The sequence below is a fragment of the Coregonus clupeaformis genome, chromosome 5, assembly GCF_020615455.1.
Source record: "Coregonus clupeaformis isolate EN_2021a chromosome 5, ASM2061545v1, whole genome shotgun sequence".
Taxonomy (NCBI): Eukaryota; Metazoa; Chordata; class Actinopteri; order Salmoniformes; family Salmonidae; genus Coregonus; species Coregonus clupeaformis.
The window spans coordinates 4,881,898-4,942,845 of NC_059196.1; the positions used below are offsets into that span (position 1 = coordinate 4,881,898).

General features: G+C 42.7%; 5 protein-coding genes and 2 non-coding genes across 12 annotated transcripts; 3 read left to right on the forward strand and 4 right to left on the reverse strand.

Moving 5' to 3' along the window:
* The first annotated feature begins 19,977 nt into the window (after window positions 1–19,977).
* On the forward strand, window positions 19,978–25,148 carry LOC121559142. The gene is made up of 9 exons (XM_041872464.1): window positions 19,978–20,097; window positions 20,249–20,361; window positions 20,455–20,671; window positions 20,895–21,032; window positions 21,198–21,344; window positions 21,444–21,524; window positions 21,648–21,760; window positions 21,890–22,088; window positions 23,591–25,148. The coding sequence occupies exons 2-9, from the start codon at window positions 20,356–20,358 to the stop codon at window positions 23,815–23,817; spliced, it is 1,128 nt and encodes a 375-aa protein (XP_041728398.1). The 5' UTR covers window positions 19,978–20,097; window positions 20,249–20,355; the 3' UTR covers window positions 23,818–25,148.
* Window positions 25,149–26,675: 1,527 nt separating this feature from the next.
* Window positions 26,676–31,348, reverse strand: LOC121559131 (microtubule-associated protein 6 homolog). 2 transcript variants are annotated; one of them, XM_041872452.2, is made up of 4 exons: window positions 29,914–31,348; window positions 28,600–28,825; window positions 28,010–28,058; window positions 27,119–27,181 (listed from the first exon to the last, which is right to left on the reverse strand). In XM_041872452.2, exons 1-3 carry the CDS (start codon window positions 30,660–30,662, stop codon window positions 28,014–28,016), a joined length of 1,020 nt encoding a protein of 339 aa, XP_041728386.1. In that variant the 5' UTR covers window positions 30,663–31,348; the 3' UTR covers window positions 27,119–27,181; window positions 28,010–28,013. The 2 variants fall into 2 exon arrangements, with proteins under 2 accessions (XP_041728377.1, XP_041728386.1); XM_041872443.2 differs by lacking the exon at window positions 28,010–28,058 and having other exon boundaries at window positions 26,676–27,181; window positions 29,914–31,341.
* Window positions 31,349–33,518: 2,170 nt separating this feature from the next.
* LOC121559152 (diacylglycerol O-acyltransferase 2-like) lies at window positions 33,519–37,574 on the forward strand. Of its 2 annotated transcripts, none has more exons than XM_041872474.2 (8): window positions 33,519–33,930; window positions 34,135–34,263; window positions 34,551–34,658; window positions 34,772–34,842; window positions 34,958–35,162; window positions 35,400–35,517; window positions 35,664–35,866; window positions 36,501–37,574. In XM_041872474.2, the coding sequence occupies exons 1-8, from the start codon at window positions 33,873–33,875 to the stop codon at window positions 36,653–36,655; spliced, it is 1,047 nt and encodes a 348-aa protein (XP_041728408.1). In that variant the 5' UTR covers window positions 33,519–33,872; the 3' UTR covers window positions 36,656–37,574. The 2 variants fall into 2 exon arrangements, with proteins under 2 accessions (XP_041728408.1, XP_041728404.1); XM_041872470.2 differs by having other exon boundaries at window positions 33,521–33,930; window positions 35,343–35,517.
* A 4,744-nt stretch (window positions 37,575–42,318) lies between these two features.
* LOC121559172 (52 kDa repressor of the inhibitor of the protein kinase-like) lies at window positions 42,319–46,251 on the reverse strand. Of its 2 annotated transcripts, none has more exons than XM_041872486.1 (5): window positions 46,036–46,251; window positions 45,054–45,174; window positions 44,782–44,889; window positions 44,591–44,627; window positions 42,319–44,495 (listed from the first exon to the last, which is right to left on the reverse strand). In XM_041872486.1, the coding sequence occupies exons 2-5, from the start codon at window positions 45,066–45,068 to the stop codon at window positions 42,592–42,594; spliced, it is 2,064 nt and encodes a 687-aa protein (XP_041728420.1). In that variant the 5' UTR covers window positions 45,069–45,174; window positions 46,036–46,251; the 3' UTR covers window positions 42,319–42,591. The 2 variants fall into 2 exon arrangements, with proteins under 2 accessions (XP_041728420.1, XP_041728416.1); XM_041872482.2 differs by lacking the exon at window positions 46,036–46,251 and adding an exon at window positions 45,640–45,929.
* Window positions 46,252–46,267: 16 nt separating this feature from the next.
* trnap-agg lies at window positions 46,268–46,339 on the forward strand. Its single transcript has one exon. It is a non-coding gene; the product is annotated as a tRNA-Pro (tRNA).
* A 262-nt stretch (window positions 46,340–46,601) lies between these two features.
* trnap-cgg lies at window positions 46,602–46,673 on the reverse strand. Its single transcript has one exon. It is a non-coding gene; the product is annotated as a tRNA-Pro (tRNA).
* Window positions 46,674–47,069: 396 nt separating this feature from the next.
* Window positions 47,070–58,859, reverse strand: LOC121559191 (dual specificity tyrosine-phosphorylation-regulated kinase 1A-like). 3 transcript variants are annotated; one of them, XM_045211997.1, is made up of 12 exons: window positions 58,028–58,859; window positions 56,077–56,146; window positions 53,700–53,896; window positions 53,413–53,505; window positions 53,051–53,239; window positions 52,759–52,906; window positions 52,341–52,627; window positions 52,007–52,153; window positions 51,741–51,881; window positions 51,309–51,612; window positions 51,012–51,136; window positions 47,070–50,657 (listed from the first exon to the last, which is right to left on the reverse strand). In XM_045211997.1, exons 2-12 carry the CDS (start codon window positions 56,084–56,086, stop codon window positions 50,085–50,087), a joined length of 2,214 nt encoding a protein of 737 aa, XP_045067932.1. In that variant the 5' UTR covers window positions 56,087–56,146; window positions 58,028–58,859; the 3' UTR covers window positions 47,070–50,084. The 3 variants fall into 3 exon arrangements, with proteins under 3 accessions (XP_045067932.1, XP_045067935.1, XP_045067937.1); XM_045212000.1 differs by lacking the exon at window positions 58,028–58,859 and adding an exon at window positions 57,192–57,692; XM_045212002.1 differs by lacking the exon at window positions 56,077–56,146.
* Between the last annotated feature and the right edge of the window lie 2,089 nt (window positions 58,860–60,948).

The following is a 60,948-nucleotide window of genomic DNA, read 5'->3' on the forward strand; positions in this document are numbered from 1 at the left end:
ACTTCAAGTGATGCCACTACTCCGTCAACAGTTATTTCAAGTGATGCCACCTCTCCCTCAACTACATCAATAGTCACTTCAAGTGATGGCACCTCTCCCTCTACATTTAAAGTCTCTTCTAGTGATGCCACCACTACATCAACATTCACTTCAAGTGATGCCAACTCTCCCTCGACATCAACAGTCACTTCAAGTGATGCCACCACTCCGTCAACAGTCACTTCAAGTAATGCCACCACCCCCTCAACTATGTTGACAGTCACTTCAAGTGATGACACCACTCCCCTCAAAAGCCACTTCAAGTGATAACACTTCTCCGCAATTACATCAATAGTCACTTCAATTGATGCCACCACTCCTCAACACTCTCTTCAAGTGATGCCACCAATCCTTCAACAGTCACTTCAAGTGATGCCACCACTACCTCAACTACATCAAAAGTCACTTCAAGTGATGCCTCCACTCCCTCAACTACATCAACACCCACTTCAAGAGATAACACCACTCCCTCAAATACATCAACCGTCAGTTCAAGTGATGCCACCACTCCCTTAACAGTCTCTTCAAGTGCTGCCACCACTCCCTCAACCGGCACTATAATTGATACTACCACTCCCTCTACTATGTTGACAGCCACATCAAGTGATACCACTGCGCCCTCGACATCAACAGTGAATTCAAGTGATGCCACCTCTCCCTCAACTACATCAACAGTCACTACAAGTGATAACACCACTCTCTTAACTACTTCAATAGTCACGTCAAGTGATGCCACCAATACTACATCAACATCAACATTCGCTTCAAGTGATGCCACCACTACTACACCGACATCAGCAGTCATTTCAAGCGATTCCACCACTCCCCCAACAGTCACTTCAAGTGATGCCACTACTCCGTCAACAGTCACTTCAAGTAATGCAACCACCCCCTCAACTATGTTGACAGTCACTTCAAGTGATGCCACCACTCCCTCCAAAGCCACTTCAAATGATAACACTTCTCCCTCAATTACATCAACAGTCACTTCAATTGATGCCACAACTCCCTCGACATTCTCTTCTAGTGATGCCACCAATCCCTCAACAGTCACTTCAAGTGATGCCACCACTCCCTCAACTACATCAATAGCCACTTCAAGTGATACAACCTCTCCCAAGGCTTCAACAGTCACTTCCAAGTGAAGCCACCTCTCCCTCGACATCAACAGTCACTTCAAGTGATGCCACCACTCCGCCAACAGTCACTTCAAGTGATTCCACCATTCCGTCAACAGTCACTTCAAGTAATGCCACCACCCCCACAACTACATCAATAGTCACTTCAAGTGATGGCACCTCTCCCTCTACATTTAAAGTCTCTTCAAGTGATGCCACCACTACATCAACATTCACTTCAAGTGATGCCAACACTCCCTTGACATCAACAGTCACTTCAAGTGATGCCACCACTCCGTCAACAGTCACTTCAAGTGATGCCACTACTCCGTCAACAGTTACTTCAAGTGATGCCACCTCTCCCTCAACTACATCAATAGTCACTTCAAGTGATGGCACCTCTCCCTCTACATTTAAAGTCTCTTCAAGTGATGCCACCACTACATCAACATTCACTTCAAGTGATGCCAACTCTCCCTCAACATCAACAGTCACTTCAAGTGATGCCACCACTCCGTCAACAGTCACTTCAAGTAATGCCACCATCCCCTCAACTATGTTGACAGTCACTTCAAGTGATGCCACCACTCCCTCAAAAGCCACTTCAAGTGATAACAATTCTCCCGCAATTACATCAATAGTCACTTCAATCGATGCCACCACTCCCTCAACACTCTCTTCAAGTGATGCCACCAATTCTTCAACAGTCACTTCAAGTGATGCCACCACTACCTCAACTACATCAAAAGTCAATTCAAGTGATGCCTCCACTCCCTCAACTACATCAACACCCACTTCAAGAGATAACACCACTCCCTCAAATACATCAACCGTCACTTCAAGTGATACCACCACTCCCTTAACAGTCTCTTCAAGTGCTGCCACCACTCCCTCAACCGGCACTATAATTGATACCACCACTCCCTCTACTATGTTGACAGCCACATCAAGTGATACCACTGCGCCCTCGACATCAACAGTGAATTCAAGTGATGCCACCTCTCCCTCAACTACATCAACAGTCACTACAAGTGATGCCACCACTCTCTTAACTACTTCAATAGTCATGTCAAGTGATGCCACCAATACTACATCAACATCAACATTCGCTTCAAGTGATGCCACCACTACTACACCGACATCAGCAGTCATTTCAAGCGATTCCACCACTCCCCCAACAGTCACTTCAAGTGATGCCACTACTCCGTCAACAGTCACTTCAAGTAATGCAACCACCCCCTCAACTATGTTGACAGTCACTTCAAGTGATGCCACCACTCCCTCCAAAGCCACTTCAAATGATAACGCTTCTCCCTCAATTACATCAACAGTCACTTCAAGTGATGCCACCACTACTACACCGACATCAGCAGTCATTTCAAGCGATTCCACCACTCCCCCAACAGTCACTTCAAGTGATGCCACTACTCCGTCAACAGTCACTTCAAGTAATGCAACCACCCCCTCAACTATGTTGACAGTCACTTCAAGTGATGCCACCACTCCCTCCAAAGCCACTTCAAATGATAACACTTCTCCCTCAATTACATCAACAGTCACTTCAAGTGATGCCACCACTCCCTCAACTACATCAATAGCCACTTCAAGTGATACAACCTCTCCCAAGGCTTCAACAGTCACTTCAAGTGAAGCCACCTCTCCCTCGACATCAACAGTCACTTCAAGTGATGCCACCACTCCGCCAACAGTCACTTCAAGTGATTCCACTACTCCGTCAACAGTTACTTCAAGTGATGCCACCTCTCCCTCAACTACATCAATAGTCACTTCAAGTGATGGCACCTCTCCCTCTACATTTAAAGTCTCTTCAAGTGATGCCACCACTACATCAAAATTCACTTCAAGTGATGCCAACTCTCCCTCGACATCAACAGTCACTTCAAGTGATGCCACCACTCCGTCAACAGTCACTTCAAGTAATGCCACCACCCCCTCAACTATGTTGACAGTCACTTCAAGTGATGCCACCACTCCCTCAAAAGCCACTTCAAGTGATAACACTTCTCCGCAATTACATCAATAGTCACTTCAATTGATGCCACCACTCCCCTCAACACTCTCTTCAAGTGATGCCACCAATCCTTCAACAGTCACTTCAAGTGATGCCACCACTACCTCAACTACATCAAAAGTCACTTCAAGTGATGCCTCCACTCCCTCAACTACATCAACACCCACTTCAAGAGATAACACCACTCCCTCAAATACATCAACCGTCACTTCAAGTGATGCCACCACTCCCTTAACAGTCTCTTCAAGTGCTGCCACCACTCCCTCAACCGGCACTATAATTGATACCACCACTCCCTCTACTATGTTGACAGCCACATCAAGTGATACCACTGCACCCTCGACATCAACAGTGAATTCAAGTGATGCCACCTCTCCCTCAACTACATCAACAGTCACTACAAGTGATGCCACCACTCTCTTAACTACTTCAATAGTCACGTCAAGTGATGCCACAAATACTACATCAACATCAACATTCGCTTCAAGTGATGCCACCACTACTACACCGACATCAGCAGTCATTTCAAGCGATTCCACCACTCCCCCAACAGTCACTTCAAGTGATGCCACTACTCCGTCAACAGTCACTTCAAGTAATGCAACCACCCCCTCAACTATGTTGACAGTCACTTCAAGTGATGCCACCACTCCCTCCAAAGCCACTTCAAATGATAACACTTCTCCCTCAATTACATCAACAGTCACTTCAAGTGATGCCACCACTCCCTCAACTACATCAATAGCCACTTCAAGTGATACAACCTCTCCCAAGGCTTCAACAGTCACTTCAAGTGAAGCCACCTCTCCCTCGACATCAACAGTCACTTCAAGTGATGCCACCACTCCGCCAACAGTCACTTCAAGTGATTCCACCATTCCGTCAACAGTCACTTCAAGTAATGCCACCACCCCCACAACTACTTCAATAGTCACTTCAAGTGATGGCACCTCTCCCCTCTACATTTAAAGTCTCTTCAAGTGATGCCACCACTACATCAACATTCACTTCCAAGTGATGCCAACACTCCCTTGACATCAACAGTCACTTCAAGTGATGCCACCACTCAGTCAACCGTCACTTCAAGTAATGCCACCCTCCCCTCAACTATGTTGACAGTCACTTCAAGTGATGCCACCACTCCCTCAAAAGCCACTTCAAGTGATAACACTTCTCCCTCAATTACATCAATAGTCACTTCAATTGATGCCACCATTCCCTCAACATTCTCTTCAAGTGATGCCACCAATCCTTCAACAGTCACTTCAAGTGATGCCACCACTACCTCAACTACATCAAAAGTCACTTCAAGTGATACCTCCACTCCCTCAACTACATCAACACCCACTTCAAGAGATAACACCACTCCCTCAAATACATCAACCGTCACTTCAAGTGATGCCACCACTCCCTTAACAGTCTCTTCAAGTGCTGCCACCACTCCCTCAACCGGCACTATAATTGATACCACCACTCCCTCTACTATGTTGACAGCCACATCAAGTGATACCACTGCGCCCTCGACATCAACAGTCAATTCAAGTGAAGCCACCTCTCCCTCAACTACATCAACAGTCACTACAAGTGATGCCACCACTCTCTTAACTACATCAATAGTCACGTCAAGTGATGCCACCAATACTACATCAACATCAACAGTCACTTCAATCGATGCCACCACCCCTTCAACATTCGCTTCAAGTGATGCCACCACTATTACACCGACATCAGCAGTCATTTCAAGCGATTCCACCACTCCCCCAACAGTCACTTCAAGTGATGCCACCACTCCGTCAACAGTCACTTCAAGTGATGCCACTACTCCGTCAACAGTTATTTCAAGTGATGCCAACTCTCCCTCAACTACATCAATAGTCACTTCAAGTGATGGCACCTCTCCCTCTACATTTAAAGTCTCTTCTAGTGATGCCACCACTACATCAACATTCACTTCAAGTGATGCCAACTCTCCCTCGACATCAACAGTCACTTCAAGTGATGCCACCACTCCGTCAACAGTCACTTCAAGTAATGCCACCACCCCCTCAACTATGTTGACAGTCACTTCAAGTGATGCCACCACTCCCTCAAAAGCCACTTCAAGTGATAACACTTCTCCCGCAATTACATCAATAGTCACTTCAATTGATGCCACCACTCCCTCAACACTCTCTTCAAGTGATGCCACCAATCCTTCAACAGTCACTTCAAGTGATGCCACCACTACCTCAACTACATCAAAAGTCACTTCAAGTGATGCCTCCACTCCCTCAACTACATCAACACCCACTTCAAGAGATAACACCACTCCCTCAAATACATCAACCGTCACTTCAAGTGATGCCACCACTCCCTTAACAGTCTCTTCAAGTGCTGCCACCACTCCCTCAACCGGCACTATAATTGATACCACCACTCCCTCTACTATGTTGACAGCCACATCAAGTGATACCACTGCGCCTCGACATCAACAGTGAATTCAAGTGATGCCACCTCTCCCTCAACTACATCAACAGTCACTACAAGTGATGCCACCACTCTCTTAACTACTTCAATAGTCACGTCAAGTGATGCCACAAATACTACATCAACATCAACATTCGCTTCAAGTGATGCCACCACTACTACACCGACATCAGCAGTCATTTCAAGCGATTCCACCACTCCCCCAACAGTCACTTCAAGTGATGCCACTACTCCGTCAACAGTCACTTCAAGTAATGCAACCACCCCCTCAACTATGTTGACAGTCACTTCAAGTGATGCCACCACTCCCTCCAAAGCCACTTCAAATGATAACACTTCTCCCGCAATTACATCAACAGTCAATTCAATTGATGCCACAACTCCCTCGACATTCTCTTCTAGTGATGCCACCAATCCCTCAACAGTCACTTCAAGTGATGCCACCACTCCCTCAACTACATCAATAGCCACTTCAAGTGATACAACCTCTCCCAAGCCTTCAACAGTCACTTCAAGTGAAGCCACCTCTCCCTCGACATCAACAGTCACTTCAAGTGATGCCACCACTCCGCCAACAGTCACTTCAAGTGATTCCACCATTCCGTCAACAGTCACTTCAAGTAATGCCACCACCCCCACAACTATGTTGACAGTCACTTCAAGTGATGCCACCACTCCCTCAATTACATCAACAATCACTTCAATTGATGCCACCAGTCCCTCGACATTCTCTTCAAGTGATGCCACCAATCCCTCAACAGTCACTTCAAGTGGTGCCACCACTCTCTCAACTACATCAATAGCCACTTCAAGTGAAGCCACCTCTCCCTCGACATCAACAGTCCCTTCAAGTGATGCCACTTCTCCCTCAACTACATCAACACCCACTTCAAGTGATGCCATCACTCCCTCAACTTCATCAACACCCACTTCAAGTGATGTAATCTCTCTCTCAGCTACATCGGCAGTAACTTCAAATGTGGCCACCATTCCCTCTACTACTTCGAGAGTCATCTCAAGTGATGCCACCAATCCCTCAACTACATCAACACCCACTTCAAGTGATGCCATCACTCCCTCTACATCAACAGTCCCTTCAAGTGATGCCACCTCTCCCTCAACTACATCAACACCCACTTCAAGTGATGCCATCACTCCCTCTACATCGAAAGTATCTTCAAGTGATGCCACCACTCCCTCAATTACATCAACAGCCACTTCAATTGATGCCACCAGTCCCTCAACATTCTCTTCAAGTGATGCCACCAATCCCTCAACAGTCACTTCAAGTGAGGCCACCTCTCCCTCGACATCAACAGTCCCTTCAAGTGATGCCACCTCTCCCTCAAATACATCAACACCCAGTTCAAGTGATGCCATCACTCCCTCAACTTCATCAACACCCACTTCAAGTGATGTAATCTCTCTCTCAGCTACATCGGCAGTAACTTCAAATGTGGCCACCATTCCCTTTACTACTTCGAGAGTCATCTCAAGTGATGCCACCAATCCCTCAACTACATCAACACCCACTTCAAGTGATGCCATCACTCCCTCTACATCAACAGTCCCTTCAAGTGATGCCACCTCTCCCTCAACTACATTAACACCCACTTCAAGTGATGCCATCACTCCCTCTACATCGAAAGTATCTTCAAGTGATGCCACCTCTCCCTCAACTACATTAACACCCACTTCAAGTGATGCCATCACTCCCTCTACATCGAAAGTATCTTCAAGTGATGTCACCACCCCCTCAACTACATCAACACCCACTTCAAGTGATGTAATCTCTCTCTCAACTACATCGGCAGTAACTTCAAATGTGGCCACCACTACTACATCGACAGTCACTTCAAGTGATACTGCATCAACACCCACTTCAAATGATGCCCCCTCTCCCTCAACATCAACAGTCACTTCATGTGATAGCACCTCTCTCTCAACTACATCAACAATCACTTCAAGTGATGCCACCTCTCCCTCAACTACATCAACATTCGCTTCAAGTGATGTCACCTCTCACTTGACATCAATAGTCACTTCAAGTGAGGCCACCTCTCTCTCAAGTACACCAACCGTCACTTCAAATGATTCCACCACTACACCAACAGTCACTTCAAGTGATGCCACCATGAAATCGACTTTAACTTCAAGTGTTAACGCTACTCCCTCGACATCAACACCCACTTTGAGTGATGCCACCTCTCCCTCAACTACACCAACATTCACTTCAAGTGACGCCACCACTACATCGACATTCGCTTCAACTGTTGACTCTAATCTCTCGACATCAAAACCCACTTTAAGTGATGCCACCAGTCCCTCAACCACATCAACAATCACTTCAAGTGAGAACATCTCTCTCTCAAGTACACCAACCGTCACTTCAAATGATTCCCCCACTATAACGACAGTCACTTCAAGTGATGCCACCTCTCCCTCAACTACACCAACAGTCACTTCAAGTGATGCCACCACTAAATCAATTTTCACTTCAAGTGTTGGCACTACTCCCTCGACATCAACACCCACTTTGAGTGATGCCACCTCTCCCTCAACTACATTAACACCCACTTCAAATGATGCCACTTCTCCCTCAACATCAAAAGTAACTTCAAGTGATGCCACTCCTCCCTCAACTACATCAATAGTCACTTCAAGTGATGGTACCTCTCCCTATACTTCAAAAGTCACTTCAACTGATGGTACCAAGACTACATCAAGATCAGCCGTCACTTCAAGCAATGCCAACATTCCCTCCACAGTCATTTCAAGTGATGCCACGACTCCCTCAACAGTCTCTTCAAGTGAGGTTACCTCTTCCTCGACATCAACAGTCTCTTTAAGTAAAGCCACCTCTCCCTCGACATCAACAGTCACTTCAAGTGTTGACACTACTCCCTCAACATCAACAGTCACTTCAAGTGAAGCCACCACTACATCAACAGCCACTTTAAGTGATAACACCACTCCATCAACTACATTAAAACCAACTTCAAGTGATGCTGCCACTATATTGACAGTCACGTTAAGTGATACCATCACTTCTACATCAACACCCACTTCAAGTGATAACACCACTCCATCAACTATGTCTACAGTCACTTCAATTGATGCCACCACTCCCTCAACTACATCAACATTCACTTCAAGTGATGCTATCACTCGGTCCACTACATTAACATTGACAGTCCCTGTAATAAGTTATACCACTACTCCCTCAACAGTCTCTTCAAGTGCTGACACAACTGCCTCAACAGTTACTTCAAATGATGCCACCACTCCCTCAACTACATCAAAAGTCACTTCAAGTGAGGCCACCTCTCCCTCGACATCAACAGTCTCTTCAAGTGATGTAACCACTCACACAACTACATCGAGAGTCACTTCAAGTGATGGCACCTCTCCCTCTATATTTAAAGTCTCTTCAAGTGATGTAACCACTACATCAACATTCACTTCAAGTGATGCCACCTCTCCCTCGACATCAACAGTCACTTCAAGTTATGGCAACTCTCCCTCAAAATCAAGAGTGACTTCAAGTGACGCCAACTCTCCTTCAACTACATCAACACGCACTTCAAGTAATGCCACCTTTCCCTCTACACCGAAAGTCTCTTCAAGTGATGACTCAACTACATCGACAGTCACTTCAAGTTATACCACCACTACCTCAACTACATCAAAAGTCACTTCAAGTGATGCCACCACTCCATCAACAGTCACTTCAAGTGATGCCACTACTCCGTCAACAGTCACTTCAAGTAATGCCACCACCCCCTCAACTATGTTGACAGTCACTTCAAGTGATGCCACCACTCCCTCCAAAGCCACTTCAAATGATAACACTTCTCCCTCAATTACAACAGTCACTTCAATTTATGCCACAACTCCCTCGACATTCTCTTCAAGTGATGCCACCAATCCCTCAACAGTCACTTCAAGTGATGCCACCTCTCCCTCAAATACACCAAGAGTCACTTCAAGTGATTCCACCAATACTACATCAGCAGTCACTTCAAGTGATGCCACCTCTCCCTCAACTACATCAATAGTCACTTCAAGTGATGGCACCTCTCCCTCTATATTTAAAGTCTCTTCAAGTGATGCCACCACTACATCAACATTCACTTCAAGTGATGCCACCTCTCCCTCGACATCAACAGTCACTTCAAGTGATGGCAACTCTCCCTCAAAATCAAGAGTGACTTCAAGTGACGCCATCTCTCCTTCAACTACATCAACACGCACTTCAAGTAATGCCACCTTTCCCTCTACACCGAAAGGCTCTTCAAGTGATGACTCAACTACATTGACAGTCACTTCAAGTAATATCACCACTACCTCAACTACATCAAAAGTCACTTCAAATGATACCACCACTCCGTCAACAGTCACTTCAAGTGATGCCACTAATCCGTCAACAGTCACTTCAAGTAATGCCACCACCCCCTCAACTATGTTGACAGTCACTTCAAGTGATGCCACCACTCCCTCCAAAGCCACTTTAAATGATAACACTTCTCCCTCAATTACATCAACAGTCACTTCAATTGATGCCACAACTCCCTCGACATTCTCTTCAAGTGATGCCACCAATCCCTCAACAGTCACTTCAAGTGATGCCACCACTCCCTCAACTACATCAATAGCCACTTCAAGTGATACAACCTCTCCCAAGCCTTCAACAGTCACTTCAAGTGATGCCACCACTACATCAACAGCCACTTTAAGTGATAACACTACTCCCTCAACTACATTAAAACCAACTTCAAGTAATGCTGCCACTATATTGACAGTCACGTTAAGCGATACCATCACTTCTACATCAACACCCACTTCAAGTGATAACACCACTCCATCAACTATGTCTACAGTCACTTCAATTGATGCCACCACTCCCTCAACTACATCAACATTCACTTCAAGTGATGCTATCACTCGGTCCACTACTTTAACATTGACAGTCCCTCTAATAAGTTATGCCACCACTCCCTCAGCTACATCGACACTCACTTCAAACAATCCCACCACTCCCTCAACAGTCTCTTCAAGTGCTGACACAACTGCCTCAACAGTTACTTCAAATGCTGCCACAACTCCCTCAACTACATCAAAAGTCTCTTCAAGTGATGCCACCACTACATCAACATTCACTTCAAGTGATGCCAACTCTCCCTCGACATCAACAGTCACTTCAAGTGATGCCACCACTCCGTCAACAGTCACTTCAAGTAATGCCACCACCCCCTCAACTATGTTGACAGTCACTTCAAGTGATGCCACCACTCCCTCAAAAGCCACTTCAAGTGATAACACTTCTCCCTCAATTACATCAATAGTCACTTCAATTGATGCCACCACTCCCTCAACATTCTCTTCAAGTGATGCCACCAATCCTTCAACAGTCACTTCAAGTGATAACACCACTACCTCAACTACATCAACAGTCACTTCAAGTGATGCCTCCACTCCCTCAACTACATCAACACCCACTTCAAGAGATAACACCACTCCCTCAAATACATCAACCGTCACTTCAAGTGATGCCACCACTCCCTTAACAGTCTCTTCAAGTGCTGCCACCACTCCCACAACCGGCACTATAATTGATACCACCACTCCCTCTACTATGTTGACAGCCACATCAAGTGATACCACTGCGCCCTCGACATCAACAGTCAATTCAAGTGATGCCACCACTCCGTTAACAGTCACTTCAAGTAATGCCACCACCCCCACAACTATGTTGACAGTCACTTCAAGTGATGCCACCACTCCCTCAACTACATCAATAGCCACTTCAAGTGAAGCCACCTCTCCCTCGACATCAATAGTCTCTTCAAGTGATGCCACCACTATTTTGACAGTCACTTCAAGTGAGGCCACCTCTCCCTCGACATCAACAGTCCCTTCAAGTGATGCCACCTCTCCCTCAACTACATCAACACCCACTTCAAGTGATGTAATCTCTCTCTCAGCTACATCGGCAGTAACTTCAAATGTGGCCACCATTCCCTCTACTACTTCGAGAGTCATCTCAAGTGATGCCACCAATCCCTCAACTACATCAACACCCACTTCAAGTGATGCCACCACTCCCTCAACTACATCAATAGCCACTTCAAGTGAAGCCACCTCTCCCTCGACATCAATAGTCTCTTCAAGTGATGCCACCACTATTTTGACAGTCACTTCAAGTGAGGCCACCTCTCCCTCGACATCAACAGTCCCTTCAAGTGATGCCACCTCTCCCTCAACTACATCAACACCCACTTCAAGTGATGTAATCTCTCTCTCAGCTACATCGGCAGTAACTTCAAATGTGGCCACCATTCCCTCTACTACTTCGAGAGTCATCTCAAGTGATTCCACCAATCCCTCAACTACATCAACACCCACTTCAAGTGATGCCATCACTCCCTCTACATCAACAGTCCCTTCAAGTGATGCCACCTCTCCCTCAACTACATCAACACCCACTTCAAGTGAAGCCATCACTCCCTCTACATCGAAAGTATCTTCAAGTGATGCCACCACTCCCTCAATTACATCAACAGTCACTTCAATTGATGCCACCAGTCCCTCTACATTCTTTTCAAGTGATGCCACCAATCCCTCAACAGTCACTTCAATCGAAGCCACCTCTCCCTCGACATCAATAGTCTCTTCAAGTTATACCACTTCTCCCTCGACATCAATAGTCACATCAAGTGATGCCACCACTATTTTGACAGTCACTTCAAGTGAGGCCATCTCTCCCTCGACATCAACAGTCCTTTCAAGTGATGCCACCTCTCCCTCAACTACATCAACACCCACTTCAAGTGATGTAATCTCTCTCTCAGCTACATCGGCAGTAACTTCAAATGTGGCCACCATTCCCTCTACTACTTCAAGAGTCATCTCAAGTGATGCCACCAATCCCTCAACTACATCAACACCCACTTCAAGTGATGCCATCACTCCCTCTACATCAACAGTCCCTTCAAGTGATGCCACCTCTCCCTCAACTACATCAACACCCACTTCAAGTGATGCCATCACTCCCTCTACATCGAAAGTATCTTCAAGTGATGTCACCACCCCCTCAACTACATCAACACCCACTTCAAGTGATGTAATCTCTCTCTCAACTACATCGGCGGTAACTTCAAATGTGGCCACCACTACTACAGTCACTTCAAGTGATACTGCATCAACACCCACTTCAAATGATGCCCCCTCTCCCTCAACATCAACAGTCACTTCATGTGATAGCACATCTCTCTCAACTACATCAACAATCACTTCAAGTGATGCCACCTCTCCCTCAACTACATCAACATTCACATCAAGTGATGTCACCTCTCACTTGACATCAATAGTCACTTCAAGTGAGGCCACCTCTCTCTCAAGTACACCAACCGTCACTTCAAATGATTCCACCACTACACCAACAGTCACTTCAAGTGATGCCACCATTAAATCGACTTTAACTTCAAGTGTTAACGCTACTCCCTCGACATCAACACCCACTTTGAGTGATGCCACCTCTCCCTCAACTACACCAACATTCATTTCAAGTGATGCCACCACTACATCAACATTCGCTTCAACTGTTGACTCTAATCTCTCGACATCAAAACCCACTTTAAGTGATGCCACCAGTCCCTCAACCACCACAACAATCACTTCAAGTGAGAACACCTCTCTCTCAAGTACACCAACCGTCACTTCAAATGATTCCCCCACTATAACGACAGTCACTTCAAGTGATGCCACCTCTCCCTCAACTACACCAACAGTCACTTCAAGTGATGCCACCGCTAAATCAATTTTCACTTCAAGTGTTGGCACTACTCCCTCAACATCAACAGTCTCTTTAAGTGAAGCCACCTCTCCCTCGACATCAACAGTCAATTCAAGTGTTGACACTACTCCCTCAACATCAACAGTCTCTTCAGGTGATGCCACCACTACATCGACAGTCACTTCAAGTGTTGACACTACTCCCCTCAACATCAACAGCCAATTTAAGTGATAACACCTCTCCCTCAACTACATTAAAACCAACTTCAAGTGATGCTGCCACTATATTGACAGTCACGTTAAGTGATACCATCACTTCTACATCAACACCCACTTCAAGTGATAACACCACTCCATCAACTATGTCTACAGTCACTTCAAATGATGCCACCACTCCCTCAACTACATCAACATTCACTTCAAGTGATGCCACCACCCCCTCAACTATGTTGACAGTCACTTCAAGTGATGCCACCACTCCCTCAAAAGCCACTTCAAGTGATAACACTTCTCCCTCAATTACATCAATAGTCACTTCAATTGATGCCACCACTCCCTCAACATTCTCTTCAAGTGATGCCACCAATCCTTCAACAGTCACTTCAAGTGATAACACCACTACCTCAACTACATCAACAGTCACTTCAAGTGATGCCTCCACTCCCTCAACTACATCAACACCCACTTCAAGAGATAACACCACTCCCTCAAATACATCAACCGTCACTTCAAGTGATGCCACCACTCCCTTAACAGTCTCTTCAAGTGCTGCCACCACTCCCACAACCGGCACTATAATTGATACCACCACTCCCTCTACTATGTTGACAGCCACATCAAGTGATACCACTGCGCCCTCGACATCAACAGTCAATTCAAGTGATGCCACCACTCCGTTAACAGTCACTTCAAGTGATTCCACCATTCCGTCAACAGTCACTTCAAGTAATGCCACCACCCCCACAACTATGTTGACAGTCACTTCAAGTGATGCCACCACTCCCTCAACTACATCAATAGCCACTTCAAGTGAAGCCACCTCTCCCTCGACATCAATAGTCTCTTCAAGTGATGCCACCACTATTTTGACAGTCACTTCAAGTGAGTTCACCTCTCCCTCGACATCAACAGTCCCTTCAAGTGATGCCACCTCTCCCTCAACTACATCAACACCCACTTCAAGTGATGTAATCTCTCTCTCAGCTACATCGGCAGTAACTTCAAATGTGGCCACCATTCCCTCTACTACTTCGAGAGTCATCTCAAGTGATGCCACCAATCCCTCAACTACATCAACACCCACTTCAAGTGATGCCATCACTCCCTCTACATCAACAGTCCCTTCAAGTGATGCCACCTCTCCCTCAACTACATCAACACCCACTTCAAGTGAAGCCATCACTCCCTCTACATCGAAAGTGTCTTCAAGTGATGCCACCACTCCCTCAATTACATCAACAGTCACTTCAATTGATGCCACCAGTCCCTCGACATTCTTTTCAAGTGATGCCACCAATCCCTCAACAGTCACTTCAAGTGAAGCCACCTCTCCCTCGACATCAATAGTCTCTTCAAGTTATACCACTTCTCCCTCGACATCAATAGTCACATCAAGTGATGCCACCACTATTTTGACAGTCACTTCAAGTGAGGCCATCTCTCCCTCGACATCAACAGTCCTTTCAAGTGATGCCACCTCTCCCTCAACTACATCAACACCCACTTCAAGTGATGTAATCTCTCTCTCAGCTACATCGGCAGTAACTTCAAATGTGGCCACCATTCCCTCTACTACTTCAACACCCACTTCAAGTGATGCCATCACTCCCTCTACATCAACAGTCCCTTCAAGTGATGCCACCTCTCCCTCAACTACATCAACACCCACTTCAAGTGATGCCATCACTCCCTCTACATCGAAAGTATCTTCAAGTGATGTCACCACCCCCTCAACTACATCAACACCCACTTCAAGTGATGTAATCTCTCTCTCAACTACATCGGCGGTAACTTCAAATGTGGCCACCACTACTACAGTCACTTCAAGTGATACTGCATCAACACCCACTTCAATTGATGCCCCCTCTCCCTCAACATCAACAGTCACTTCATGTGATAGCACCTCTCTCTCAACTACATCAACAATCACTTCAAGTGATGCCACCTCTCCCTCAACTACATCAACATTCACTTCAAGTGATGTCACCTCTCACTTGACATCAATAGTCACTTCAAGTGAGGCCACCTCTCTCTCAAGTACACCAACCGTCACTTCAAATCATTCCACCACTACACCAACAGTCACTTCAAGTGATGCCACCATTAAATCGACTTTAACTTCAAGTGTTAACGCTACTCCCTCGACATCAACACCCACTTTGAGTGATGCCACCTCTCCCTCAACTACACCAACATTCATTTCAAGTGATGCCACCACTACATCAACATTCGCTTCAACTGTTGACTCTAATCTCTCGACATCAAAACCCACTTTAAGTGATGCCACCAGTCCCTCAACCACCACAACAATCACTTCAAGTGAGAACACCTCTCTCTCAAGTACACCAACCGTCACTTCAAATGATTCCCCCACTATAACGACAGTCACTTCAAGTGATGCCACCTCTCCCTCAACTACACCAACAGTCACTTCAAGTGATGCCACCGCTAAATCAATTTTCACTTCAAGTGTTGGCACTACTCCCTCGACATCAACAGTCTCTTTAAGTGAAGCCACCTCTCCCTCGACATCAACAGTCAATTCAAGTGTTGACACTACTCCCTCAACATCAACAGTCTCTTCAGGTGATGCCACCACTACATCGACAGTCACTTCAAGTGTTGACACTACTCCCTCAACATCAACAGCCAATTTAAGTGATAACACCTCTCCCTCAACTACATTAAAACCAACTTCAAGTGATGCTGCCACTATATTGACAGTCACGTTAAGTGATACCATCACTTCTACATCAACACCCACTTCAAGTGATAACACCACTCCATCAACTATGTCTACAGTCACTTCAATTGATGCCACCACTCCCTCAACTACATCAACATTCACTTCAAGTGATGCTATCACTCGGTCCACTACATTAACATTGACAGTCCCTGTAATAAGTTATACCACCACTCCCTCAACAGTCTCTTCAAGTGCTGACACAACTGCCTCAACAGTCACTTCAAATGATGCCACCACTCCCTTAACTACATCAAAAGTCACTTCAAGTGAGGCCACCTCTCCCTCAACATCAACAGTCTCTTCAAGTGATGTAACCACTACATCAACACGCACTTCAAGTAATGCCACCTTTCCCTCTACACCGAAAGTCTCTTCAAGTGATGACTCAACTACATCGACAGTCACTTCAAGTAATACCACCACTACCTCAACTACATCAAAAGTCACTTCAAGTGATGCCTCCACTCCCTCAACTACATCAACAGTCACTTCAAGTGATGCCACCACTCCCTTAACAGTCTCTTCAAGTGCTGCCACCACTCCCTCAACCGGCACTATAATTGATACCACCACTCCCTCTACTATGTTGACAGCCACATCAAGTGATACCACTGCGCCCTCGACATCAACAGTCAATTCAAGTGATGCCACCTCTCCCTCAACTACATCAACAGTCACTACAAGTGATGCCACCACTCCCTTAACTACATCAATAGTCATGTCAAGTGATGCCACCAATACTAAAACAACATCAGCAGTCACTTCAAGCGATGTCACCACCCCTTCAACATTCGCTTCAAGTGATGCCACCACTACTACACCGACATCAGCAGTCATTTCAAGCGATTCCGGCACTCCCCCAACAGTCAATTCAAGTGTTGCCACCACTCTGTCAACAGTCACTTCAAGTAATGCCACCACCCCCTCAACTATGTTGACAGTCACTTCAAGTGATTCCACCACTCCCTCAAAAGCCACTTCAAGTGATAACACTTCTCCCTCTATTACATCAACAGTCACTTCAATTGATGCCACCACTCCCTCGACATTCTCTTCAAGTGATGCCACCAATCCTTCAACAGTCACTTCAAGTGATGCCACCACTCCCTCAAACACATCAACAGTCACTTCAAGCGATGCCACCACTCCCTCAAATACATCAACCGTCACTTCAAGTGATGCCACCCCTCCCTTAACAGTCTCTTCAAGTGATGCCACCACTCCGTTAACAGTCACTTCAAGTGATGCCACCATTCCGTCAACAGTCACTTCAAGTAATGCCACCACCCTCTCAACCACTCCCCCAACAGTCACTTCAAGTGATGCCACCACTCTGTCAACAGTCACTTCAATTGATGCCACCAATCCCTCAACTACATCAATAGCCACTTCAAGTGATGCCACCACCCCCTCAACTATGTTGACAGTCCCTTCAAGTGATGCCACCTCTCCCTCAACTACATCAACACCCACTTCAAGTGATGCCATCACTCCCTCTACATCGAAAGTATATTCAAGTGATGTCACCACCCCCTCAACTACATCAACACACACTTCAAGTGATGTAATCTCTCTCTCAACTACATCGGCAGTAACTTCAAATGTGGCCACCATTCCCTCTACTACTTCGACAGTCATCTCAAGTGATGTCACCTATCCCTCAACAGTCACTTCAAGTGATGCCACCCCTCGGTCAACAGTCACTTCAAGTAATGCCACCACTACGACATCGACAGTCACTTCAAGTGATAGTACATCAACACCCACTTCAAGTGATGCCATCTCTCCCTCTACTTCTCCCTCTATTACATTGACATTGACATTCCCTGTAATAAGTGATGCTACCATTCCCTCAACTACATCAAGATCAGCTTCAAGTGATGCCATCTCTCCCTCGACATCAACAGTCACTTCAAGTGATAGCACCTTAACTTCAACCGTTGACTCTACTCTCTCGACATCAAAACCCACTTCAAGCGATGACACCACTCCCTCAGCTACAACAATAGTCACTTCAAGTGATACCACCTCTCCCTCATCATCAACAGTAAATTCAAGTGATGCCACCTCACCCCCGAAATCAACACCGACTTCAAGTTATGACACCTCTCCCTCAACTACATCAACAGTCACGTCAAGTGATGCCACCTTTAACTCAACATCAACAGTCACTTCAAGTGATGCCACCTTTAACTCAACATCAACAGTCACTTCAAGTGATGCCACCTTTAACTCAACATCAACAGTCACTTCAAGTGTTGCCACCTCTCCCTCGACATCGACAGTCACTTCAAGTGTTGACACTGCTCCCTCGACATCAACACCCACTTTAAGTGATGCCACCAGTCCCCCAACTACATTGGCAGTCACTTCAAGTGATGCCACCACTTCTACATCGACAGTCACTTCAAGTTATACTACATCAACACCCACTTCAAGTGATGCCACTTCTCCCTCGACATCAACAGTCACTTCAAGTGATGCCATCTCTCCCTCGACATCAACAGTCACTTCAAGTGATGCCATCTCTCCCTTGACATCAACAGTCACTTCAAGTGATACCATTACTACTACATTGACAGTCACTTCAAGGGAGACTACATCAACACACACTTCAAATGATGCCACCTCTCGCTCAACAGTCACTTCATGTGATAGCATCTCTCTCTCAACTACATCATCATTCACTTCAAGTGATGCCACCCCTCCCTCAACAACATCAAATGTCACTTCAAGTGATGCCACCTCTCACTCGACATCAATAGTCACTTCAAGTGAGGCCACCTCTCTCTCAACTACACCAACCGTCACTTCAAATGATTCCACCACTACAGCGACAGTCACTTCAAGTGATGTCACCACTAAATCAACTTTCACTTCAAGTGTTGACACTACTCCCTTGACATCAACACCCTCTTCAAGGGATACTGCATCAACAGTCCCTTCAAGCGATCCCACAACTCCCACTACTACATCAACAATCACAAGTGAGGTCACCACTCTAAGACCAATAATGTCATCAACAAGTGGTGCTACTACAGTGATAACAGGTGCAGAAACCTCAGCAGTTGTAGCAGTATCCACTCCCTTCACCCCTTCACCGGGACTAACATCCAGAGACACTACCTTGGTGACAACTATCAAAACCACTGTTGCAGAATGCGGTATGATTATTTGCACTTATTCTCAAAAACCATCATAAGATTATATGATTGTTAAGATGTAGTGGAATTAAAGTTTTTTTTAAGTACAAATTGATACCAAAGACTATTGAAATGTGTGAAAATATTGCTGTACATACTCTGCATTATTTGATCTTTATTGTGCCAGGTCGCAGTTGTAAATGAGAACTTGTTCTCAACTGGCTTACCTGGTTAAATAAAGGTGAAATAAAAATAAATAAATAAATTGTCATTTGTTTTCAGTGTCAGATGCTCTGTTGAATGTCATCAAGCTGGAGGATGTCACTAGTAAGTTAATCAGTGTGAGTTGGACTGGTATTAACCTGGACCAGCAGATACAGTACAAGGTGAAGCTGTCATCTAATTCCAACTCAACTCAGATTGAGACCTCAGTCACCAAAGCTGTTTTCTCAGACCTTATTCCTGGAACCATATACACTCTGATTATTGAGTACTTATCCTGCAGCATCAAGAAAAACATTTCAAGAGACATAATCACTGGTATGTCAACTCTTGTTCAAGTAATCTCCTTGAATTCATTTAGAGCATACATTTGTCTTTAAAACAATTATAGATAAAATGAGTACAATAGGACATTTTGTGCAAACATCACATTTGTTTTGTTAAATGTTTATCTTTACTCTCCAAAAAGCTGGAAAGGTCTATGAATCTTCCACTCGAATTCCAGGCAGAGAGTTTTTGTCTGATTATACAAATCAATCCAGCAAACTTTACAAAGACTTTGTGACCAATTTCATTATGCAGGTAAATATTCACTAAGCATTTTTTATAATTGCTTTTTAATTTAAGTCATATAATAAAACCTTGTATGATTTAAATGTACATATTTCTTTAAAGGTTGAAAACAATCTCCCGAAAGAATACCAGGACCTTATCAAGGCTAAACAAATGGTGGTGGTTGTGAGAGGTGTTCGCAGAGGAAGTGTGATCGTTGACTTTGATCTGGTCAATGCTCTGGAGGTCAAACTGTCAACCTCTGACGTGCAGAACAGTGTCATCAATGCGCTGAAAACATCTGCACTCGGAGTAGATCTGAATTTCACCTCAGTCAAAGGTTTTTGAATTCCAATAACTACATACAATGATATATTCTATGCTAGTTAATCAATCAAGTGATTTATTTTATAAATATTAAAGAACTAACAGAATGAAGGACGGTTGGATGATAGATTTGTATATCTAGGTATAAAACAGAAGTCTATATTTAAGCCAGGTGGTTATCATATCGCCATGTGTATTTAGTGGCTTTTAGTAACTTAATTTCTTCTTTATTACAGAGGCAGATATTTGCCAACGAGGAGATCACACATGCTCTAAAAATGCCAGCTGTGTCAGAGAGGGACCCTCACATACATGTGAATGTAAGGCAGGATTCTACGACGAAAACCCAACCGTACCGGGTACTGACTGCAAGAGTAAGAAAACTTAGCTGCTTGAAATGTGGGCCACACTTTACATGAAATAATTACCTTATACAAGAGTAACTACCAGTGGATGAACATAAGTTATTACCCTGTAATACACTAGTAAGTACATCCAGTTAAGCAGTATTTACCACTATTGCACTCACTGTTTTGTAGGAAATATCTCTCCAGGTGCAGATCCATGTCAAGGCTTGTGTTCATCACGTGCTCAGTGTGTGATTGGTCCTGGAGGCAGCCATGAGTGTAGCTGCTATCCTGGTTTGATAGATCAGAATCCTGTTAACCCTGGGAAGCTATGCAAAGGTACACTAACGTCCTCTGTATCTGTATCAATTCCTTACTTGAGTATCTTACACATACGTTACATTACATCTTCTTTCCATCAAAATGTGCCCACTTTAGATCCTGTCGACTGTTTTGATCAAGAAAATGACATTTGCTCATCCCAAAATCAATGTCTTCCGCCCAAGTTTCTCTGCTCATGTAAGTTCTGAAATCATACCAATTCTTCAGATCTCACATACGGTCTTCAGAGAAAGAGGAATCTCTAATACTGAGGCCTATTTCTGCCTTATTATAACAACTCTCTCTTCTTCCCTCCTACAGTGAGGAATGTTTTCAAATTAACAGCAGAGTTCAACTCTTGGATTTTCAATTCCTCTCTGTACGACCCAGTGAGCGACGCTTGGGCGTATGCCTCTACAAAGATCATAACAACTGTATGCAGATACACTCTCTGATTTGTAATTATTGTGATGTCTTACAAATGTCATCTTAAAACACTATGGTTTATTTTCTACAAGTACTTTTTTAAATAGATGTCTACTTTACTATCCTTTTCCCCCCAGGTTGTCCCCAAAATGCAGCGTGTTCTGTTAGATTCATCCTTTGACATGACAGTGGTGGGCTTCCAGAGGGGTAGTGTGGTGGTCAGGATGATGTGTGGTTTTAATGGGAATTCTACCACTGATGAAAGAACTCTCCAGGCTGCTCTACAGGACACTCTCCGCAAACACCTGGACGACTCCGCCATAGCTACCTTGAAAAGTATGTTTAAAACATAGGAGTTTTTTTTAAAGAATTGGCATTACATGGTGATGGTGTTTGTTTTGTTCAATTAATATATGTGACTTGGTTGTGGTATGTACAGTGGGGAGAACAAGTATTTGATACACCGCCGATTTTGCAGGTTTTCCTACTTACAAAGCATGTAGAGGTCTGTAATTTTTATCATAGGTATGGGATGGGATGGGCTACAGGACAATAGGCAAGCAGCTTGGTGAGAAGGCAACAACTGTTGGCGCAATTATTAGAAAATGGAAGAAGTTCAAGATGACGGTCAATCACCCTCGGTCTGGGGCTCCATGCAAGATCTCACCTCGTGGGGCATCAATGATCATGAGGAAGGTGAGGGATGAGCCCAGAACTACACGGCAGGACCTGGTCAATGACCTGAAGAGAGCTGGGACCACAGTCTCAAAGAAAACCATTAGTAACACACTACGCCGTCATGGATTAAAACCCTGCAGCGCACGCAAGGGCCCTCTGCTCAAGCCAGCGCATGTCCAGGCCCGTCTGAAGTTTGCCAATGACCATCTGGATGATCCAGAGGAGGAATGGGAGAAGGTCATGTGGTCTGATGAGACAAAAATAGAGCTTTTTGGTCTAAACTCCACTCGCCGTGTTTGGAGGAAGAAGAAGGATGAGTACAACCCCAAGAACACCATCCCAACCGTGAAGCATGGAGGTGGAAACATAATTCTTTGGGGATGCTTTTCTGCAAAGGGGACAGGACGACTGCACCGTATTGAGGGGAGGATGGATGGGGCCATGTATCGCGAGATCTTGGCCAACAACCTCCTTCCCTCAGTAAGAGCATTGAAGATGGGTCGTGGCTGGGTCTTCCAGCATGACAACGACCCGAAACACACAGCCAGGGCAACTAAGGAGTGGCTCCGTAAGAAGCATCTCAAGGTCCTGGAGTGGCCTAGGCAGTCTCCAGACCTGAACCCAATAGAAAATCTTTGGAGGGAGCTGAAAGTCCGTATTGCCCAGTGACAGCCCCGAAACCTGAAGGATCTGGAGAAGGTCTGTATGGAGGAGTGGGCCAAAATCCCTGCTGCAGTGTGTGCAAACCTGGTCAAGACCTACAGGAAATGTATGATCTCTGTAATTGCAAACAAATGTTTCTTTACAAAATATTAAGTTCTGCTTTTCTGATGTATCAAATACTTATGTCATGCAATAACTTGCAAAATAATTACTTAAAAATCATACAATGTGATTTTCTGGATTTTTGTTTTAGATTCCGTCTCTCACAGTTGAAGTGTACCTATGATAAAAAATTACAGACCTCTACATGCTTTGTAAGTAGGAAAACCTGCAAAATCGGCAGTGTATCAAATACTTGTTCTCCCCACTGTATGTGACTCAGGTTGTGGTTTCACTTATTTCTTCTATTTCATTTTGTGTGGGATACTGCTTATCTAATATTGTCCTTTCAATAGTTACTGATAGACATTGACCAAACATCTGTCTGTTCTCTGTAGGAGTTTCCCAGATATCAACGGCCCCAGGACAAGGCTGGAAAGTGGCGACCATAGTCCTGGGAGTTCTGCTGGGCTTCACTTTGATAGTCGTGGTTGTCGTTCTGATCATCACCATAGTGAGGAGAGCAGCTAGCAAGCTGACCACATATAACATAGAGCAAACAGAACACAACATACAAGCGGTGTCCAATGACTACTTACAAGGACGTTATTCTTACCAGGTGTAGTTCACAGATTCTTGAAAGACGCGATAATCTAAACTTTTTTTCACAAATATATTTCTTAATATTAACAAAAGTATCAGCTATCACACCATGTAAAGGAACACTTTAATTGCTTCATAAAATGCAACTAACTGGATTTATGTTAACTCCGTCAGACACCATAAAAGGCATTTCATTTTCACATTTATTGTTGAACAAGTGTTTAATAAAGGCCTTGATTGTTGAGTTCTAACATTAGATTATTCAGATATGTAATACAATCTCCAAACCTATTTTGTTTTATTTTAGCGCTATATAATGCTCCAGGGCTAATTCTGTTTTGGCATGACAGAGTTGACCAAATCTCCTGACAATTTTCTTCGAAATCACAGTTTTGAGAGAAATATTATTTAAAGTCAGAGAGGGCCATTGGAAGAAACTACATAATATATTTTTTCAGTTAATATTCATTATTGCCAGTTTTTTAAATTGTAAACCCTTTTTTGGAGCGTTTGAAATTGGGATCCTTTGCTCTGGACAAGGGCATTTCCGGGCATATAGTCAGCTAGACCTCTTTAGAGTGGACCTGGTGAATGTAGATTCAAATAATTAAATGTCACCTCTATTCTTATCAAAGGTGTACAGTATGGCGAGCTAGGTGCGTGCAGACACTTCTGGCCAAACAGGGGACACTGCATTAGGCATTTCCACTGCCGTCTCTGCTCCACCATTCAATATTTCACACAGCTCTCTCTCCAAATAGTGGCCCATAACAACTGAATTATTCAGGAGGTTTTACATCAGGATGACTGAATCACAGACAAACGACAGACACTGCATGTGTTCAGTCCTTCAATGGATTGGCTAGTAAGGCAATCAATTACTGTTTCCATTTTATAGCTGCCATTGTCTGAGGGCACCTTTTGTTAGTGGGACGCAAAGTCATTTGTTGACTTCCTGTTTAAGGGGCTGTTTGTATCTCAGAACTAATTCCTGATGATGGTTTTCTGTTCCTCATTTAACAATATTGGGAAGTGTTCCTTGTTTTACAAATTGTAATGCAATTTTTTTTCAAGTTGACATGTAAATGATATTCTACTTTAGGCCTATATGCTTAAATAATTGTAATTTGCCAGAATGTGAATTTCACTGTCATAAGAAAACTTTATTTTATCACCCAATGGGAAATAACAAAGCAACCAAACCATCTTCACTGGACCTTACATAATTCCTCTGAATCTTTAATGTCCACTAAAATAAAAAGAGGCAGTTTTGGTGCCCTCATTTTCCAATGGGTTTGGCAAGCTCTCACTCTGTCTCTGTAGCGTAATGAAAATCACAAATACCTCTTCTGAAGGAGTCGGAAAGAGTGTCTATGGGCCAGTTCAAGGCTTCACGAGAGGTGCATTAACTAATACTGTATCATGATAATCATTCACAACATTCAGATTCTGCTTCAACATTTTTAATCAGATCATTCAGAGCAAGCTAAGAATACAAGCACACAATCACAACACGTCTGCAGTATATGACATCATATTGTCATCATTTCACACGGTTTGAGTACATTCGCATCAAACTGACAGCATATAGATGAGAGAGTCATAGCACCGAGGTGTTGTGTGCTCAGCACGTTAGTTACTGTACTGGGGGGCAGGCGCTAGGAGCCGGCGGGCTGCGGAGGTCTAACACACGGGCTGGAACCCTGACAGGCAGCAGAGAGCAGGGTGGTCTGGGGGTACAATAGACAATAGCAGACACACAGCAGCGCATGGGAGGAGGACTGCCACATACTGTAACATACTGGCGGACTGCAGGTGCACAGACATAAGAGAGACAGGGTGAGAGTAGCAGTCACACTCACTATGAATAGATGTGATACCAATGGTTCCAGACAGGCAGCTGCATGTTCCAAAAAGCGATTTTGATCTTCTAATCCTGGCCCACTCCTTATCTTTTTACACCTAACTACTGAGCCCATTGAAGAAAGTGGAGGTGATTGAGTATATACAATAGGTTAACCTATTTCCTATATCTTACATATGCCAACTTTTAACATTATACATGGTTTTGCACACCAATAGCATCACAGCTTTGTAATGGATAAAATAATGACATATCATTAAAGAGGGGTGTATTATCAGAAATATATCAGTTTTCATACTGTATCAAATAACTGGAAAGTGGACGAAGTGGTTCTCACATTGAAGAAGGCAGTAGAACCATGTGTATGAAGGCAGAACTACAAAGCTGGTGGGTTTACATAACAGTTACAATAGGCACTACAGTACTAAGTGCTATCTTTTGTACTGTAAGTCAGTGACAGTTTTCTTGTTTGTTTGTGTAGACACTTATGGTATGAGATCAAACTATCACTACACATGCAGTAATTCTGAAAATGGTTTGCCCCCTTTGATTTCTCATGAATGATTTGAATTACAAGCTAGATTGTGACCGTGAGAATAGGATACTTGAATGCTACTATACAACCAGAAAGAGGGCCTTGCATGCAAGCTGTAGAAATGACATTCCAGTTCAGTTGGTTTCTTAGCAACCAAATTGATGAAACCAGATATCCTCAAGAGCAATTAAATTAAATCTAGGTCCAAAGAGTGGAGTCACTGTAACCAGGAAACGCTACAGTAATTAAGATTTTATATCTGCAGAGTTCACATAGTCAATGCAGTCTAAGAGATCGAAAAAGAAGAACATAGAGAATCCATCATCAGTATGATGATAGGTAGTCAGACAAAAAAGCTAAACCTCTCACTGCCTTCAACAGCCGTTTAAGAGCCATATACTGTTCTCTACGTACAGTGTATCAATGGCTCTCTGTTTAAGAATGTTTTTCTTTCTACAAAGGATTGACAAATGCAACAAAATAACGTGCAAAAAATGTGCTGAACTTTTAATAGAGAGAGGAAGTGCACACTCGCACACATGCGCACACACGCAACCGCGCGCACACAGACACACGCAAAGCATTATAGTTCAACGACAGCATGGTGAAGACGTCAAAATGTCAACTTAAAAGCTCCACATCTAGTGAGTATACACAGAGATGAAGAACAGGAAGGAAAAGACAGAGAGAAAGAGATAGACCAAATGGATGAGAGTCCTCTAATTCATTAGGCAGCCTTAAATTCCCTAAATAAAGTAGTGCAGAGATGTTTTGTTTTTACTTTTTTGCCTCAGCCAGTCTATTGCTTATCTCTTTGCTCTTCTTTGAGATAACGCCTCCCTCTGGTTTGGACTCGTCTGGCTTGGTGCTCGTGGAGGTTTTCTTCTTGGTTGACAGTGCACCAGCGATGGTCTTCTCTTTCGCCTTTTTCACCATTTTGCTCGTTGTTGTTGATGTCTTTTTTGGTTTGGTTTTTGTCTTGTCCACCTATAGAGAGAGAGATGAGGGAATTTTGTACTTGACATCCTCCTAAAACTGTAGGTAAACTACGCAGCCAAAATGTCATCAGTCCAGGTTACAGTATCATCTTTGGACTGATACTGTATGCTACAATGATACAAAGAGCTCATGAATCTCTAAGGTGAACACTGGCAATTCATTTCCTGGAGATGTTACAGTAAATCTTTATTCGGAGCATGCAATACATACCTTCCTGTTACTAACATCAAATAAAAATAAAATAGCAAATGTCACCATGTTGTTGGTAATATTTGCAATGCGTGGTTGTGCACTTACGATGAAAGAAAACCACTTGTGTCCATTGGAACAAAATCTCTGTTTAGAAAAACACATTTAATTTCCATCCTGAAGGTTGTGTCTAAAATACAAACTTACAGTATAAAGTTGGGGTTAGTATATGAACAGTTAATTTAATATGCACAATCTTATTCCCTTTCCCTTGGATGAGACTATATTTTTGGTCATATTCAACGAATTAGGTTTTTTTGTAAATAAAATTGTGCTATTTTCCCTTTGTATAAGGTGCCTCTTATGACACCAATCAAACCAAAGGATTGAGAGTTGAAATGTCATGCAAAATAATACATTCATTTAATGAATCCAAGCTCTCTTGGTGGTCTTGAGAGAGGCAGTGCAAACTCTGAGGATGTGGCTGACAGCTTTGCAGAAGGATTGAATTGTCTGGCAGTTTGGTGGCTAATGTGACCCTAGTCCTGTTGGGTAAGGTGCATTAATCAAGGTGTGAGTTAATCTGAGGTCAACCTCCATGCCTTCTAGAAGAAATTGACAACACACCTGACTACAGCAGATCTAGAATAGAGCTGCTCTCAGTCTCAGAACAGTCCTACAAGAGTGAGAAAGGGAGGGGCCATATAAACATAGCATGCAGACACATGAGACATTCCTACCGCTCACAAACATGCATGTGGAGATTTAATTAACTCTGATTGATTACATTAGTTTTGTGATGTGCTAATGCTTATCTTAATTTTGTAGTTTAGAAAGTTATTCTGGGATTTTACACTGTACAATATTACAATATTACATGGAACAGGCTACAGTAATGCTTGTAATATGTTGAATTTCCTATTCAAATTTAATGATCTCAATTGTTATTACTGTAGCACATAAATCAAAATAGTATATTGCTTGAAGGAGAACATATACATGAAAACAACCATGTCCTATGTAACTAATGCAATTTGAAGTTTAATTTGCATTATTTGGATTCATCCTAATTTTCACTGAGACATGAACATGAATTGGCCCGTCACAGCAACGGGTTGAAAAACTCAAAATTGAACATGTATTTTGTGCAATTAGATACACATTTTAACATAAAAAAGTCAGTGTTCATTGTCACATGCATGTTGATGTGGGCTCACCTTGGTGGTCTCCTTGCCGCCCGGCTCGTTGTACAGGCTGCGTATCCTCCTGCGCTCCAGCAGCTTGTTGTCAGTGGGCTGCACCTTAGCCTGCTCCCCCTTGTAGGTGGCGCTGTAGCTGGTCTCCAGGCTGGTCTTGTCCTTGTCATCCACAGGCGGTTTGTACTGAAACTGGGGCTTGGTTGACTTCACTGGTTTCACGTCTTTGTACGCCTTGAACTCATTCCTGAAAAACAATGAATCAGAAAACTCAGCATTAGTTCCACTGTTCATCATCAAACAAATCACTTAGTTGTATTATGAATCCCAGACAAATATTGTTGTTGCCCAAAATCTTTGGGAGGAAATGGACTGAAATGACTCATCAGATTTACAGCCGAAGTGTACACAGGGAGGGTAGCATTACTCGTTAGTCACTTTACTCCCCATTTCAGTAACTACAACACAGAGCTTCTGCTTCCTTTCACCCACAGTCGACAACTGCAAAGCTCTCTACACATTTTACACAAAAACGAATTGACCTTGCAGTCAAAAACTAGGGAAACAAATGAGGGAGAGCCACTCCAGAGAGGCCTTAGGGATATGTTGAGAACAGTAGATATAATTATATCCAGAGCTCCTTTACTGCCTTGGCACTGACATGATGTGCTACTGTATTGATCTGGTAACACCATAGAGGAGGATGAAACAGGGGAAAATCAATGCTGCAGCAGATATCTATGACAATATTAGTCTGATCATCAAGAACATTTAGGATGAATCTAGAAGAAAACTGACATGTACAGTTCATGATGGAGAGGTAGGGTGGGCTTTCTTGAGTAGATTATAAAGCCCAGTAGGGATGATGTGTGTTTTATTGTCAATAGACTGAAGGCTACATGCATCTTGGCTTTGCTACTGCTAGTACAGTAACTACCAAAAATGCATGCATCAATTGTTAATCAATTGTATTTAAATGTTGTGCACAATATGTTCTTAGCTTACCAACATGTGCACAACATTTAAATACAATTGATTAATAATTGATGCATGTATTTTGGTAGTTACTGTAATGATATATTAAGATGTTGTGTAATAAATTGTACACTGAGTATTTTCTAAGCAACACAAAATATTGTGTTAGGCCTTCTTATTAAAATACTTTTGGCCTCCACAATAAAGTTATTTGTGGCCTACATTCCACGTTTAATTTATGGTTGATATATTTAAACTGTGAAAAAAAGTATATTTCAGAGGCAGAAAATGTGTGCATAATGTAATTCAATAATAAACATTCAATGAAAATACATATTCCCACTGTAACCAGATTCTCACCTATAAGAGCTGCCAGTGCCAGTTGAGACGACCTGTTTTATCTGTCTGTTCAGCGCGTCTGCTGCTGCCCTTCCTTTCCCCTCCACAGTGACATCTGCCGGTGGCTGTCCCTCCATTTTGGCACTCACTTTCTTCTCTACAGTCTTCTCCTTCTTCACTGGTTTCTTTTTCCTCTCTTTGGATTCTTTCTCTTGCACCTTTTCTTCAATTTCACTCTTCTCCACACCGCTCTCGGTCTCTGTGGATGCATGCTCCAATTTGGTCCCCACACCTCCTTCTTGTGCACCGGAGGAGGCAGTTGGGCTGGGTTTGGGGATCCAGGGGTGGTCTCCCTTTTTCGGGACAGGCCATGGCTTATAATCCTTCTGATACTGGGTTACGTTGTTGAAAGGGGTCGCCGAGGGGTGATATTCATTCTTGGGTTTGCAGCTGGGCTCCGGGCGTATATCTTTCCATTCCCTGAAATCCTGGCGCATCACGGACGCACTACAGGCATGTTTTCCTGATGCGGCACCAGTCGCGGGCGGTGCCTTGGCCGCCGCCGCCTCCTGTTCACTGTGAGAAGGCTGGGTTTCTATGGTGATGGGGCCGGTCCTCTTCTGTCTAGATGGAGGCTGAGGATGGAGGTGTTGCACCTCGGCCACATCCGAATATTTCGTGAAAACCAAAGGCACGGCGATATCCGCTTTGTCTAACTCACTCCAGAAGCGGTTAATGCAGCAAGCCCGTGTGATGCACGGCCAGGCCATAATCAACGATGGATATATAATAACCTATGCACTTAAAATCTGAATCAAAGTGTTAGGCTACTAATGAGAGAGTCCTGAATGAACGTCCTACTCACGGACCCGAGACGGGGAAATGATGCTCCCTGCGCCCACTCAAATTCTGTCCAGTCAGGAAAATGTACGTGTCTACCTATGTCTCTTTTTTTCAGAAATCCTACGATGCTTACTAGATGGTTACAAATTGAAGAGCTTTATAATACAAATTAAGTAGGCTACTAGTTCTGCACAGCTAATATAATTTAAGTTGAAATAGACTGAATTTGCTGTGTGGAGCCCATTGCATTCGCGGTCTGGATCGGCTTAATTGTTGCGCATCAGAGGGACCCCACCCCGCTACGTTTCAGAAACCTCAGAAGATGCCCGGGGTCTGCACCGTGAACTGTCACCTGGGTCCGTCACCGTCTAGGTCGCAAAGAGGGAGGAGACGCTGCCTGGTTAACCCTCCCTTTCCCGTGGATGATGTACAGACAAGGCGGACCTCGGCCTAGTGTACAGTATAGCCTACCTCTGCACTCACATACTATAGATTATAATGTATGGTGGGAGATGGACAGTTAACTGCCAAAATAATATAAAAACGTGAGTATAAATTAGGGATACAAAGTATATTGAATGCAGGTGCTTCCACACAGGTGTGGTTCCTGAGTAAATTAAGCAATTAAAACCATCATGCTTAGGGTCATGTATAACATTTTTTGGCAGACCATTATTTTGGCCATTATTTTGGCTACTGTGGCTATGCCCCCATAGGATGACAATGCCCCCATCCACAGGACATGAGTGGTCACTGAATGGTTTGATTATGAACAACATATGGGGTGGCAGGTAGCTTAGTGGGTAAGAGCGTTGTGCCAGTAACCGAAAGGTCGCTGGTTCTAATCCCCGAGCCGACTAGGTGAAAAATCTGTCGATGTGCCCTTAAATCGCATCCCTCCAGACACTTGTTGAATCTATGCCAAGGTGAATGGAAGCTGTTCTGGCTCGTGGTGAGCCAACACCCTATTAAGACACTTCATATTGGTGTTTCCTTTATTTTGGCAGTTACCTGTATATCTATAGCCTAAAGCTCTGTGAGTAGGCTTTAGCTATAGCATCAATACTGAATAATTATGAGTAGACCTATGGTGCTTGAGGGTAGTGGGGTGTGATTCAGTGTGAGTAGGCCTACTTTATTGAGTATGTGAAGGTCACAAATATCAGTCACAGAGACACTGTTGGGAACAAACCCAGAAACACAGAGGGATGTAAAAGCTACAAACAGTTGGAACAACCAGTACATTATTAAAAACATCTACACATGGCTGAGAGATAGTAACACCAATCATAATGGAGGACATATTAGATAGGCTGGTGAGAGGGTACATTTCACAATTGTTTGGGTTTCATATCATGTGGGAAGTTATCTGATGAGCCAATATGAGGCTTATAATGCATTTAGGCATGTTGTTTCCATCAATGAGACTAGAAGTGGCATTGATGGATAGCCTACCTGTCCTTGCTCATTATATCAAATCAAATAACATTATATTGGTCACATACACATATTTAGCAGATGTTATTGTGGGTGTAGCGAAATGCTTGTGTTCCTAACTCCAACAGTGCAGTAGTATCTAACAATTCACAACAATTCACACAAATCTAAAAGTAAAAGAATGGAATTAAATGTATAAATATAAATATTAGGATGAGCAATGACGGAATGTTTAAATCTGTACATTAGGTAAGGAACATTTGGCAATATACTTCAGTTGGCAATATTTATTCTATTATACTTGATTCACAGAAGACTCCTTTTAAATGTGTACAGTATGCAAGATATACATTTTCACATTTATTTTCACCATGATTCATTCATTGTTTCAATGTGGGGTCAAGGTTTCCTTTTTCAAGCAAAAATGTTAAGATTACAGGATCATTGCAAAACAAAGACGTGCTTTGTGAAGCTACAATAGCTGTTATGAGCCAAGGACAGTCTCTGAGATACATTGTCTCAAAGCGCTTTAATGGAATCTCTCACCCTATGACTACCATTGGATTTTCCCAGCTTGTGTATCTGTTCAGTTCGATTTTGACGTCATGGTCCATGGACTGATTGCTTAAGTAAACACATTTGTCCAATCAAATAAAAATATATTTACTTTTCTATTCGATTTTGCTAACATTTCCTTTATTAGTTGACAATCATCATTGACACACAATTCATCCCTTGCTTCAACCTTGTCTCAGAGCATTTCATATTATTCTGTACGTAAATCCGAGACACTCCGTTTAGTATGATATGTAATGTTTTGTATGGTATGTATTCATTTGTGGATGTCCATCACCCATTCCGTATAATAAGTTATGAATTTGCAAAACGTACAATATTTTGCGAATTTGCAAATGTGTAATATGTTACGAATTCAAGCTAGGTGGCTAGGTGGCTAATGTTAGCTAGGCTAGGGGTTACGGTTAGGGTTAAGGTTAGGGTTACATTTATGAGTTAGGTTAAAGGGTTAAGGTTAAGGTTAGGGAAAGGTGAAGGGTTAGCTAAAAAGGTTAAGGTTAGGGTTAGGTGAAGGGTTAGCTAAAAGGTTTAAGGTTAGGGTTAGCTAATATGCTAAGTAGTTGCAAAGTAGCTAAAAAGTAGTAAGTAGTTGAAAAGTTGCTAATTAGCTAAAGTTGTCCATGATGAGATTCAAACTCGCAACCTTTGGGTTGCTAGACGTTCGCATTATACGCCTACCCATCCACCCCGACCAACCACCCTACTTTCGTTTTTGCCTTAAGTAACCATCTGTCATATGTAACCATACCAAACGCAACATATCATACTAATTTGAGTGTCCCCGATTTATGCTTACTATGTTACGCCTAGTCTATGAGACCAGACTGATGGCTTATGTAGCTTATAAATGCATGTAATATGACTAAAGAGAGGCAACATAGCCCAGTTGGGGCTTTTGACATAATGAAACAGATAATATTCAAGGACAATGTTCAGATATCCCCTGCAATAATAAAGAGAGTACACAATGCTCTCTGTGACAGTCACAGCAGCCTTCACACTGTCGCCCCTCCTTTGAGGGGTATAAACTTGTTCAACCAAGTGTGAGAGAGCACTGATGTCATGGGTTGTAATAGAGATCACTAGTTTTATTGCCCATTGACAGTTAACATTTTTGGCTTTCTATGTTCAATATTGTAGTTATGAAGACAATACTTGCGGCATACATTGGTGTCTTGCGAGGTAAGATCATTTTTACAGGGTGCAATAAATCCATTCCAGTATCTTCACTCTTAATTAAGTTTGGTTTATTTCTTTCACAAACTGTGTTGAATATTGTTACATATTTTGTGTACTTTTCAAATTCGCATAAATAGAATCTGATTGCATTTTAAGTAGCAAAGTGTTGACATTTAACTTAATCAATCCTAATGTGATGTGTTCCAGGCACTGGCTCCATCATCCTGTCGGCCCTGCAGTCCCTGCTCTCAGTGCGCTGGGCCTGGTGCCCCAGGCTGGAGAAACAGGTCCAGGTCTTCTCTGTCATGCAGTTCATTGCCTCCTTCCTCATCATGGGTGAGATTCTCTGCTGAGCTCTATACACCACTGTCAAATGGCTAAAGCACTGGATTTTAGATTTTTACTGTTGCGTACTAGAGGGCATAAACACGGCACCACAGTGTTAATGGGTTGCACAACCTCGAACTGGCTATGACACACCACAAATAGTCAATTATGATTCTCAAACTTGTGTGCTTTTTGTATACATTTTTGTATTTTTACAGATTCTAAAATACAATAGGATGTTTGTCAATGCAAAGTGCATCTGGGTTTCATCCCCTTGCCTCTCTGTGTTGGACCAGGTCCTATATGCTCTGTGGTGATGCTGTACCTCCTCTGGACTGACTACTGGTGGGTCACAGCCTCATACACCACCTGGCTATTCTATGATTGGAACACACACAAACAAGGCAAGCTAAACGCTACATTACAGCCTTTCAGAGAATACAGCTGGAGTAGGGCACTGGTTGTTCTTCAGACTTACTGTAGCTTTTTGTTGATGATATGGTGTGTTGACTCCTAGCTGGCCGAAGGTTCTCGTGGGTGAGGAACTGGACAGTGTGGACCCACTACCGAGACTACTTCCCTATCCGAGTGAGTGATAGTAACTGCACACTGATTTGTCACATTCCAAGGGCAAATTAACTGTGGTTAAAGCCAATATTTGATATTTAGTTTAATTTCATATTTAACAATCTTGTGACTTCAGCTTATCAAGACTCACAACTTGTTGACCAATCGAAACTATATCCTTGGCTACCACCCACATGGAATCTTTTGTTTTGGAGCACTTTGTAACTTTGCGACAGAGGCCAATGGTTTTTCAGCTAAATTCCCTGGAATAACACCATTTGTGGCTACCCTGGCTGGGAACTTCCACATGCCATTAGCCAGAGAGTACCTGATGTCTGCAGGTGAGGACACTGGTCTCTGGTTAGTCTCAACCCATATTAAAACAATGAGTGATTGTTCGTAACGTGAACATACATTGTAGATGAATTTCCCTTCAAGGACAGTAAAGATTTCATTTATAGATATGATTGAGTAGTTCTGTAAATGTTGGTCCTAAAAAGTGATTCATTATTATTATTCAGGGATTTGTCCTGTGAATCGCGCCACACTGGAGTTCATTCTGTCATGTAATGGGACAGGGAATGCAGTCGTTATTACTGTTGGAGGGGCAGCTGAATCTCTGGACTGTACTCCAGGAGTTCATTGTATCACCCTAAAGAACCGCAAGGGCTTTGTGAAACTGGCTCTGCAACAAGGGTGAGTCCCCATGGTATACACAAATGATCCACACCAGAAAGCTACATTTATTCAAGCAGATACACTTTGAACAGACTGTCAAACTAATCATCTGGAGGTGAGACTGACTATGTTGTGTTGTGTCTTATTGTGTTATTGTCTACCAGGGCTGACCTGGTGCCTGTGTACTCATTTGGGGAGAATGATGTGTATAAGCAGCTGATACTGGATGAGGGATCGTGGTGGAGGCTGATCCAGAGGAGACTACAGAAGATCCTGGGCTTTGCCCCCTGTGTATTTCAGGGCCGGGGCCTCTTCTCCCCTGACACCTGGGGCCTGTTTCCCTACTCCAAACCTATCAACTCAGTTGGTAAGCTTACCATATTCCCTAGAAATACTAGGGGTCTTCTGTAAAGTTATTTATATGTAATTACCATTTGATCATATCATTTGTTAGTAATTTCTGTTCACCTAAAACAAAGTGCCATTAAGTTATGAATGTGGAGAATGGCCTTGGATCTAATCTATACTGAACAAAAATCTAATGCAACATGAAAAGTGTTAGTCCCATGTTTCATGAGCTGAAATAAAAGATCCCAGAAATGTTTCATACACACAAAAAGCTTATTTCTCTCAAATTTTGTGCACAAAATTGTTTACATCCCTGTTAGTGAGCATTTCTCCTTTGCCAAGATAATCCATCCACCTGACAGGTGTGGCATATCAAGAAGCTGATTAAACAGCATGATCGTTACACAGGTGCACCTTGTGCTGGGAACAATAAAAGGCCACTCTAAAATGTGCAGTTTTGTCAATTAGGGCCTAATTAATTTATTTCAATTGACTGATTTCTTTCTATGAATTGTAACTCAGTAAAATCTTTGAAGTTGTTGCATGTTGCATTTATATTATTGTTCAGTATAGAATTCAAGTCCATTTTTATCTATTCTAGAGTGAGTAACACTGAGACTGCCATCTGGTTAGAAAATGATTTTGCCTTTCAGTTGGAAAACCCATGGAGATGCCCAAGATCAGTTCACCCAGCCAAGAAGAAGTGGATCATTACCACACCATGTACATGAGCTCCCTTACACAGCTCTTTGACAAGCACAAGACCCACTTTGGGCTGAGGGAGGAGGATGTACTGGTGATTCACTGAGGAGTGGTCATACCCTGGACGGGTCAGACACAAGCACTACTCTTTGGCTGCTCCAGATAGCCCTTGTACATAATGACTGAAGCTGTGACTAACAGAACAATCTCACAGGTCAAAGGCTACCTGTCAAGACAGACAGAAACACAATAGACAGAAATGCTGCCGGTTCTTTTCTAGGATAGTCACTAGGTGAAGTGTCCTGGGTTGTTTGTTGTTTCCTGTCTGGAACCATAGCCTGCTGTAACACATTTTATGCATTATTGCTCTCATCACGTTCACTGTAATATAACCACCAGGGGGCAGCATATTTCTCTCAACGTATGGTTCTGCTGAAACAAATAAAACAGAATGTGTATTTTAAATCCATAATATTTTTTTTTTTAAATCAGAACTGGGTTGTTTTGGGGCATTTTCCAAAGATATTTGAGAGAGAATATTGTGATGTCAAATCTTTGCTGTATTTGTCTTAACAAGTCACTTTCATGGTCACACGGGTGTCTTCACTACAGTGAACGAACGAACGTATGCCAGCTATTCAAACCTTTTGTAAAGTAGGCATGCATTATCATGTATTATTAGTTGCTTGTATGTTTTAATATAACTATTCAGTGGTTCAGTGTGTATATTTAAAAGAATATATTGTTCAGAGAGAGACTATTTATCTAAATTCACAAATGTATCTACATTTTTCCACATAATAACAAGTGAGGTTCAATATGTAGCTACCACATTATCATAATCTGAGACTATCTGTTCACATAACAATGATAAAAATGTAGGTCTTAATAAAACATATTCACACTATAACATTCCCCCTTTATTTTAGAAGGGCATTGAACAAGAAAAACATGAAACTGTCTTCACACTACATGTCTTTTCCTTCTTTAAAATGGTAATAAAGTATGAATTCCATAATTTCTCAGTGGTGCCCTCTGATGTTATTGATCATAGTTTGAATCACTAAGCCACTAAGCCCTCACTGAAAGCTCTGAATCTGCCTGTCAGTCAGTGCAGTGGTGCCCAGCCCTTCATCCATCATGTGCATCTGTTGATGGTTTAATGTGTTTGTTACCACAGCTTAACAAGATACAGTAAGTCACCATATTGACTTTCAGTTGCTTCTCAAACATATGCTTATTAAACGTTTGATATCTTTGTCTGTTCATTGTTAAGAACTGATGCCTTCGAGCCATTCACCCTGTAATTGTTGTTGCTTTAATGTTCTGGATTTTACGGCTAAACGATCAAAATGTGGATAAACAAAATACTTTATAGTAGTATCATAAAGTTGGGTTGACACCGAATCTTGAAAGTGAACCAACAAATGAAATGCATTTTTATGAGACAAACAGCTGTAGAATACATTATTAACATGTCATGTATATTGGCATGATTATTTCCCCCCAAAAAATTATGTCTCTTGCCTTTACATCTCACCAAAATGAACGTGTTTTATTTGATTGTTGCAGGAGATTTATTTGCACTTACAGTAAAAAAATATATATATTATGACATGGGTCCAATCGACAAGTTTAACATAAATATATATTTGTCTGTGTGCCAGTGGTAGTTGTGAAGGAGGTGTTGTTTTGAACCTTGTTTCTAAAGCAATATGAGAAATTATAGTAAGAAACATAACACTCTCCAAATCTAACTTTCCAGCATGTCCTAAAAAAATTGGTATTTATCCTTAAACAATGGCTTCCTTTCATTCAAACTCAAGCATTTAATAGCAGGAACTAGGGCAAGATACTCTAAATGGGTTTATCAGATTAATCTAAAATGTATTTTTATTGGTTGAACCAGTTTTTTTCAATCACTTTGGTGCAATTTTCACAAGTTTGTGGTACATGTTCACAACTCTAAGCACAAAAATCAAAACAGATAATCAAAATGGCTCATGTTTCTAAACTCTAAGCGCATTTTCAATTGACTGAGTAAAACAAACAAATTCACAAAGTCACTTGTTCACTGCACCAAATCACTCTTTCAATTTGGATAAATATTTTAAGTATCTGCTTTTCAAAATGCAATATTCACTTTTCATTTTCTTGTCATTTGTTAACAATACAATTAACTATAACTACAGAACCAAAATTATGTAGTGCCTAGTTAACATATATACAGTTGAAGTCGGAGGTTTACATACACCTTAGCCAAATACATTTAAACTCCGTTTTTCACAATTCCTGACATTTAATCCTAGTAGAAATTCCCTGTTTTAGGTCAGTTAAGATCACCACTTTATTTTAAGAATGTGAAATGTCAGAATGATAGTAGAGAGAATTATTTATTTAAGCTTTTATTTCTTTCATCACATTCCCAGTGGGTCAGAAGTTTACATACACTCAATTAGTATTTGGTAGCATTGCCTTTAAATTGTTTAACATGGGTCAAATGTTTCGGGTAGCCTTCCACAAGCTTCCCACAATAAGTTGGGTGAATTTTGGCCCATTTCTCCTGACAGAGCTGGTGTAACTGAGTCAGGTTTGTAGGCCTCCTTGCTCGCACACACTTTTTCAGTTCTGCCCACAAATGTTCTATAGGATTGAGGTCAGGGCTTTGTGATGGCCACTCCAATACCTTGACTTTGTTGTCCTTAAGCCATTTTGCCACAACTTTGGAAGTATGCTTGGGGTCATTGTCCATTTGGAAGACCCATTTGCGACCAAGGCTTTAACTTCCTGACTGATGTCTTGAGATGTTGCTTCAATATATCCACATAATTTTCTTTCCTCATGATGCCATCTATCTTGTGAAGTGCACCAGTCCCTCCTGCAGAAAAGCACCCCCACAGCATGATGCTGCCACCCTCGTGCTTCATGGTAGGGATGGTGTTCTTCGGCTTGCAAGCAACCCTCTGTTTCCTCCAGCATCTTCAAAAGGTCCTTTGCTGTTGTTCTGGGATTGATTTGCACTTTTCGCACCAAAGTACATTCATCTCTAGGAGACAGAACGCGTCTCCTTCCTGAGCGGTATGACGGCTGCGTGGTCCCATGGTATTTATACTTGCGTACTATTGTTTGTACAGATGAACGTGGTAACTTCAGGCGTTTGGAAATTGCTCCCAAGGATGAACCAGACTTTTTTTCTGAGGTCTTGGCTGATTTCTTTTGATTTTCCCATGATGTTAATCAAAGAGGAACTGAGTTTGAAGGTAGGCCTTGAAATACATCCACAGGTACACCTCCAATTGACTCAAATGATGTCAATTAGCCTATCAGAAGCTTCGAAAGCCATGACATCATTTTCTGGAATTTTCCAAGCTGTTTAAAGGCACAGTCAACTTAGTGTATGTAAACTTCTGACCCACTAGAATTGTGATACAGTGAATTATAAGTGAAATAATCTGTCTGTAAACAATTGTTGGAAAAGTTACTTGTGTCATGCACAAAGTAGATGTCCTAACCGACTTGCCAAAACTATAGTTTGTTAACAAGAAATGTGTGGAGTGGTTGAAAAACAAGTTTTAATGACTCCAACCTAAGTGTATGTAAACTTCCGACTTCAACTGTAAATGCCAAAAATAAGGTCTGAGTTTAACACAGTGTTATGAGATATTTTGTTCTATTAGATGATATCAGTCCGTTAACATGACCTTTATGATCTTATTTTCTGTGTTTATATAAAAAAACTGCATTTATTTCCCCATAGGCTTTGTCCAACGAACCATGGCAGAATTAGTGCCTACAAAAAGACGCCATTACTAGGCCTATGGCTCTCTTTCGGGATGGCGATATGTACAGTCGTGGTCAAAAGTTTTGAATGACACAAATACTAATTTTCACAAAGTCTGCAGCCTCAGTTTTGATGATGGCAATTTGCATATACTCCAGAATGTCATGAAGAGTGATCAGATGAATTGCAATTAATTGCAAAAGTCCCTCTTTGCCATGAAAATGAACTTAATCCCAAAAACACATTTCAGCCCTGCCACAAAGGACCAGCTGCCATCATGTCAGTGATTCTCTTGTTAACACAGGTGAGAGTGTTGACGAGGACAAGGCTGGAGATCACTCTGTCATGCTTTTTGAGTTAGAATAACAGACTGGAAGCTTTAAAAGGAGGGTGGTGCTTGAAATCATTGTTCTTCCTCTGTTAACCGTGGTTACCTGCAAGGAAACACGTGCCGTCATCATTGCTTTGCACAAAAAGGGCTTTACAGGCAAGGATATTGCTGCTAGTAAGATTGCACCTAAATCAACCGTTTATCGGATCATCAAGAACTTCAAGGAGAGAGGTTCAATTGTTGTGAAGAAGGCGTCAGGGCGCCCAAGAAAGTCCAGCAAGCGCCAGGACCGTCTCCTAAAGTTGATTCAGCTGCGGAATCGGGGCACCACCAGTGCAGAGCTTGCTCAGGAATGGCAGCAGACAGGTGTGAGTGCATCTGCACGCACAGTGAGGCGAAGACTTTTGGAGGATGGCCTGGTGTCAAGAAGGGCAGCAAAGAAGCCACTTCTCTCCAGGAAAAACATCAGGGACAGACTGATATTCTGCAAAAGGTACAGAGATTGGACTGCTGAGGACTGGGGTAAAGTCATTTTCTCTGATTAATCCCCTTCCGATTGTTTGTGGCATCCGGAAAACACCTTGTCCGGAGAAGACAAGGTGAGCGCTACCATCTGTCCTGTCTCATGCCTACAGTAAAGCATCCTGAGACCATTCATGTGTGGGGTTGCTTCTCAGCCAAGGGAGTGGGCTCACTCACATTTTTGCCTAAGAACACAGCCATGAATAAATAATGGTACCAACACATCCTCTGAGAGCAACTTCTCCCAACCATCCAAGAACAGTTTGGTGACGACCAATGCCTTTTCCAGCATGATGGAGCACATTGCCATAAGGCAAAAGTGATAACTAAGTGGCTCGGGGAACAAAACATCAACATTTTGGGTCCATGGCCAGGAAACTCCCCAGACCTTAATCCCATTGCGAACTTGTGGTCGATCCTCAAGAGGCAGGTGGACAAACAAAACCCCACAAATTCTGACAAACTCCAAGCATTGATTATGCAAGAATGGGCTGCCATCAGTCAGGATGTGGCCCAGAAGTTAATTGACAGCATGCCAGGGCAGATTGCAAAGGTCTTGAAAAAGAAGGGTCAGCACTGCAAATATTGACTCTTTGCATAAACTTAATGTAATTGTCAATAAAAGCATTTGACACTTATGGAATGCTTGTAATTATACTTCAGTATACCATAGCAACATCTGACAAAAATATCTCATAACACTGAAGCAGCGAACTTTGTGAAGACCAATACTTGTGTCATTCTCAAAACTTTTGACCAGGACTGTACTTTGCCACTTTTGAGATTGGACTATCCTCTTGTGGATTTTCCCAAATAACACTTGGACATCCTACCATTAATGTAGCCTACAGTAAAATTGCAACATTATATCATTACAATATCTTGGGATAATTTTCCCGCCTCTGCGCGAGGTCATGGGCAGGTCACAGTAACTGGTAGACTTATGCTTGTAGCATAAAGGAGGGAAATGGTATAACCTTTTTTGTAAAGTTGCCATAAAACAGACTTGCAAATAATGGTGACAAATAGATATTTACCCTCCGAAGTTATAGTGGTAGCCTATAGTTAATTGGCTGTAGGCCTAAAGCAACATAAATGTATATGATGAATTCTCATCAAATAAAGAGCAGTAGCATCCAAGACACCAAGTGGCATTTAATTAGAAAAAAATATCATTAAAAAAAAAAATACGTTTAATGGCAATATGCTTAAGGTACAGAGCAATTTTAATGATCAAAATGTTACACAATTATGCCCAAAAGAACCCTTATCTAGAGGTCATATTTTACTCAGACTTTACAGTTACAATTCACATGAACCTATCAAATACTAAAGCTATAATACAACAGGGAGACTTCATTTGAATGTAATTTGATTTTGTACCCTTATACTGAAAAAACTTAATATCCTATATCACCACAGTGCTGATCTCAGCCTCAGCCTCATGTTCAGGCTCATCCTCGGGGTACAGTCTGCAGTATTTGTCAACCATGACATCCAGGTCATGCTTAAGGTGAGAGTTTATGTGGAGCACGGCCAGACTCTTGCACCTGTGTTTGATAGGTGTGTCACTGAGATAAGTCTGAAGGCGTTTCCTGGATGTCTCAGAGCTGCTGCTGTCCTCCAGCATCAGGACAGGCAAGGTGGTCAGGACCTTCAGGAAGCAGTTGACGTTGGGGAAGAACTTGACGTCCGACAGCTGAAGCGTCTCGTGGATGGTGGAGGGCAGGCGGACCTCCTTGCTCCGGTGCTTCCATTTGATCTTCCAGCAATGCAGCTCAGCGGGCAGCGTGTCTGGGTTGGGGAGGTCCTTGCGGTACACATCTGCATGGTTCTCCTCTGAGGTGTTGAACTTCATCTGGCCCATGATGGCAGGGACCAGGGACAGGCACTTGAGGGCTTTGAGGTTGCTCTGGGAGAAGATGTCGTCCACCTCATCGATGATGCCGCGCACCACCGGGACCGTCACATACTCCTTGAAGTAAGTCTCTGGCGGGATCTCGCCTGCGTCGGCCGAACGGTGCTTCCGGAGGAACAGACGAGGCACCTTCACTGGGATCTCCATGGTACCTGCCAGATTCACAGCCTCCTCAAACCAAAACTCATGGTAGACTTCGATGTTGTCGAAGACTTCATTCAGAGAGTGCAGGACAGCTGTTAGACTGTTGGCAGCGAAAAACACATCAAGGGCCTCCCCTTGCAGGTTTTTGCCAAAGGCTCGTGTGAAGGAAAGAGCGTTTTTCAGGATGACCAAGGTGACAATGAACTCAAAGTCAGCCAGGGCCTCTGCGATTGAGTAGGCGTCCCCAGTCACAGCATCAGGGAACTTGACGTTCTCATTGTCCCGAATGCAGTCCATGCACAGCAGGAGGGACTCAAACAGGTCTACAGTCAGTTCAAACACGTTGTGCTGCTCTGTCCAGTTAGAGCTGCAGGCCTCCTTCAGCTCGGCTGCCTTCTCATCATTTCCTTGGTGGTAAACAGAGATGGCCTTCTCCAGCTCAGCCTGCAAAGAGGGAGACTGTTTAAAGAAGACATCAATCTTTCTCAGGGTTGCCATGACAACCTGAACGCTGGGGAAGGGAAGGCTGTTGGCCAGGTGGATATTCAGTGCGCAGGTGGAACAAGGTGTGTGCATTGCCATGGGGTACTTTCCCATCAGTCCGACTGCCACAGCTTTCATCTTAGTGGCGAAGGTGCCGGTGGCTACATGGGCCTGGCCGCGGCAGTCCTCCATCCTCAGCCCCCAGCCGTCTGTCACCTGGGTCTCCAGCTTCTCTACCAGTGAGGCTTCGTCCCCCTCGAACGGCAGAAAGTCCAAGAACTCCTCCCTGAGAGCATTGGACTGATCTACAAACCGCAGGAAGAGAGGCAGGTGTCTCTCCCCAGCGAACTCCACCAGGTCCCCTGTGACCAGTGAGAAGAAGCGACTCTCTCTCACCTCCATGAGGACCTCCTCTCTGACAGTGCCCTCGCAGACGTCTAGGAGCTGGCTCTGCTGGGCCGCGGAGAGGTACTCCACATTCACTGCTGTGGCCTCAAACCGCCTCCTCAGAGCCTCGTCTCCAGCATTAATGCGGTACTCCAGTAAGGCCTGGAAATTACTGGGGTCTCTCTCCACTCCTTCTGGGACATTGGTCTCCAATGGGATGTTCTGCTTTCCTAGCATGATAACAATCTCAAAAAGAGACCTCAGGTAATCTCGGAACTCCTTCTCCTCTGGGGACAGCTTGATTTCCTCCTCAGCGGCATCTTGACCCTCGGTTGCCTCAATGTCTTTCTTTGAGTGGAGCTGTTCAATGGAGGATGCCACTGCAAGAAAACAAAAAAATGAAATTCGATATAAGCACATGTTCAACACGAGTATGGATACAATAATACTTTTAAACAAAAACAATGCAACTTACATCTTCTCTCTTTAATTCTCCTTATGTCTTCTTCAGTCTGTTAAAACAATTATTTGAAACACAAGACAATGTAACTATGTTTACTATTACATTGAAAACAGACCTACAGAAATGAAGCCAGTAGTAGTTCACAAAACTGTTCCTTTATGAAGCAACACTAAAGTTCTTGCAAAAAAGAAAATACATTATACCAATTCTTTGATCCGCTTGCGATGTCTGCTATGAGGATTTTTGAGGTGGCTTGTTAAATCAAATATGGTTGGAATAGCAGTATCCTTCAGTACTGTTCTGTAAGGGCTCTGAAAAACAATAATGAAGACAAAACAAGTTATTCAAATACATGAATATCAAAACACAGCTCAAGACCTCTCAAATGTAAGATTATGATCATCTCTAAAAAGAGATTGTTCAGTGAGGTGGACATGTTTCAAACAAAGATCTTTGTGGTTTGACAGGCACTTACTGTTTTACAAACCATAGCCGGGTCGAAGTGTTTGGCACACAGTCTGTAGTGTTTATTGAGTTGGTCTGATGTTTTCGCCTCCAGATCCGCCCGGCGACAGTTCTCAACCCAGAGCCTACATCTGAACAAACCATAATAGGAGGGGTTAGGTGGCTTTTTTTGTTGATAAGCCTAGTTACCAGGTCCAGACTGAAGACGATGATTAATGGATTATTTAGGTGTGTTAATGCTTGGGTGGAACAAAAACCAGCATGCCCATTAGCTCTCCAGGACCAGAGTTGGAGAACCATGAATTAAATGATACCTAATGTATATATTTCCCAATCGTTTCACCAGAGGTACGATGGATCTACACCACAAATGCCATGGGGGGCTAACTTATCTATACAACTCCACACACACCACCTAGCTCGTTGCAAGTGTGCTGGCTAGCAAGCAGGCTAGCCATTTTTCACATACTAAAGTTAGCAATGATGACTAGCGTGTTACTGAACACAACATAGCTAGATTTAGCTAGCTATCGTATAACTGGTTACTCCCCGAGAAAAGTAGGGGTTCATATTGTGATTATCAGACTTTGTCATACCTTTCTGGATCTCTTGGAAACCTGAAAAAAGCCAAATCGGATTGAGTGCTCTTCCTGGTGCAATTTGGAGCCGCGCAAAAATTGGGCATTGTGCATAAACGTGTATTCAATTTCAAATGAATTTAGTATTCAGAAATATGTTTTGCGTTTAAATAATGTCAATTACACAAGCTAGCTACCTGTTACTTTTAAATTAACCTAAAAAACGCGCAACAGTGCTAAACGTGGCCTGGAGGAGTTGAGAAAGAGGAAACCGAACTGCCTTCGTTCCACAAACAATGTATTTCACGTCACGTGCTCATTGGCGTTCTCTTTCTCTCTACGCACAGATCCAGGATCAGCTCTAACTAACAACCATTCTACATTTACATTGTAAGGGTTAAAAGCTAAATTTACCTCGGATCAGCCTAAAACCCATGAACAGAGGCTTGCAGATGACCGCGCTGTCTTCAACGTTACGCTGACGATTTCGTTAAATATAGCTGGTTTGTCATGGCAATTGGACATAAAATGCGAACTATAGTACATTTTAAACGGCTACAGTTTGGGCTCATGGAAAAAACCAACACTGATGCACTTCAAAACAAGCGTGAATAAACGTAAAACACATGAGCTTCTGGCTCTATCTGGCTCGTTGGTCTAGGGGTATGATTCTCGCTTAGGGTGCGAGAGGTCCCGGGTTCAAATCCCGGACGAGCCCTCTTTTTACGTCTGAAATTAAATAACCGTCAACGTTGTGGATGGAATCATGGTGAATTCTCTATAAATTTGCATGAGTTAAAACGATGGAAAAATAGAACTCACGGAGTCAAAAAAAATGTGTTCAGTCTCTGTTATATTCTATGTAATTTCACCAAAATTATTGTTCAACCTCTGTTATATTCTACGTAATTTCACCACGTTGTTGCTATGGTACAGCGTTCAACTATTTCCATCTACCATTGGGCTCCAAATTTAAAAAGGGGCTCGTCCGGGATTTGAACCCGGGACCTCTCGCACCCGAAGCGAGAATCATACCCCTAGACCAACGAGCCACAGCATAGTTGCAGTTGATCAACATGACTATAAAGTAAGAAATTCCAGGTACTTTTTCTCATAGTGAAAATTTGACCAACGGACGAGAAATCGTGTAGCTTGCTGTTGTGTATTATTCAAGAATCACTCAGGCTTTTTCCCAACACTAGTACTATACCGTTTTGGTTTGTTGTGCTGATCCGAGTGTATCAATGAGTTTGAATCATAATAATAGGCTACACAAATGAGTTATTATGGCGTTAAACAGTTATTGAGCAGAAAGGTGGCCACTATCATGGTTATTTATTTGGTATTTGTGCAGGTAATAAATAGCATTGAGACAAGACAGTGTATTCCTGGAAGAAATACACACTGGTGTGTGTGAAGATATGTAGAGGAACAGAGGCTCACAACAGTTCAATTAACTTATTTTTATATATCATACATAAGACTGTCTTAATATAATACAAAGGGCATTGTCATATACACAGCAAAGTCTTGACTAGATCTTACAATCTGTGGATACATGGACTTATCCTTTTCTCCATGCTGTTCAGTTTTATAGTGCATGTTGCATGTACAATTTTTTTTGATAAAATGCGAAATCAAAAAATTAAGGAAAATATATTGAAATGAAAATCAGAGGACTTGGGTTTCTGTAGGGTGAGGGATATGTCAACAAGTACTCAACAAACGTGTGAAACCCACAAACATAACAGCCTTATTGAAAATGGAACCACTTTTTTTTTTCAATCATGTGCTTCTCATACAACCAAAAAGTAAGGTTTGTGGATGTACATGCACTTACAATATACCCTGTGAAAATTAAGGTTTGAAGATCTAGCTTTCCCTGTTTGATTCAAACCCTACCTCATAGTGTTGTCCTGATGTAGTCAAGTACCTCTGCCCTGAGGCCATGTTACACCACTGCCTAAGAAAACTGAGATCTTGCCCACTGAATGGTCACCAAATTGACAAACATAATCAACATACCAGCAGGAGCAAGGTAGTGAGTTCTATACTTCCTTTATTAAAAAAATATAAATATATACATAAATTCTATTTCCACTATTAAAAAGGGGCTGCATTTCATGACAACTGCTCTAGATCAGAGGTCAATCAGCATGATCTGAAACAGGCTCACACTTGAGGTTTTTTTTAATCTTTATTTTGGAATGTTTAGTACCAGTATGAGTGCCAGTTTCTGAGTCTCCAAAACCAAGAGGGGTATGAAAATGATTGGGATTATAACCTAAACATTCAGATACAATTTAAATATCATTACAGGTAGCTTTACATTTGAGTTTGTGGTTATACAAAACATGATTTTTCTCCTTGTGATGGTCTCTCCCCTGAACTATGATGACAATAGAATGGTGTCCTGCGGTTGGTGTTTAACTAAGAAGGCTGTTATGAGCAGGACTTTGGTCTTGTTACTTTTCCAGAGTTGACAAAAATAAAATAAAATAAACATTTTAAAAAAGCACTTAAAAATCCCTGATATAAAATAAAATGAACGAAAAATGCCTTTACTAACTGTAGAGTTCTACGGACATGCATGTCTGCCAAAGTTGAGCACACATGCTCAGGACATTAGCAAGAGGGCTGACTGGTACCCTTTCCATTTGAATAGGACCAGGCTCACAAGGAGGTGCACTGCCAAATCACTCAAATCACAAATAATTTAGAAAATCAGATTTACTGCAATTGTGTGTACACTGCCAGGGTAATGAGACTGCAATAGTATTGAGTTTTATGGCAGTAGCTAGCATGTTGCCAAATGATGTATGAAAGGCAGCGAAACCCTTTAAAATAGTATAAGTGGGGGTGGGGGAAATGCAGAAATAGAGTGCAGTTTTCTCCATTGAACCATCAGCTTTTAATTCTGCTACTCCGGAGCCTGCAGAGTAACTACCAATGTCTCTAAACATACCAAGGTTAAAAGAGACTCCCAAAAATAATCTACCAATTAATATGGAAACAGGTTTGGTAAAACGTTGCAACCAAATCTGCTTAGAATATACGGTAGCTAACAGTTAAATTCAACAATGGTTTCCAGTTTTGCTAAAGCAATATATTGCAGCTGTTTTGTATTGACATTAAAATAAGATCTTGATAAATTGAGTCAAAAGTGGTGAACTGCTACATTATTGGTTACAGACACCTAATATGCTATAAAACAACTGCTTTAGTATAAAAAAATATCCAAAGGGAAAATAAATTCTTGTAAAATTCACAGCATAATTTGAGGAGAAAGAAAGGCAGTCACTTAAATATTTTTTTAGTTTTTTTCAGTTTCCGTGTTTAAGATAGACATTTGTGCAGGTGTTCAGATGAGGAACTACATGCAAACAGGGGGGGAGGGGGGGACTCTGGAAAAAGTTATTTCCACCGCAAAATCCTTAATCTGTGAACAAGAATTTAAGGAAGTAATGTTTAGGAGATTAGAGTGTACAAGACCCTGTAAAGTGGGGCCCCATAGATGAGAAATCTTTGTAGAGAAAGGCCTCAGAAATCCTCATTCTTAATGACCTTTTTCTATGATTTTTATTCTCCTTAAAGAATTAAGGGCTGTCTACAGATAAAAATAGAGAAAAGCCATCTTAAATCAAATGATAATGTCCAGCTCCGACCCATTCCAAGTCCATGAATCGTAAGGCCAAAGGGTTATCTGAGAACCAGCCACTGACTGAACCAGTCTTCCCCGCGCTGGGCTGGATCTCTGCTCTCTCGTCTGTGCCAGGCCGGGGCCAGGCCCGGCTCACCAGGCCCCCAGGGGGGCAGCCCCCCCCCTTAGAACCTTCCCACTCGACATCTTCCACTTGCAGGGTATTCGCTCCACTGTCTGGGCCAGCGCACGCTATAGGAACTCCACTGCTATGTGCTCCCCTCTCACAGAGTTACACAATACCGACAGACAACACGAAATATCACCGCAAACACTTTCCTCCTGGTCAAGCTACAGGTTTTAAAAGCAGCTCTTCTGTTAAAATTCACTTTAAAAAGGGTAAAACAACCAACAACCTGTGGAACAAAAATGTCAGAAATTCCAGTTTGATATAAGAGGATGTGTTAGCATTTCATCAGACAGCTACCTGTAAAACTGCTTCCGACATTATCCCCAAATGCTCACCAGAAGATTTTGCCACATAATACCAGATGGTGGTTATTTGTCACATGAATTTTGTGAAATGGCAGATGGATGTCTCAATTTTACTATGGTTATTCTGCAACATTACTATGTGCCTAATGATTGCAAAAGGAAAAATGATGGAAATCACATATTATTTTAACAAAGGTTCTTCTCTGTAGTAGCGGTTCAGCGATATCTCCCTTCTGACGTGAGCAGCTTTTGTTCGACACACCTGTAGTAAAAAACACCACCTTAAAAATGACGCACAGGGGGAACACACAGCCAAATGTCAGTGCAGTCACGAGCTGGCCATAGAACTCTGCTGCACACACACTCCAGTCATGGGAGACTCCTCCCGGTCCATTCCCTGCCTCATGCCCAGGTGGCCCTCTGGTAGGTAGTGGGCCGGCCCAGTGTTTGTGCCCATGGGGTAAGCGGGGTGGGCGGCCATGCCTGTCTCCTGCCGGGGGTTCGAGAAGGCGCCCATCCCCATGCTCAGCCCGCCGTGGTGCCCAAAGGGCAGGTGGCGGAGCTGGTAGGCCTGGTTGCCGTGATTCCCAGTGGAAGAGGAAGATGTGGAGGAAGAGGAGGCAGAGGAAGACAGGGAGGTCATGGACAGATGGCCATGCACCACCTCCATGGAGTCCTGTGTGGAGGCGCTGTGTGTGGGGGAGGTGTAGTGCCTCGGGCGGGGCCGTGTGGCCATCACCTGCCCGTGGTGATGATGGGGGTGGGAGTGGGGGTGCAGGGCCTTGGGGTGCTGAGGGGGGACGTGGAAGGTGGTCTCCTGGACTGGGTGGGTCTCTCCGGCCTCCGGTTCTGGTCCAACACCGCCTCCCCAAACCAATGGGGGAGGGTAAGGCTTTCTTGCCTGTCAGTGCACCACAGATAGAGAAATCAATTAATGTCTCTCGTACTAACTGACTTTGCTGATAGCTACTTTATTGAGGAAAAATGTACTTACTATGACTGTGATGTGGTTGTCCCACCTAGCTATCTTAGGATGAATGCACTAACTAAGCCGCACTGTATAAGAGCGTCTGCTAAATGACTAAAATGTACATTTCAAAACTCTTGTCAAATGCTCCTTGGAAAATGTTATACAATTCCATTCCCAGTGCAATTAATTAATTACACTTAAATAATATTGACTACATTAGGACTTACAACAGGGTTTGTCTATTGATTAATTCGCTTTTTCAAATGAATGACAAAGACATGTCACCTGTGGACAGAGGGTGTCACCGTCGATGGCTGGCAGCACTGCCCCAAAGTGACCTCCACTGTGTAGGTGGTGATGGGTGGGGTCTGACCTCGCTCTGCCACTGGTACTGGTCCCAGACGATCCTCCTGCAAGAGAGAGAAGAGGGCACAACCTCAGCCTAAGTCCATCACACTCAAAGACAGTGCAAAAATGACAACCTAGAAAAGGTTGAAAATACTTTAAGCACCACCAACTGTTTGGTTTCCCACCAGTGCACTGAAAAGGGACCACTTTGAGATATGAGCCAGGGAGTGTTACCTGAGCTGGAGGAGGTGCTGGAGGTGGTTCCAGAGGACTGGGACTGCTCCAGCGCTGGGCTGGTGGACACGCTGCTGCTCGTGTTGGTCCCCTCGTCTGCAGTCTTCTTGAAGAAGCTGTGCTGCAGGGCGTAGTAGGGCTGGATGCGGCTCTTGGGGTCGTAGTCCAACATCCGCAGGATCAGGTCCTTGAACTTCAAGTAGTCAGCTACGGCGTGGCCAGACTCCCCCGCCCGCCGGCCACCTGGACCCCCGGCCTCCACACCCAGGATGGAGTGAAGCTTCCGAGAGGCTGGAGGCTTATACTGCTCAGAGGAGAGACCGAGGGGGGGGGGGGGTGTAGGTACTTACAGGGGTATCAAGTACTTGAACATGAATAGACCAAAAGCCACTGTAAGGACACCACATTGAGAAGGAACTGCAGAACACTCACCCTTTTGCCATCTTTGGTCTTCTTCACGCTCCATGTGCCATCTGATAGCTTCTCAAAGAACTTCCTGGCTTTTGGGGCTAGGTCCATAATGTGATTGGGGGGGATACCAAGAACTTCAACTATCTTATTCATCTGGTCCACCTGAGAATTATAGAACAGAACAAAATATTGCCATGGATTAATGTTAATTGCATGTATCAAATTCATTCACTCAGAGTTGGTTACATTTAAAATGATCTCCAGCTAGTCAGTCAAGCACACTGTACCTCATTGGCTCCACTGAAGAGGGGCTCTCCAGTGTGCATCTCTACCAGGATGCAGCCAAGGGACCACATGTCGATGGCCAGATCATAGGGCATGCCCAGCAGCACCTCTGGGGAGCGGTAAAAACGACTCTGGATGTATTGGTATATCTGAGAAAGGAGAAAGAGTCAATCACAGCCCATTCTTATAGATATCATTACAGATATCAGCGTTACAACAATCTTGAGAACAGAACATACGGCAGAGGTATACAGAACATATGCAAGAAATGAGACTTGTGCAAGATACAAGGTTAAACTATTTTGGACAAAGACAATAAGTAGTGGATTAGCATACCCTCTGTCCCAGTTGGCAGGAGCTGCCAAAGTCCACTATCTTGATGGCGCTCCTCTTGGGGTTGCACAGCAGGATGTTCTCAGGCTTCAGGTCACAGTGGATGATGCTGAGCTCGGGCGTGGCCAGGAACAGCAGCGCAGTGCAAAGCTGCTGGGCAAATTTCCTGGTCAGGTTGAGAGAGACGCCGCGGAAGTTGGTGTTCCGCAGCAGGTCGTACAGGTTGTATGAGAGCATCTCAAACACCAGGCAGAGGTGGTTCCGGAACATGAAGTGACGTTTCAGGTGAACTACATGACAGGAGGAAAAGGAGACATTCTGTCAGTCAAGTTTGGCTGATACACATACAAGAGAGATTAGTGTAAAACATGACAGTGCGCCATAATGGCTTGGACAACAGACAAGCACTATAGTGCATTACCTATGTAGTATTTCATCTCGGTGTCATGTTTGTTCATGAGCTCTAGAAGGCGCACTTCAATCTGGGCTTGATTGAGAAAAGCTTTCTTGTTCTTGATGATCTTGATGGCAACCCACTCCTGCTCTACACGGTCATAAGCTTTTACAACCTACAGCAATCCCAAGGAGAAAAAAACACCAACATATTTTCTTGTTATGTTTTAAAAATCACACTAGCTACACAAGTGCTCAAATTGAAAACAATTTCCAAAGTTGATCATGGGAATCATGTTGAATTATTTACAAAAGTGTACCTGTCCAAATGACCCTTTGCCGATCAAGGAGTCAATCTCATAGCGGTCCATCCACTTCTCCCCATTCTTGACAATGTAATCGTAGTTGTCATCGTCATAGCCATCGTTGAAGACCTTCCTCTCTTTCTTGTGACTGGAGTCTTCACCCTGACCCGTTTGGTGCCGCCGCTTCTTTTTTGCATAATACACCTAAAGTCCAGGAAATAACCCAAATACAGACATGAGCATGTGTACTTCCTGATCTAACTGACAATATGAAAAATATTCAAAACATGCATTGTTTGTTACATCTGCAATTCAAACACTCAAATATTAAATGTTGTGACAATTGCAGTACATTAAACAGCAGAAACCAGTCTCACCTCATTAATCTGTTTATAGGTTTTGATAAGGTCTATGGAGAGCTTCCGCAGGGGAGCCAAAGTAGGGTCACGAAAGCACTGGGGCATGTGCCTCTGTAACAACAAATCACAAGAAAATCATTATCTCAGACATTTTTTTATTCTTACACTTTGCAATCGAAATGATAGGCTAGTTAAAGTTCTGATTTCTATTGGGCAAGTGTGTGTATTAAAAAGTGTATGATTCTGTAAATTTTTGAAAGTTTGTGTCTGTAACAAATTGAAAGGTTTGTGTGTTGCTTGTATACCGGGTTGGCAGTGAGCTGTTGCGTCTGGTCGCTGTACGGTAGGACCGCAGCAGTTTGGTCTGTGCTCGCCTGGTGGCGGTCACTGTACTGCTGGTGCGTATGGGGCATTGGAGCAGCCATCTGAAGACCAGCAGCGTGGAAAGAAAAAGAGGGCGCAAGCCGGACGGACGAAGGTTTGCATGCTGAAGTCTCTCCTCCTGAAAGAAATCAACATTGACACAAATTAATGCTGAAATTGTAAAACATTAAAAAAAACATACAAATTTCCCCTGATGAAGTGACAACTCAATTGGATTTTTCAGACTGATTTCTCTGTCAATGGCAGGTTTCCCGCCTTGACAAACTGATCTAAAATACCACTTTGAGAGGTCTACAAGTGTAAGACACTTCAGCACACTGAACTTTAACCCTTACTATGTATTATGAATCTCAATGATTATCAACTACAATTCTGAAATGGGATGTTGATCAATTCTAACTAACATGTTACGGTCAGTGTAATTTACCTCATACATTGACATGAGTAGGAAGAGATATAGGCCCATCAATGACTGTTAAATAGTGCTATTATTCAAATGATATATAGTATGTTTGTTGTATTAGCATCCATGAGACAGAACAGCCCCTTTGTATCGAATGGAAGTTCATGGCTTATACTAGTAATAATACAATATATCTAGGTCCTTGTACATTGTGTAAAGGCTTAAAAAACAGAAATATATACCAAAACATGTTCATATGGTAAAGAAAATATTGGCATTTATCTTTTTATTAGACTTTGTGGGGGGGGGGAGGCTAGACTATGTACCTTTAAAAATAAGGAATAAAAATGAAATATCTATACACCCTGGGTAGTGAATCATTTTTCTCTTAATGTAAAAAGGAATGAGAACATTATTACGTAGCTTGTTCATCTATCAGCATCCCTCACCAGACAACACAATTCACCAGCACTACACAGTAACCACTATTCAGAATCCCAGCAACAGCACCTAATTAGCATAGCCTATCACTACAGAGATACAGCGTGATTTGGCAAGCCCATCAATGCACAGGCCAATCACAACGCAGTATGCAAATAGCCTACTTTTGTTGCCAGGGCAGAGCAGCTCCCATTTTCCAATGAGAAAGCAAGAAATAAACAAGAAATAAAATTGAACTTTGGCACACTTAGAGGCCGCTTTCAGCACACTAGAGCCTGGCAGCAAAATAGCAGCACAGCCCAAAACCTGCACTCCATCTGAGCGCACTAGAAACAGAGCAGACCCAGCTGTGGAGGAACAAATCTATCCAGACAGATAGATATTATTAGGAGAACCTTAGAAATAAAGATGTACAGTAGACATGTACATGACATGTACAGTCCAGGAGAATCCAGTTTAGAATTATACAATTGTAATTTGCCATTTCTGACATGTCATACTCACAATAATAATAATAATAAAATGCCATTTAGCAGACGCTTTTATCCAAAGCGACTTACAGTCATGTGTGCATACATTTTTACGTATGGGTGGTCCCGGGGATCGAACCCACTACCCTGGCGTTACAAGCGCCATGCTCTACCAATTGAGCTACAAACATGTATTAGGTATAACTGATTGCTGATTGTGGGGGTGACCTCAGAATCTGACAAACACGGTAGCCTATTCTAACCCTGTTTCTCATGATAAGTAGTACAGTACTATACTTTATAAATTGTGATTTATATTATTTTATATGTATAATATACATTTAATATTATATAGTACTTTATATAATGATGTATTATATCTGTGGCTGGTCAGTTCACGCTTGTCCTTTGTGTAACTGTTCAATAATACTGCTTGCCAGTTGTTCAAGCATGCTTCCAAGCTTACTAAATGCAAAAGACTAGTCTGTAAGGATGACTGGCATTTCTTTCTTTCTTCTCCACTTTCTTGGCTGACATCTTGAGGTGCACCATGGTTCTATTTTAAACTTCACTCCATTTCATGTAATCCCAAATTGTAAGCTTAATAATGCAACCGAAATTCCAGGGAGAATGCACTGTAATGGTCGAAAGGAACACAACAAGGCAGTGGTAATGAAGAATTGAAAGAGACTGAATTTGGACATGTGGAAAGTCTAATAAATAATATAAATCTACTGTGACTGACATAAATAACTGTGTTAGAAAAATGTTTCACTTATGGTGGAAATGTCTTCATCATGTGCAATTTGCTTTGCACCGACAACTGAAAGTTGTTTTGAAGTAAGCAGGTAACTTCTTTATTTAATAATTGACTATTATGTTTAATGTATATTTTCTGATTGACAAGATAATATGGTTGGGGGGGGATTCAGAAGACTGCCTCCTCCCCACCAAAGAGAAAATATGTCAGATATTGCAGCTAACCTGGATGCATCGTCTCCTGTAAAATGTCATATCATCCTGGAAGGAGAGTCCAGCAGCAAACCACAACCCACTATAAAGAACAAAAAGAGATAAGTATCATTGACTGTGCATTTTAGGTGGGATCTACTTTCCAAAAGCACAAAAACTTTGATGGAAAAAATAAGTAGGAAAAATACCAAAACATTGCAAAGGCAAGGGATGACCCATATAAAAAAAATTGAAAGTATTTATTGTAAAATGCACATATTTTGTAACTTTAGAAAATAGAAAGCTCTAATCACTCCAACAATCACATTTTCCAAGTCAGTCTGGTTCATCTCAGTGAACCAATTATTCTCAACATGCCTAACACAATTAACCATATAAATGCATGATGTATGAGACTGTTTACTTTTTGCAAGAACAGTTCAGAAACATGGTTCACACTGAGACAGGTGCCATCCTAACAAGCAGGTCAAATCAGCTTGACCATTGTTGTGGACCTAGTAAAACTAGAGATCTCCTCTCAGAATGTCTTTACTCATTGTCAAAGTTCTGGAGCTTCATTAACTTTATATAATGAAGATGGCCCGAATGTCTTTTATTAGCTAGTTGCTGTTGAGGCAATCAAATATTACACTGTAAGTGTAATATACATGTATGAACAATGAGCTTAAGTAGTTTTAGTGTGGGAAGGCTTGCTAAATATGATATACAGTATAAGCCAACATTGCAATGCAAAAGTGTTTTGAACACCAACTGTATACCATTTAAATTATTCAGAACAGTGCATATAAAGTAGAGATAATGCTTCCAACTGTTCCACTAAGGATAAACAAGGTAATTGCTTGTAAAGCATAAACGATCGAAACATTCCCCCTTTTCAGGACCGTCTTCTGAACAGTTCCTTTCTTTGCTATTGAGTTGAGGCATGAACACAGGCCTAGCTACATGGATATTCCGTTATAATACGAATTTTAAGTATTGTATGTAGCTTCATATCTAAGTATGTCTATGCTATGACATTTTTTATTTATTAAAAACGATTCACTCAGGTTTGCTACATACTTGCACACTCAAAACGGCCTGTCATCAGTTCAAAATAAGGAATTGTTAACTGTTAGCTAGCTACTCACAGGTGATGGAGTATTTCTCGCCATGGTTGGAATTTCGAAAGCAAATCATCAGTTTAGTTTAGCCTTCTCAAGAGCAGAAATGTCAGTGGCAAAGTCTGGCTTCGTCTACAACGACAAATACTCACTAGCTTGCTCACTAGCTAACGCGTTACCCTGCTAGCTTTGGTACGTTAAGGCAAGCAATCAGTTTCCTCTCGCCAGTGTGATTGCAGTGACGATGTCTTCTGCGAGCGAGCTGTATGGGCCTAACGTTAGCCTCCTAGCCAGCTACGTTAGATGACCAAATAGCGAGTTAGCGAACTAGCCAATAACGCTGGATATGGGGCCTGAATTGTTAACTGGCTAACGATAGTAACTATACTCAAACGTTCGCTACCACGTTATCTTGCCCCCAACTTTCTAACAGGTTAACTAACGTTAGCTAGCTACGGTAGTTAGCTTTGCTTGCCCATAAACACAACGTTAGCTACTGTTAGCTAGCTATTCACTTACGTTAGAACTTTGACGTAACGTTAGCCACTAGCTAATATTAGCTAACGTTAGTTATAGCTAAAGGGTACAATGTTGTTAGTAAAAAAAATGTTAGAAAACTAACTAGGTTAAAAAATGTTAGGTGTAGCTAGATCCAGAGCGCAAACGTTAGCTAGCGAATCGGTACTGGCTAATGTTAGCAACATTCTGACGACATCATCCGGCCAATGCAATGGTTGCTGCTGATCGTTCGTTAGATGACCGTAAGTTACATTAGCTAGCTTGTTTGCTAATTACCACCCCATGTAACGTTAGCTACCTTTATTACACAACACACACATAGTCAGCTTCATACACGGGCTCACCTCTGATGGCACGATCTTCATTTAAAGTCAAGTAACCTGTATGATAGGGCAACTTATCCAGCTTGAGCTTCTCCGCCCCCAGTCGTCGGCTAAATTAACAGTCAGTAACAGTCAACCTAATTCCCGTAACGTGAAGGTGAAAAGTATCCTCCACTGCCAGCCAAGTAAAAAAAAAATGGTCAGCCAAGTAAAACTTCTTGACGATCAAATGAGTCCCCAACCAACAAAATGAGTTATCCACCCAACTTCGACTAGCATCAGCTGACTACTAGCGCCAGCTAGCTCATTAGCTAGCTCGCATGCTAGCTAGCTGGTTGACTAAACGAACGTGGCTACTAACTAGCGAAGGTTAGCTAAGTTAGCCAGTTAGCTAACAAGATTCTGTAGCTAGGAATTCAACCGCTAAATAAAGGTTGCTACATTCAGATTGTTCTGTTTTCTTGCAGGCTCACCACGGGAAACACATACGTAGGCAATCATAACGAAAAATAATCAAGATCCCAAAAATATGAAACAAATATCATGCCCTAAGATATACGCTTATTTTGGACAATTTTTTGGGTAAATTTTCACAAAATGGCGCGCGTCCCAAACCTGCGCAGTGAACCGGCCCAGTACAACAGAGACACGGACAACTATAAGTGCGGCTCCCCCTAAATATATTTAAACTATGCTAAATCATTTGCCTTTTACTTGTCATAATACGATCCATTCGACGCATTGTTTTCAACACAAATGTCAATGGTATATCCAGTGATTGCATTATTCCGGCGGGAAGGGAGAACATTTGAAAATAATCGGCAAAAAAACCTTCTGACAAAATGGCGATAGCCTGAGTTGTTACTATGACAACTGTCAATCAATCTAACAAATCCCCGGATGAACCAATGACGAGGATAATTCAACCATAGATTCAACGTTGCATGCTGTCATTACTTGTCAATCAATCAGTAATTCTAATGGGAAAATTGTCTCAATTGAATTATAACATTCTAAGGTAGAATAAAATAATCTAGATAGGATTTCTAAATTCTAAAAAAAAAAGCATGAATAGTTAGTTGTGTTGCAGGAATTTGCCAAACTTTATTGCATCCATGTTTGAGGCAGTCATAAAACAGTATGACTGCAACAACACATTTTCAGAAAATGTAATGCAAGACATGCAGACCTAGTCTTCTTTACAGTCAGATTGACATCATGATTCCTGAATATAAACAAGCTGTGTGATATTGTTGCATAGAAGAACACATCTATAAAATACATTCCTGAACAGGAGGACACAGAATTAAATACAGTTTTTCTTTTAGTGGCTGTTGAGCTTTATAGCAGAGACTATAGGTATAAAGGGTACCCACATTTTATTTATCTTTAGCCTATACTGTATGGCTGTCAGCTTAAAGGTTCTCTAAGGTTCTATGAACTGTTTAGCAAAACTTGACGCTTGACATGAATTTACTAGTAACATTTAACATGTGATAAGATATTCATAAATCAGATCAAACTACTGAAAGCAACCTGATTGAAATATCCAAGTGGGATCTTATTTGTAAAAAAATGTATCTCTCTGAATGATGATGGAGCAAATCCATGTGCTATGTTCTTTGGCCAATGGATGGCAGCATACATCCTTTCTATGTGCAGTTCTGGATTTCTGATTATCATGGTCCTGTGTGATTCTGATTCTATATTGACTTACCAGAGCCCTGCTATTAGTGTTGAGGAATGCCCAATAGTGGTCCAATTGTAAAATATCGATTTATGGATGATAGGGATGAATAGAGTGATTCTCTGGGATCTTGGGGTGTATACAGTGGGGAGAACAAGTATTTGATACACTGCCGATTTTGCAGGTTTTCCTACTTACAAAGCATGTAGAGGTCTGTAATTTTTATCATAGGTACACTTCAACTGTGAGAGACAGAATCTAAAACAAAAATCCAGAAAATCACATTGTATGATTTTTAAGTAATTAATTTGCATTTTATTGCATGACATAAGTATTTGATACATCAGAAAAGCAGAACTTAATATTTGGTACAGAAACCTTTGTTTGCAATTACAGAGATCATAAGTTTCCTGTAGGTCTTGACCAGGTTTGCACACACTGCAGCAGGGATTTTGGCCCACTCCTCCATACAGACCTTCTCCAGATCCTTCAGGTTTCGGGGCTGTCGCTGGGCAATACAGACTTTCAGCTCCCTCCAAATATGTTCTATTGGGTTCAGGTCTGGAGACTGGCTAGGCCACTCCAGGACCTTGAGATGCTTCTTACGGAGCCACTTCTTAGTTGCCCTGGCTGTGTGTTACGGGTCATTGTCATGCTGGAAGACCCAGCCATGACCCATTTTCAATGCTCTTACTGAGGGAAGGAGGTTGTTGGCCAAGATCTCGCTATACATGGCCCCATCCATCCTCCCCTCAATACGGTGCAGTCGTCCTGTCCCCTTTGCAGAAAAGCATCCCCAAAGAATGATGTTTCCACCTCCATGCTTCACGGTTGGGATGGTGTTCTTGGGGTTGTACTCATCCTTCTTCTTCCTCCAAACACGCCGAGTGGAGTTTAGACCAAAAAGCTCTATTTCTGTCTCATCAGACCACATGACCTTCTCCCATTCCTCCTCTGGATCATCCAGATGGTCATTGGCAAACTTCAGACGGGCCTGGACATGCTCTGGCTTGAGCAGGGGGACCTTGCGTGCGCTGCAGGATTTTAATCTATGACAGCGTAGTGTGTTACTAATGGTTTTCTTTAAGACTGTGGTCCCAGCTCTCTTCAGGTCATTGACCAGGTCCTGCCGTGTAGTTCTGGGCTGATCCCTCACCTTCCTCATGATCATTGACGCCCCACGAGGTGAGATCTTGCATGGAGCCCCAGACCGAGGGTGATTGACCGTCATCTTGAACTTCTTCAATTTTCTAAT

What these genes read in the sequence shown, in the direction of transcription:
- LOC121559142 (XM_041872464.1), top strand. An exon ending in CTACAAAGATCATAACAACT is followed by an intron (nt 21,761 to 21,889) that starts GTATGCAGATAC and finishes TTTTCCCCCCAG; the next exon opens with GTTGTCCCCAAAATGCAGCG. An exon ending in CGCCATAGCTACCTTGAAAA is followed by an intron (nt 22,089 to 23,590) that starts GTATGTTTAAAA and finishes TGTTCTCTGTAG; the next exon opens with GAGTTTCCCAGATATCAACG.
- LOC121559131 (XM_041872443.2), bottom strand. Translation starts at nt 30,662, where the DNA reads ATGGCCTGGCCGTGCATCACACGGGCTTGCTGCATTAACCGCTTCTGG. An exon ending in GGCACTGGCAGCTCTTATAG is followed by an intron (nt 28,826 to 29,913) that starts GTGAGAATCTGG and finishes ATTGTTTTTCAG; the next exon opens with GAATGAGTTCAAGGCGTACA. An exon ending in GCGGCAAGGAGACCACCAAG is followed by an intron (nt 27,182 to 28,599) that starts GTGAGCCCACAT and finishes CTCTCTCTATAG; the next exon opens with GTGGACAAGACAAAAACCAA.
- LOC121559152 (XM_041872470.2), top strand. Translation starts at nt 33,873, where the DNA reads ATGTTCAATATTGTAGTTATGAAGACAATACTTGCGGCATACATTGGT. An exon ending in GAGACTACTTCCCTATCCGA is followed by an intron (nt 34,843 to 34,957) that starts GTGAGTGATAGT and finishes TTGTGACTTCAG; the next exon opens with CTTATCAAGACTCACAACTT. An exon ending in CAAACCTATCAACTCAGTTG is followed by an intron (nt 35,867 to 36,500) that starts GTAAGCTTACCA and finishes TTTGCCTTTCAG; the next exon opens with TTGGAAAACCCATGGAGATG.
- LOC121559172 (XM_041872482.2), bottom strand. Translation starts at nt 45,728, where the DNA reads ATGCCCAATTTTTGCGCGGCTCCAAATTGCACCAGGAAGAGCACTCAA. An exon ending in CGGCTATGGTTTGTAAAACA is followed by an intron (nt 44,890 to 45,053) that starts GTAAGTGCCTGT and finishes ATTGTTTTTCAG; the next exon opens with AGCCCTTACAGAACAGTACT. An exon ending in GAGAATTAAAGAGAGAAGAT is followed by an intron (nt 44,496 to 44,590) that starts GTAAGTTGCATT and finishes GTTTTCTTGCAG; the next exon opens with TGGCATCCTCCATTGAACAG.
- LOC121559191 (XM_045211997.1), bottom strand. An exon ending in GCAAAGGGTCATTTGGACAG is followed by an intron (nt 52,907 to 53,050) that starts GTACACTTTTGT and finishes GGATTGCTGTAG; the next exon opens with GTTGTAAAAGCTTATGACCG. An exon ending in AGACCAAAGATGGCAAAAGG is followed by an intron (nt 51,613 to 51,740) that starts GTGAGTGTTCTG and finishes TCCTCTGAGCAG; the next exon opens with TATAAGCCTCCAGCCTCTCG.